General features: G+C 42.0%; 3 protein-coding genes across 7 annotated transcripts; 2 read left to right on the top strand and 1 right to left on the bottom strand.

Moving 5' to 3' along the window:
- Window positions 1-8,946: 8,946 nt before the first annotated feature.
- On the bottom strand, window positions 8,947-13,057 carry cmpk2 (cytidine monophosphate (UMP-CMP) kinase 2, mitochondrial). Its single transcript, XM_029493470.1, has 5 exons — window positions 12,234-13,057; window positions 11,852-11,966; window positions 11,306-11,507; window positions 10,853-11,086; window positions 8,947-9,682 (listed from the first exon to the last, which is right to left on the bottom strand). The coding sequence occupies exons 1-5, from the start codon at window positions 12,837-12,839 to the stop codon at window positions 9,562-9,564; spliced, it is 1,278 nt and encodes a 425-aa protein (XP_029349330.1). The 5' UTR covers window positions 12,840-13,057; the 3' UTR covers window positions 8,947-9,561.
- Window positions 13,058-13,444: 387 nt separating this feature from the next.
- Window positions 13,445-16,579, top strand: rsad2 (radical S-adenosyl methionine domain containing 2). Its single transcript, XM_029493471.1, has 6 exons — window positions 13,445-13,885; window positions 13,969-14,130; window positions 14,275-14,504; window positions 14,595-14,744; window positions 15,633-15,665; window positions 15,885-16,579. The coding sequence occupies exons 1-6, from the start codon at window positions 13,579-13,581 to the stop codon at window positions 16,047-16,049; spliced, it is 1,047 nt and encodes a 348-aa protein (XP_029349331.1). The 5' UTR covers window positions 13,445-13,578; the 3' UTR covers window positions 16,050-16,579.
- Window positions 16,580-17,490: 911 nt separating this feature from the next.
- rnf144aa (ring finger protein 144aa) lies at window positions 17,491-45,036 on the top strand. Of its 5 annotated transcripts, XM_029493692.1 has the most exons (10): window positions 17,491-17,590; window positions 17,858-18,094; window positions 28,115-28,209; window positions 32,365-32,515; window positions 33,620-33,724; window positions 34,717-34,777; window positions 36,306-36,522; window positions 39,289-39,436; window positions 39,866-39,955; window positions 42,012-45,036. In XM_029493692.1, the coding sequence occupies exons 3-10, from the start codon at window positions 28,133-28,135 to the stop codon at window positions 42,141-42,143; spliced, it is 981 nt and encodes a 326-aa protein (XP_029349552.1). In that variant the 5' UTR covers window positions 17,491-17,590; window positions 17,858-18,094; window positions 28,115-28,132; the 3' UTR covers window positions 42,144-45,036. The 5 variants fall into 5 exon arrangements, with proteins under 5 accessions (XP_029349552.1, XP_029349551.1, XP_029349553.1 ...); XM_029493691.1 differs by lacking the exon at window positions 17,491-17,590 and having other exon boundaries at window positions 17,675-18,094; XM_029493694.1 differs by lacking the exons at window positions 17,491-17,590; window positions 17,858-18,094 and adding an exon at window positions 28,405-28,586.
- Window positions 45,037-71,538: the final 26,502 nt, after the last annotated feature.

Here is a 71,538-nt window from a genome sequence, read left to right on the forward strand (position 1 = left end):
CAATTAGATCGCACCCATAATACAACCTGAAAGATGCACTGAGCCTGGCAGCTTTATAAACATCCTCCCTGTCTACAACTAGCCCCTTGCAGCCTTGTCTTTTCAGCTCGACTTTGTGTGTGGGTGTGGGTTTAAGCGTGTGCATCAGGCGTGACTGTGTATGTGAGTTTGAATGTAGAGAGTGATAGATCCTCCCTCGCAGGGATGCACTCCCATCCTGACAGTGAGTGTTATAGTCACCGCTTTCTCTCTCTCTCTCTGTCTCTCTCTCTCTCTCTCTGTCTCTCTGTCTCTCTGTCTCTCTGTCTCTCTCCTGACTACATTATCTTATCTGATTACTCTTTCAACCAGGATGCGCAGACATACTGGAGACTGCAGTGTAATATAACATGCCTCTATATGACTTGTGGTTGCTACATGAGATATGCCACCACACACATCATACCACCGGTAACATCAGACCTGTCTGCTTGCCTCTGAGGCCTGACAGCTTCATTGTTATACCATACACAAGAACCAAGGCACAGACAGCCGGGCATATCAATGCTGCAGCAAAACTCTGTAATTATGCTGTAAATCAAAGCAATCTCTGGCCAAGCCCTGACCAATTTATCTGCAGACTGAGATTTAATGTGGACAGGGAGGCTGTCTTGCCCTGTGACTTGTGTACACCTCAGAACCGAATAAGAAACCAGCGATGGTGTGTAAAAGCACACTGTACAGGTCATGAATGATGCCTCTTTCTCATGCATTTGCCATCTTTTCAGCTGAAAGATATAGCTTTCCCAGCTCTTGGATCATAAAGTGGCAATGAAACCGTAGCCTACCATCAGTATACAGCACTGTTAAATAATCCAGAGTGTTTTCAGTGGCCTGTGGGGACAACACAGAGGATGGTATAAACATTAGAGTCAGGAACAGCCCTCCAGTAAGCCTCTCTATGCTATGTGAACAGGTGTGATCTCTGCCTCTCTGCTTTCAACCCATTTTTAGAAGTAATAAGAGACATCAAGCTTTGGATTCTGCTACAGGCTGCAGCAACACATTCCCCTTGAAGTGTATCCAAATGATGGTCCTCTTTAAGCTGTATAACAACAGCTTGTGAAAATTGTTCAAAAAATGCGGCCTGAATTTTAAATGCACTGAGCAGTTTTGAGTCTTGTTGTACACATTTAGATGGCACACTTGCATACTGGTACGGCATAGTTCTTTATTGCATCAGACATACAGTAAAGTAGAGGAGTTCACTTTAAATGGGCCACCAAGTTGCACCCATCTATCATTCTCAGAGCAGTCGAACTAGTTTAAGGTCGGAGGAAAGGATCAGTCATTTGGTTGGGGGCCGGGGGGGTGCAGAAAATCGAGGTCAGAAAGAGGAAAGATGGTGTGAGAGGAAAGGAGCAAAAGTGATAGAAAGACATGTACCTCGCACTCACATATACAGACAAACAGAGCTGGTGGTCTTCGCTGTAGACTCAGAATACATTTCCTCCGGGCTCCACTGTAGGTTTGTTTGATGCAATTGTTGAGAACCTTCAGAACATTGGTAATTACAAGATGAATTGGATTCAGACAACAAAGTGACAGACAGACAATACCAGAATGAAAACGATCATATTCTTTTGTGAAACATAAACACTTTTCCATTTTACTCACCAGCTTTATCCACTCACCCCTTTTCATTCCCATTTCTCTCTACTCCGCTCTCCGATCTCACCGAAATGAGCAGTAAATCTATTGCTTTTTGGCTGCATCGCCCTGTTGATATTTTCATGAGGTCTTGTACAACAAGACAAGAGAGAGAGATGAGAGGGAGTGACACAGACAGAAACAAGTAGACAGTGAAGAAAAACAAGACGAGTGTTTTTGGCCGAATGTTATGGTGTCAGATTCTCCTGGAAAGCAGTGTGAGTGTCTCTGAGCTGACAAGGCTGTAAGAGAGGAATCCAATGAACCAGTGATTTTTCAAATGAAAATGCTGCGCTGCACATATCAATCACACTAAGAAAGAGGCCTGTTTCACCCTAAGGGTGTTTCAGTAACTTGCCTATTGGCAAGTATCCATTTATTACATCAGTGTAGGAGTGTTGGTCCAGAGTTGGTTTTGCTTACATATTAAAAGCATTTAGACGGCCCGTGGTCTCAGATTATTACTCCTGCTGCTGCTTTGGGTTTTACTGTTCTCCATATCGACTGGTCTACTTCAGAATGGCTGTCAGATGCTTTTCCTCCACTGTTATCTGTGTGTGTCTGTGCTTGAGGAGGTGTGTGTGGGTGTGTGTGTGTGTAGGGGAAGGGGGTGTGCCTCTGTAAGATAGACCTAATCTTGTAATACTATCTATGCCTTTTGTTGTTCAACTTCCTCCAGGGTAAGCGAGAGGTCAGTCTTTGTCAGGTGGTTTTGAGATTTACCAGTTGCATTTGCCTGTAAATCTTTTATGAAAGACAACCCGGCAGCTTTTGAACTCACACCATTGATTTAGTTTTTCTTTTCCAACACCACACCATTGTGATACCATACAACACAAAAACTTCATTTGCTCTGCAAGTTAACTTTACACTTGACAACTTTAAAACTATAACAGCAGTTTTCACGGTGTTACACAAAAAAAATTATAGATTAAACAAAGTGTCTCGTTAGAGAGCAAAACCAAGAGCGCCGTAATTACAGCATAAATGCCTCTAAGACACCAGAATTTGGGAAAGAAATCCCAACTCTCCAGCCTAAATATTTCACTCCTGCTACTGCCTCAATATGTTATGTGCATTTGGAGCAGAGTATGTTGGGAAACAAAATGCACAGTTCATGCAAATCCATAAGATCTTTGTCTTCAGGCTAAATTAGGATCTACATTATTTTAAATTAGCTGACTCCTCCATAGATCCCCTGAAAACATTTCAGAATTTTTATTTCTTTTTTTAAAACAACAAGTCATTAAAATGAAAGATCACTTTAAATTTGCTGTTTATTCTTCTCCATTTCTTTCCTTTGAGAGCACTTTAAATTAGGTGGAGAAGTGAATACCTTTAGGGCCTCTACTGTGTTTGTGTGAGAGGGAGGGTGTTAATGTTTGTTTGTTTGTGTGTGTGTGTGTGTGTGTGTGTGTGTGTGTGTGTGTGTGTGTGTGTGTGTGGTAAGGCTGTGAGTCTGTATATCTATCATTCTCTCAAATTAGTGTTACGATGCATCAGTCAAAACTTTTACACAAACTAGTAAATTTATAGTAAGTGCGTACTCGTCAATGTCTTTCATCTTCACTGCTGATAACTAAATATAAAATAAACTAGCAGGCTCAACTTTTCAAACAAAATAGTTTTCCATGCACAAACCTTATAAAAGATACTAAAATGATTTCCTCATGAATTATATCACAGTGTCAATACACAGTAAATTTGAGGTTTTGTTACTGGTTGGATGGAAGAAATCAAATATAAAACATCAGGAGCTTCACCCTCCACCCCAAAAACAAAAACAACACGGTTGTTTAAAGTAACAACACAACTTTTTGTATGAGCACATTACCTACCTCAGTCAAATAAAAAGCCGTGTACTCCATTCCCCACATGAAGGCCCATCCAATGGGCGGGATTAATCATCCCTCCCTGAGACACAGCTATAGTGGGTTGCTCCATCTTGGCCCGGAGGAGACATCAAACGTACTCTCCCTGCCCGCCTGCCTACTGTTTCCCCTGGAGGACAGAGATGGGTTAGAGTGTGGAGACTGGCCTCTGGTAGTGCAACTCTCTGTGGAGTCCATATTGATTACACCTGCCACCGGCAGCTAGCTGGAGCTGCGTACTCTGACAGCTGGCAGCACAGGGCGAGATGGATAGCTGCTCCAGCCAGACTCAACCCAGCTACATCATCACTTGGCTCTGTAGAGGGTGTTTGGATGGCAACATGTTTTCTCTCTTTCTTTTTTTTTTTTTTTTTGTCATTTTTACAGGTTTAGTTTTAGTTTTCTTATTTTCAGTGTGTCTCACCTGTGTGGAGACTCATAGAACTGACTTTATTTTGCGTGTTTTCATGGCTGCAAATTATAATATAATCAGCACTCAAAGGGATAATTCCTTTTTTCCCATCTCTTATTCTACACACAGTTGATCACAGGCCCGAGTAGTAAGGTTTTCTTCTCTGACATGATCAGCATCTGCAGCGCTTCAAAGTGATTCAGACTGTAAACATTTCTGCGCTTATATGAGCTCCTCAGGACAGCTGACTAAACTCTGTGTAAAAGGCAGCAAGAGTGCCTTGTGGGAAGAGTCGGCAGGTAAAGCCGGTGTGAATCGTTTCCCTCTCTGAGCTTGCATTCCTTCCTGTAGGCTGCTGGGAGCATGGTGTTGATTATGGAGATGACTGGCTATAAACTCAATATTTTCCAAGGTGCTGTGAGAAGACTGTTAAGTAGTGAAATGCCTCAGCTTTCACAGAGGCGCACCATAGACTGAGCAAGCTAAACGGGTGTAGAGGGATTCCAGTGGCTTAGTCAGGATAAGGAACTGGGATCTAGTGGTATGTTTCTCTCATTTGTGTCTCCCCCTCCTCCGCACTTCTTTCGCGTCCTCTCTATCACTATCTGTTTTCACATCCCAAAGGTCTTATTTACAATCATTCACTTCTCCCATGAGCCTGTGACAACAGCAGTGGGGAAAAGAAATTGAAACGCAAGCTTCACCAAATCCCCCCGTCAGAAAATGCACTCATCAATTCACAATACACACTCAACTTGAGCAAGCGTTTGGTACGCTGAATTAACAGCACCATAATTAAAAAGTAACTTGATATATGCCAGTATGTTGTGCACTTTTACAGAGTTGTCCCAGTGAAGTTGAGCAAACATTTGCTCTGCTTAATGATTTATATTCCTCTGTACTATTCTCACTTTCTTTGTCAGGCTGTGCATTGTAATTTCTTCTTTTCCTGCAAGCGCGGCTTCCCCCCAACCACCATGCATCTGTCTTTGGTGGTGTTCATCAAAGACCAGTGGCTCCCCTGATACCATTACAAGAATCCAGGATCAAGTTGCTCTACTTTTATTTATGTGTAGTGCTGGGTGTTTAAATATCTTTTTGCGATCTGAGAGCTTAGTCTGTTTTGACCCAGTCATTATTTCTGTGGTAGGGACCACTAAAACCCAGACCTCTGTGTCTCATGAGAGATTGAATCAAAGAGAGAGACCACAGAGAGAGGGACGGGGAGGGAGGAGGTGGCGGCGGAGGGGGAGAGGAGAATCAGTCAGTTTGGGTATTTTGATTCAGTCAGCCACTTGCCTGTCAAGCAAGTCGCTTCTCAGTTGTCTGCTGATGCCTGATGAAGTAGGAGACAAGCTTAAGCAATACTGGAACTGAAACAAAAATAAACCATTTTCAAGTATAAAAAGAGATGCACATACACAGCTGTGTAGAACTTGGCAGTGCTGCCTTTGATTTATCCCTCTGGGGGAAAGGACGGTATTCGGAGGGGGGGGGGCATACAAAAAACATTCCAAGTTCGCCACATGAAATCAATTTATTTGAGGGCAGCCTGGCTAAAAATAGGGAAGCCCCGAACAATGGCATAGGAATTAATTGCCCAGATTTTGTGAGGAGGCAAGAAGACTCCAGTAAGCCAAAGTTTGTTGCCTGTATTGTTTTCATGTGTGTGTTATGGAAATATTGGTCTAGTCTAGTTGTCATGTTATTTTGTTTTTGGCATATTTCACCTTGTCTCCAGTTGTCAAAACACAACTGAATCTCAATCATTTTCCTCCCTGATACAACAACTTACCGCTTGTCTACGCTACTGCCAGCTGCCTTATTTGACAGGATATGATGATTTATCACAAGTTCTCCACAGTAAACAGACAATAACTGTTTTGTCACACTCCACTGAGTTCTAACTGGGTTTTCGGGAGTGTGTGAGGGAGTGCTGTAGGGACCTTATGGGGGCTGATGTGTTGTTTTTAATGAGATCTCACAGCAGTGTTTAAATATTTAACCGTTCCTGGTGAAGCCTCCCCAACAGCCGCCAGGCAAAACTGGTGAGGTTTCATGCAATCTTCACAGACTGTACAGCACCTAGCCCCTGAAAACATCAGAAAATAAGCACAACCCAAATATATAATTGTGTTCTGAATACCCAGCCTGCTGTGCCTAATACCTGCACTTATCGGCGGAGACGCTGTCTTTTTTTTTTCCCACAAATAAGTATTCAGACACCATGACAAAGAGTGAGCATGATGATGAAAAGCTGCTGAATTATACATCTGCTTTTTGATGGGATATTTTCAAAAACTTTTTTTTCCCCCTCCTTTTGACAAAGTCACCTCCCCCCACATCTGCCTTTTTCACCTCATTTTGAGCTTTGCTATATATGTTGGAGAAATATTTCACCACTGATCAGTTCAACTCCTACAACCTTCGTGTTTTTACATCCTACCACCCGTCATTCAGAGCACGGCACCGGGATGTCTGCCACCACCTGCTGTGTTCAGAGGAAAGAGGTGGTGGTGTGCTTCTGTGTGCAACTACTGATGTGTCTGTATGTCTGAGTCAGGGGGGAGGGAGGGTTTAGTAGAGACTGGCCTGCCATATCTTAAAGGCAGAAGGATGACAATTTATCATTCTGAATTTAATCGACTGGATAATTCAAACTCTAGGATATAATTATTTTAGGTTGACTAAACAGGCTGTTTTAATCTGTGATTTTAAATACCTGATTCTAATTTTAGTTTTTGGACTCAGATTTTTCTCATCAAATCTCCTGTGATGCGTTTACACACCCAAAGCTGGTGTTTAAGGAGGTTGAGGTTGGTGTGGAAAGCAGGTTTATGGAAGGCAACACAGTGTTTGGTTGTGAGGTGTACTATGTGAGAAATGCACTGTACCTGCTGCCAGCTGAGGGACTCTCAGGGGGGACTTGAGCCCCACAGATGACAACATCCGAAGTACTAACCCCCCCCCCCCAAATCCCCTCTTTTACTCACTGCAGGCAGCCATTCCTTCCCTGCCTGCTCAGCTTCCCCAAAATTTACAGACACATCCAGCCACTGATTGAAAGGAGCACTATTAGTCCCTGCTAACCTGCCGCGTTCACTGTGTAAAATGTTGTTTATTTGACAAGGGAGGTATATAGACGTTGCTGTCAGGTCCTTAGAGTTTGGCAGAAATGTGGTGCCAAATCATCTGCATGATTCCTCATGCCATGCTGCTTTATGTGGCTGCCAAGTAAGGTCCACTGGGTTCTTTGCCAGGGGGACCAGGACTACTGTACAAACCCCCTCCACTCATCTACCCAACCACACTCACGCACACACATAAAAAACACCTTGCACTCTTACATTGCCCTCTCTCCCTCCCCCAACCTGTACCAATCCTATGCCCTCCCATTCTCCTCCCACCCTTACCCCCTCAGTCTCCATACCACACTCATTATTAATGATCTGAGGAACAGCTTTCATTTGATCTATTACTTAGGATGGGACGGCGGCTGCTGTGCTGCTGGATCCCTGCTGGATCTTTAATTATTTCATGGAGGGCTTTCCTCCTCTCCGCTGCTCCTTCTCTGTTGTACAGATGAAATATTGAAGTTGAGGAGTGTAGTGCAAAGTGGCCCCATACAGGGTGAGGTGGATGTGTATGTGAGCTGTGTCTGTGTGGTTTAAGTGTGCAGGATTTGTGTGTAGGGAGGTGTTTGTGTGTTTGAGTCCTCTCCCGCAGCAGATTTTAGTTTTTTCCTTCAATGTGGCTCAAACTTTTATCTTGAAACTGAAGCGGTGAGGTCACAGATTGAAAGCAGATTGCATTAGTTATTAGCTTTTTCCTCAAACCGCAGTTCAACTTTGATATACACACATTCTGTGTGTAAATGTGTGAGTTGTTGTTATTGTTAAGACCTCTGAGTGTATCCTGGCCATCTGACAAAAACAACTGTAAAATCCCTAATGTCTGAAAAAGGAAAAACCCCTTTAACAAATGTAAAGAGACTTATTTCAGCGCCTGTGTAATGTACTGTGATTATGGGCCATTAATGTCATATTACAGACATGTTGAGGGGCAGTAATAGCATGAAATCACCAACCACTTTTTGTTGCCAAGAATAACAAAGCACAAAAACATCTGACATGGAAATATGGCCAAAACCACAGGCACACACAACTTTGCATTCAGGTATGATGTATGGCCCAGTGCCTAATTGCTTTGCACTCCTACTTCATAAATTTTGGATTCTCCTGAGACAGGGGCTACTGTGTTAATAGCAATCAAAAGTCCTAACAGGGCAGCATTCCATTCATTTTGTGTCATGCAACACATCCACAGCATCATCAGGAAGCAGAGGACTTAAGAATCCAGTAAAATGTTCTCAGATACTTGGGAATCCATACTGCATAAAGGTAACGACACGTTATTTTAGTTTATGTGATTACATGTGATGGTAAGATTTGCATCCACAGCACCTCTCCACTCAGTAAAAACATTGGATCGCTGTAATTGGTAGTAGGAGTAATCCATGCGCTTATGTGGGGGAGCATTGGAATGACATTGATATACAGCGCTCCATTAATTGCCATATGAATAGGGTCTGCAGTGGTTGGCGCTCTGCTGATGCATCACAGTAAAAGAGATGGGTCACTCTGTCTTCTCCAGCCCGCAGCTTTGCCAAGCTCATAATTACTAAAACCCCCAATTAATCTTCCTATCACATAGGCCAAATATACACTTCCTCCCTATATAAATGAGTTACAGTATATGCTCTTAGTAAATGTACATGCTTTTGTGTGTGTGTGTGTGTGTGTGTGTGTGTGTGTGTGTGTGTATGCACAAGCAGGTATGCGTGCGTTTGTTTGTGTACGTCTGCAAACTCGTGAGTGCTCGTGCCCATGAGAACATCATGTGTAAACAGCACCGTCTTCTCAATGTACTCTACAGCTCAACTAAGAGCTACACAAGTTATCAATACAAGAGGCATCAGTTGTTGTGGTTGGTGTTTATTGTGCATACTCAAAGGTAAAGCAGAGGCACATACCATATTTGCATGTTCTGTGTTATTTCACTTCATTTTAAGACATTTTTTCTGAACAAATTATGTGTTTTGTCTGAACTCATCCTATAATTTTTGTACAAATTTTTTTTAAAAACATATATATTTTGTGCTTTGTGAACATAAAAGACGCTGATTTGACTGGGTGCTCATATCCGTGTTTCCATCCATTTTCTCTGTGTCAGTGCAAGTACAAGTGGATGTTAATAAGCACAGATACACTGTTTCTGATTTCTGAGAGGTCACTACAGCAGTTAAATGCGCACTTCTTAGCGATACTTTTGTTTGTGTGTGAGTGTGTGTCAGTATCTGCCTGTACATGTGTGTGTCTTCATGAATATGTATTTCTGATTGTAGCATTGAGTTCTGGCCCCTGGCCATTCAACCTTTACTTATTCTGAATAGTATCTCCTCTCCACACTTTAATCTCGCCACCGAACCTCCTACTACCACATTCACAACACCTTACTGGCACCTAGTGGTGAAGAGGAGTACTGTGTCAACTTGATGCTTGGCCGACAGCAGGGGAGATGGAAAACTGTTTACAAGTAGCATTTGCCCCTAATTAAAAGCAGCACTTGTTGGAGCACTTGGTCTGCAGAAGGACTGGCATCCACAGCAATGCAGGCTGGACCAATGATCCTCCTGTAAGCTTCCTCCACTCTGCAAATACACCCAAAAACAAACACATCGGTCAACAAACGGGAATACAATTACAGTATATAAGAACGAGCATACCAAATGACACTTTACATTACACCGCATAATCTGTTTTCAGAATAACTTCGAGTATTTTGACAGCTGGCCGTTTTAGTGAGCAGCGAGGATATTGAGAAAAAGGCAAGACAACCGAGAAGCAATTGCAATGAGCAGCAACAACACAGATGGCTCACACTGTAGCCATTTCCTAAGACAAATGAAGAACAGTCTTCGTGATAGTGATTGACCAAGTCTGCAGAATCTCTCACTCTCTCTGCGGCAGACAGTCTCCCCGTTTTCTAATTCTGCTGGCCTAACATCTGGCTGTCCCGTGTGTAAAAGCCATTATATCAGGATGGAGAGTGAATGAAAGTAGCCATCGACCTGTCTGTGTAGTGACTAACAGGGCAGGCAGTGCCTTCAAGTTTTGGCCAGCTTAATGGAGCACAACAGCTCAGCAACTAATCACCTGTTCTTTCTCATCAGCTGCTTCTCCCACGAGACAGTAATTGATTGTTAAGTGTTTTGATGGATCAGACTGAGCTGACCCGACTCGGTGAAGTGTGCAGTACAGTTTGCACTCCATCTGTGCTTTCATGCTTTTTACTCTCACAGAGAACTCCCCCCCCTCCACATGCACAGGCTGTAAAACATTTGTCCAAACATCGCACGGATGTGTGTATACTATGTTTTTTCGGTCATTACCCACAGTAGGTATCACGGTGCTGTCATTCTACACCTATACTGTCAGAATTGTGTTGATGTTTTTTTTTTAATTTATTTATTTTATTTGTAGGCCCTCAGTGTTTATGGTTTGTTTATTTTATTTTTTATGAAATACTTACATCCAGAGCAATTTCAATTGTCTGACCATTTTTCTGTTGAACATCCCAATTCATTGAATTTATTGAAAGTATAAACATTTTTATTTTCCTCATTCCAGTATTAGTCCTGAAATTATATTATTATTACTATTATTTGATTAGCAGTTGAAAAGTAGTTGGCAATCATTTTCTACATTTCATATCTGACCGTTTGTTCCTGTGCATTTCATGACTGCAAGTTGCTGCTGACCAATTCTAAACTTGTAAACTACATTTTGTAGGTTCAACAGATACAATCATATTATCCCACCTGAGTCTGAAAAGCTGGTTGTGATCCAGCTCTTCCTCCTCCGCAGTCTTCCCTAGACCTCTGTTCCTCAGCCTCCTCTTCCGCTCCTCAGGGTCCACAGTGAGAAAGACCACCAGAGTAGGCTTGAGAAGGTCGCTTGGCCATCGGTACACCTCTGAACCCTCAGCTGGAAGGTTGGACAATGGACCAGTCACTGCTGTAGCGATAGCATAGGCTGCTGTGCTGTGCCAATATCTGGGGACAGTTAATGGATGGTGGTTTGAAAGGGGAACAATGGATGGATCTTTTATCAGGTCACTGGTCTCCTAGGTAGACAAGAGGATGTTAAATATGAAATTACAGGTCTGAATCCCTGTAGATAGTTTTCTGTTGTCCCCTGTATCCTCCTTAACTTTTTACTGGAGAAACAAAGATCACAACGGTTCCCTCCACCAACATCTCAGCTGCCTTTACCTGTCAACGATGACAGGTGTCTTCATGCCCTGCTGGCCTATTTGTTCTGCCGTGATGTAATTCCCCAGAGCGTAGAAGGCCCTGCGGATGAGGGGTGGCTCCCGATCAAAGCGGGCCCTCCAGGGGGCCAGGCACTGGGGGGGGGACCTCAATAGAACGGCCCCCAGAGTATCCCTCAGAGACTCAGTCAAAGTAGTCTTACCTGTGATGGGAAGACAATATATGAAAAAGAGAGCATAAAGGACAGAGTAAAAAATAGCAATAGAAAAAAATCATAGACTGATGCGAGTCTTGAAATGTAGAGCTAAAACTATCCTGCCTACATGGTTTCCATGACGTTGGCCAAAGAATATTACACCAGCGGGCTATTGAATAAACCATCGTCACAGTGATGTAACTTCGCTGAGGTCAGGAAACATGATAATCCATTATGTGAAGCTCACTGGCAGGAAATGGCTCGAGCAGAGAACAGCCTGCAATTACTTTAGCGAGACATCTATAAATCAAAACCGATCACATATTTATTTGCGGTGTAATGGCATTAACCTGTGGCATCCAGGCCTTCTATGACAATAACAGGGAAGTCTGGTTTACTTCTGGCCTCCGCTCTGTTGGGCAGCAGCTCCACTACAGACTTGGCCTCTGGGATGATGTCACCACACTGCAGAACAGATAAGATCAGTTTGCTGCAGTGAGAGGAGGCAGGAGGGAGTCGTGGACTGTGATGCACATGAACACACACACACACACACACACACACACACACACACACACACACTTCTATGGGCCACCTGGCACTGATAGATTAATGGCAGAATCAAGTGCCTGGGGCTACTGTGTCATACACTGCTATACCCGCATCTACCACATGAGTGCGCCAATTTCTACACATTTTGTAATCAGACTGTGCACTTGAGATCAGGTTAACCTTTTCTAGGACTTCATGGGCCTCCTCAAAACTGTAAAAAACATCCGAGTTGATGATGTTCAGGACAGATGGGTGATATGCTGGAGGCTCTGAGGGTACCACATAATAATCCGTGGGCATTTCCACTAACTGTGTATCCGCAGCTGGCCACAGATGCTGCCTCCACATTTGACCGTCTTCACATTTGGAGTATGAGCACACCAGCACCGGGTCACTGCAGGTCAAAGTCTGCAAAAGTCGCTCCGTCTGGCCGCGACTTTGGGAATTATCTGAGAAAAAATATCCCCTGATGAGAGAGCCTTTGACGTTTGGCAGAAACGAGGTCATGGGAGACAGATCACACCCCGGAGACAAGTGTCCAGTCAGCTTGTCCCTCAGCTCCCAGTAGGACCTGGCTGTTCTGACCCGGTCTTCGCCGCACACCAGCAAGGAGTAACACCGCTCATAGCGCTGGGCTTTTAATCTGAAAATCCCCGGCGCTTCTCCGCCAGCGCGCTTTTCTTGAATCGCAAAATAGTGCGACGATCCGTCCAACTCCACTGAAAACACACGGGAGGACCACTGAGAGACAACAGACACGGTTTTTCTGGCCATCCTGGATGTCATGCCCGCCGGTCTCCGATGCGGTTCAAACCGTCCGAGCGGTTACATCAGAGGAAAAGTGAAGCTGCGCGATAAACGAAAGCTACACAAACAGAAACAGGAGAAACGAAACTGATACGGAGAGGAGAAGAAAGAAGACTTTCCCCTGAGTCATGTTTTAGAGAAATGTGTTCGGACAGCCGGTGGACTAAATAGCTGTCGGATGTGTCACAGCAAGGAGGTGTGCCAGGTATCAGTCTGCCAAGGGCCAAATAGGAAGAGATGAAAACAAACCACGTGGTTATGTTGTGATAAGAAAACGATATAATATACAGGATTGCTTAGGACGGCATATTAGGGCTACTCTATAAACACGAATAAAGTATGCAGGGATGCGCTATGCATGTCTGAGTTTAATCTCTGCGGGGATTTGGTGCAACTGCCAATAAAAACGCGACCTGGCTTATATTATAAAAGAAAATAAAATGCAGCGAAAAGCAGTGAAAGTAGCAGTATCCCCTCCACTTGCGTCATCCTTATCATTATTTCATACTAACTGCAGATGAACTTCATTTAAAAGCTGACTGGACCTTTATCGGTTGACAGCAGACCAGTCAGCTGACTGTCACTCCGCCGCTCAGTTTCGTTTTTCACGTTTGCAAACAGAAACGACTCAGCCGGCTCTCCCTCCCTGCTCCAGAAACGCCCTGCAGCTCTGTATTTAAGACTCTTCGCGCACAGTCCGAGCACAACAACTTTGAAGATGATCTTCTCCTCAGTTGTCGCGTCCCAGAAGCAGCTGCTGCGCATCTGCATCAGCGCCCTGCACATCTTTGTGAGTATCTTCTCCACTGTCTTGCGCTGGACTGCGGGGGAATGCAAGAACACAATCTCACCCAACAAGCATCGGGACGAGAAGACAGTTCAGTCAGCGATTCCAACAAGTGTCAACTATCATTTCACTCGCAAGTGTAATTATAAGTGTGGATTTTGCTTCCACACTGCAAAAACATCATTCGTCCTGCCTCTGGAGGAAGCCAAGAGGGGCCTTCAACTCCTGAAGGAAGCAGGTATCTGTCAGATTAGATGTCATGCTCTTTCACATTCTGTCAAGATGTGTGCTTGTTGTTGATTTGATGCTTTTGCTTGTTAGGTATGGAGAAGATCAACTTCTCAGGAGGGGAGCCTTTCTTGCATGACAAGGGGGAGTTTCTGGGGAAATTAGTTCAGTACTGTAAACAGGATCTCCAGCTCCCCAGTGTCAGCATTGTCAGCAATGGAAGCATGATCAAAGAAAAATGGTTCCAAAATTATGGTAAGTCCCGAATCAATGTCAACTTTCTTTAAACAAAGTAGTTGTTAGATATTACCATATTAAGCACTATTTGCATCAGGTAGGATACTATATTTGGTTCCAGTGATGTCATTGAATATTCACAACCAATCCACCCTCTGTCAGGTGGCTATCTCGACATCTTGGCCATCTCCTGTGACAGTTTCAACGAAGAAACCAACCAGCTGATTGGGAGAACTCAGGGCAGGAAGAACCACCTCGACAACCTCTACAAGATTTGCAAGTGGTGCCAGCAGTATAAAGTGGCATTCAAGATCAATTCGGTCATCAACACCTTCAACGCTGACGAAGACATGACAGAGAACATCCTCCAGCTCAACCCAGTTCGCTGGAAGGTAAACAAACAAAGCCAGTATGTCACGTCAGCATGTGTCATGGCTCGCCATGCGTATACTTACCTTCTTACTCATCGTTATTGGGAACAGGTATTCCAGTGTCTGCTCATTGATGGGGAGAATGCAGGAGAGGCTGCCCTGCGAGAGGCGGAGCGGTTCGTCATCAGTGACCAACAGTTTCAGGAATTTTTGGATAGACACAGCAGCATCTCCTGCCTCGTCCCAGAGTCTAATGAGAAGGTATGGTAGACTCCAAACAATGGCAGCAAGTATGGCCTACACTCACTCTCAATTTAAGTGAGCTTCTTATATGAAACTTTGACACCCTGTGATAAAAATGTTGAATTATGATAAGGAGCAGTAGTTTTTTCAGTAACAAAACTAGTCACACTGTGGTGGACAAATCTTACCTGTAAAGAACAATATCAAGTGAAATCGAACCAAACTTTTAAGTAAATGCACTGGAGTTCATGTTACGTGGGTTTGTATATTTTGAATCAAAGTCAAAGCAATGCTATGAAAACAATTCATACCGAAACAGCCAATAAGCTGGTTTGCTTTGTTTTTTTTTTGTCCCCTAGTACAGTAATAACCACACTCACTCTACGAGGTTTGCCAGAATGTGAAACTTATTGTGTCTTGCAGATAAACTGGAAAAAAAACTGGAAATTGACTTGGCAACCACATTCACTTGAGTTTCTGACAACTATAGAATACTTGCAGTCTATGAATTTATAAATTTATAAATTATATAATCTTTTGGAAATGTAAATAATGTAAATAAATGTTCACCTTTTATTTGCTGTATTTGTATTTTTAGCCTTCATATACAAACAAGAAACATGAGATCACCATCAATTAAACAAAAACGTCTGCTTTGTCAATATTAATATCTTTAAACTAACTCGAAACAATAAAATAGGCTGATTATCTTATTATTTATTTAATTTTTTTTAGTTTCAGTTCAGTAAGCTTGTTCAGTCACATTTAAATTATTTTCAGGACCAATTCATAGGCCATTTTTTGTTGGGAATGGAGCAAAACGATCTGTTTTGGTTCCATGTATGGATGGTAATGGTATACTCATGTTGGTAATGTTTGGATTTGCTGTCTTGGTTGTGTTCGCAGATGAGAAACTCCTATCTAATTCTGGATGAATATGTAAGTATTTTATTTTGTTGCAGATTTCTTTTTTGACAAGTCATTAAATTGTATGACTCCGCCCCTGCATTTGCTAAAAGTTACTCATAATAATATTTTATATAATTATTACTTGAATGGAGCTGAGTAGTTAGCAGAGATAATTTACCTCATCCTAAGAATCTCAAGAACATTTAAATGTGGCCCTGCCAAGCTAATACACCCTGTCTTCATTTTAAGATGCGCTTCCTGGACTGTCGAGAGGGAAGGAAGGACCCATCTAAGTCCATTCTTGATGTTGGAGTAAAGGACGCTATTTGCTTCAGTGGATTTGATGAAATGATGTTTCTGAAGAGAGGCGGGAAATATGTGTGGAGCAAAGCTGACATGAAGCTTGACTGGTGAAATTCTGTTTCCCCAGTATGTTACTTAATCTTACACTGATAATGTTTTTAGCTTTTTATTTTGTTTCGTTTTTTTGTCTGTTGCTTTTATATCTGACTGTGCCTCAAAGTGTTTTGCACATTTGCGTTTCCTCAAAGTTAAAATGGTTACCTTTGCTGTGGATTATTATTTTAGATAAAACAAAAATGTAAATGTTTGCACCAATGAGATACAAGTTGTTTTGTCCTTTTGGACTTTATACTATGCAGATATTATATCCATAGTCCATAGTGCATTTGGAAATTTGTCAGCTAACAAGCTTATCAATGTTAACTGGTTTATTATAAAATGTAAAAATGTAGTGAGACATAAAATGGGACAAAGTCCAAAAAGTAGACTGCTATCCAGTCTCCCATTAAGTAATTTATTACTATACAGCAGTGACAGTTTCTTATTTTGAATAAAGCTTTATTGTATATACACAGCCAATGCATTTATTGTAAACATACAGTACCATAAAGCCATACCAGAGCTTGGAGAAATTTGCCTCAGAAGCTGATTCTGAGTGATGTTTTCCTCAACTTTTCGAACCGACACAGTTCACAACTCATTGACTTTCGGGCTCTGCAGCTTCTATTTAAGATGCATCAGCAGTCACAATGTACAAAGAGCGAATGTGATATGGTCAGACTGAAGATGATCCTCCCAGCAGGCAGCATAACATAAAAAGCTATGCATCAATGTGAGAAAGGCAATATATGTCTCACAGCCATTTTTTTTTTTTTTTTTTGCACAATTACAATATGTTTACATTTTGAAGAGTAGAGAGTAAAGTAGAAGGGTAAAAACAGGTCATGCTTGATGAAGTTTATTTCCTGTTAAGCAAAATGGCAGGTTTCCTGGAAACTTTGAAAGGTGAAAGGTACTCTTCAGCATCACAATAGATGCTGTTTTAATCCTTAAACTAAGATACAGTTGGCAGGCTGGAGGACCTGTCTGCTTGTTTCCATTGTTGTAATGACTTTAGCTGTTCACATATTAACTACATTATAAATGTGTACGTTTCTTTTTCTGATGCAATAAGCAGATAACAATAGCTGTAAACAGCTAATGACAGTGGCTTGATCGTTTCATTTCTGGCAAGGCCTGATATATAGAATTTTTTATTTTTTATTTAGAATTTTTATTTATTTAAATTTTTTTTAGATATTTAAATAATTTCAAAATACAGAATGAAACTCCAGATCTCCAGAGCTCTGTATATTTGTTTAATGTCAGATTACATGCTAGGCACAAAGCTTTCTTTGCAAGCCCAGCTGTCACTATTTCATGCAAAAGGTTGGAATAATACAGAAAAAAAAAAAAAAACCCACCACCAGGAGGCAGTTCCAGTGTTCCCCCAGCAGGAGGCGCTGTCTCCGGCCTCTGCCTGCTGGCTCCGGGTCTCTCCTCTAAGCGGCAGAGCAGGACAGCAGACCGGGACGCTTCTCCACAACAAATGGCGTCCCTCCAGCCAGAAGCAGCTGATTTCCTCGGAGCACGGCAGCAGGAACAGCAGAGAGGTAAACACGCCCCCCCCTCCCCCCTCCCCCCTCTCCCCCCCCCCCCCCCTCCCGCCGGACGCCTTTAAAACAGGATCTCTTCTGTGTGTCGGGCTGAAGGCTGGACGCTGCAGAGCGGTGTCCAAAAACAAACGTGCTGTCGGTTCCCACCGCTTTGCTTATTGTTCTTATTATTTTTATCTGTCCCCCTCTGTGTTATTTATTTATTTGTTATTATTTTTTTATCTCTATTTCCGCCGATGGTTGTCGGTGTCGGTGTTTCTCCAGGGCCTGATCTCAGGCGCTGCAGCCCACAGTAGCGGGTGAAATGTTTCCACCCCGCCGTCCGACGGACACACACTGATCACTGATCACTGATCATGGGCATCACCCCGTCAGATAGACCCTCCTCCTCCTCATCCGCCTGACCGGTTGGTCGCGTCTTCGTTAATCCAATCAGGAGATCATCTTTTGCAGCCCTTCCTGAGGTTACACCATCAAGACGGCGTTGTCTCAGAAAGCCAGGTGAGGTTTGTGTTGTGTTTTGTTTTGTTTTGATTGCCTCTAACACAGTGGGCGCTGCTGGAGCTCCAGGGCTGTCAGGCTCACTTACAAACTGCTGTCGCATTCATTTTCGCCATTTCCTCGTTTTAACAGCAAGATTTCCTGCACCTGAGCCCACAGCCAGCTGTCTGTAAGCAATCTCAGCGCTGACTCCTGCTTTTTAGTCTCATTCTCAAACTCTGCAACTCTGTCTCTTATTATGGAGTCATTTATGGGCAAATTGGAGAGCTCTGGCTTCAACGTTACAGCATGCCCAGTATGTGTGTGTGTGTGTGTGTGTGTGTGTGTGTGTGTGTGTGTGGCTGTAGCGCTGACACCTGATCTGAGTTGATGTCATTGTTGCTCACCTCAGATAATATGTATATCCTGTGCAGCAGCTGCAGAGTGTTGTATCTGCACTCATAGGATAACATGCTCAGAGTGGGCGGCTCCACTGAGCCCTCAAAGGTCACTCTCTGTGCCCTGCTATTTCCATTTTAAGCAGCAGGACCCCCCCCCCCCCCCCCCCCACACACACACACACAGGTTGCAGCCAGATTATAGATGTCACTATGAAACCAGACTAGTAGAAGAGCACCATTCCCGCATTCTGCGCTGGCTAAGGTGCTGAGGTGTGTTTGTGTGTGTGTTGTGTGAAATATCTGACCAACTGTATGCCACCTGTACGTCGTGCTCTCGTCCCTTACATTTTCTTATATTTTGTGGCAGGTCAACATGTTTGTGTCTCGCAATGACACGTATTTTCTCCCTCCTTTGCGGCAAATACAGCCAAGATATTTTCCATGTCCGTCAAGTGTCACGATGCGAGGAAAGGCTAACTGACCTCCATATGCGCTTTAGAGCCTGGTTTGTTCCTGGAACAGGTTCATGATATACATTGAACTTTATAAGGACGTACACATTCATGGTCCATTCTGTTTCAAATCAGGAAGATCCATTTCATTGTGATGTATTGATTCTCTCTTCAATTTCATGCTTCTGCTCATACCACAGGAGCCAGACACAGACACACACGATGGACGGCAGGGAACGTAGTGCTGCACTTTTTTTCATTCTTCTCGGAGAGAGTCTCTTTCCCACTGGGGAATAAGTGCATCAAGTCTGTACGAGCTGTCACAGATTTGCTCGAAACAAGAGAAAGATCTTCTGTACAAAACAGTAAGACATAGCTTGGTGACCAGCAGCAGTCAGACGCTCCCAGAGGGAGGTGGAGATGTGTTTACTTCAGAGTGAAAAGGAATGAGGTTTTGATGCCCAGAACTCGACGTACCATCCACATTGTTGTGGTGGTGATGATGGTAGATACAGTTTTTTACTTACTGGATTCCTTTTGGCTGATAAAGCTTTGGCTTGGCTCTTTAAACTGTGTCCTGCAAAACAAATCACGTGACTGATTTGTAGTTTTGCAGCCAGATGATGGTTTTTAATAAGGAGTACTTTGAGGAAAATAATGCATTATAGTTAATAACTACAATATTAATGCCTTACTTCCTTTACACACTTTATATACTTCCTTGTCTTTTTGAATTTTGGAATGTGCGTTCAAAGTGCCTTGGTGTTTCAGATCTGAGTAAGACTTCGGCAAATGTCCACATCGTCCATGAGCGTTTGTCTGTGCAACAGGTAGAAGTGTGGTCAGACCCACATCACAAATCGGCACATCATGTTAAGAAGATTAGTCAGCCTGAGATAGAGATGAGCTCGAAATGTGACACTCAGTTCAGTTAAGTGCACTTAACCAGTAATTAAAACTCAATTGCTGTCAGTTCCTCATTACCTGTGAAGTCTTGTTAGAGTGGTTTCCCTAAGCTGGGAAGTGTCTGTAAGTAGCAGACAACACTGAGTATAAAACTGCAGCGGTTAGGTAACAGGGATTTGTAAAAAAAAAAAAAAAAAAAAAATTCTCATGCATACTCTGCTGTATCACAGTGTGCTTTTGCTCACTCATTTTATTCTTGTTAAATTTGCATATTGAGAAAAGAAGTCATTTTGGTGTAATCTGATTTCAGCGGGTTGTAGTCTGCCTTTCTGCAGTCAGGTTGCCAAGGATTACGCAACATCTTAAATGCCATTTCAGCAGGGTGTTGTGAGCGTGTATTCAGGGTGGGGATGGTTTCCAGGTTTCCAGGTCGCCTGTGCTTGTGTGTGTGTTTGTTTTAATGGGGTTGAGGGAAGGCCAGTGAACACTCCAGACAGTCAACAATGCTTTATCACTTGATTTCTAAATAGCTGTTGAAAATGATGTTCATTGCTCAGGGAGCACTTTAGCTCTTTGTGTTATGGCTTGTATCCAGCCAGTTCGGACTACGTTTGGCTGAGATAGGTATTGTTATGAGAGTACTGTGTGATGATTGCGTGTTCTGTGCTTATTTCCCGACGGCAGCTTGGTATTTTTGAACTGGTCTCCCAGGCTCCGTTCTCTCAAACAGGTAGGGCTTGTAAAGCGAGACACTGTTATGTAATGAAGGCACAAATTCACTGACCATCTGACGCGTTCCCAGATTTAGTATTTCAGGGATGTGTAAATTGCAGCAAGCCATCAGGACTGCGTGAATCCCAGACAATCAAACAATAAGCAAAAGTAATTTGAGAGAAGAAAATAACTGAGATACAAATGAACAGCCATTTAACAAAGTAGGAGATTTTTTTTGCATCTGAGGTCGTTATATTTCCTGACACTGAAACAAAGGGCCAATTCCAGCAGGTACTCTGTAGGTGCCATTCTGACATTGAGCTGCTTTCACGTAGTGATACATTAGCAGCATCCATCTATATCCACTGACTGCCTAATGAGGGACACAGCCAAGACGTGTCCAGGAAAAGCTCTCGTTGCAGGATGACTTCCAGCTTTTTGTTGGATGGTAAATTTTAATGCCTCCTGCAGAAAATATAGATGATGCAGCATCACTATGTGGAAGTTCTTTTAAACACAGCTACCAACATAATGGAGTTTTATAGGATTTCTTCTAAAACCATTATGAAATTTAGAATTCAAAGGCCAACCCCCACTTTTGGCTTTTGGTTACTCATTTGGAAAAAAGTCAAGGAGAAATATTTAACAGGAGGAAACATTAGTTTTTCCACCCACTGTAGCCTCAGTAGACTGTAGTCCAGAAGCAAATCATGTTTCATGTTCATTAAAGGGGTACAACTCGCACTTCAGCTCGATTGAGAATAAGCCAAACCTTTGGTCTTACTATGTCTGTCTGCATCACTGACGCTCCCCACCTACACATGAGAACAGCAGAATATAACACGTTGAGGCTCAAAATGTGCTGGGCGTCGTTCTCAGAAATGTTGGAAGTCACTAACTGAAGTCAAAGCAGATGAGTCAAGAGGTAGGCCGGGAATAGGAGCTGCCAACAGTGAGCTGAAAACTGGTGCAAATAAGCATTGTGGTGTTTTATAGCCACCCTTTGAAAGCTTATGGTGCAGATGGAAAAGAACATGTATCGAACTAAGTATGTGGTCAGGAGAGACTTTACCTGCAGTCATACTTATTATTCTTTAAAAATTCTACAGACTAAACTTTTTTCTAGCACTAATATTTGGAACAGTATCTATCTTAGAAAAGGAAGTATATTTTACTCCCAAGTGATCCTGTAGCCTTGTAGTTTTAATAAAGATAAAAAAAAAAAAAAACACTTTATCTTAAAAAGGATTTAAAATTGTAATCCAGAAAGCGGCTGTTACCTCTGTTTCTCCTTCGATTGCTGTTTCTTTTCCATAACTAAAGTTAGCGAGCTAACCAGCTAGATCCGGCCCAGTTAGTGGCTGCTCATGATGGCCTTTAGGGAAGTCTTTGCTGACGCTCTCGTAACGCAGGAAAGTAAACAACTGTGAATGTCAACATAGGCTACATGGCAATAGAAAAATCTCTTTAAAATTTCAGTTGGGCAGTACGGCCGCATAGTGGTTAGTGCTGTCGCCACACAACAAAAAGGTTGTGGGTTTTATTCCCGGGCCTGAGGCCTTTCTTTGCAGAGTTTGCATGTTCTCCCCGTGCTTGTGTGGGACTTTTTGTCTCTGGGTTTGGTTGCCGTTGGATTTAGCAACCTGAGCAGCATGATGTTATGGCTGCTTCCATTAACTAAACAGGAAGATATTGGGACTACATGCCAAGGCTTTAGCAAAAAATGGAGTCTGTAAAGAATATCCACATGTAGTTTGATATCATCTAAAATGTGTGGTGTTAAAAATGTTGGCTAATTTTCTTGTGATGTTGCTACAGGTGTTTTCAAGCATAACTGTCAGAGCACAAAGGGGGGTAAAAAAGCCCAGCTTTGCCAGGTTATCTGAAAACAACAGTTTTACTAATTCTCAGGACAAATTCCTCCCTTGAGTATTACTGTCTGATTTTTTTTTTTCCATGTGGAATAATCCATTATGTCCCAAATGCTGACAATGGGTGGGTCACTTGCATGTTGTAATTTTTTATTAAATTACTCTTCTGATATGTAGGGCAGTATTGGGACAAATGCCTTAAGAGTTTTCCCCATCCGCATGATTTCAAATGGGTTTTATATCCTTTACGTGTGTGGAGCGAACTCAACAACAGGACGTCAGTGCATTTCCTAAGGTCGTTTTTGGCTTCCTCCATTCCAAACTCCTGTAAAGGGATGCGTTTGCCTTCCAGTACAAGACAGCTTACCGCAAACAGCAAGGTAAGGGTTGGGGGAAACAGAAGAGAAGGTGAGACAAAAATTGTGTTGTTGTGATGTGTTTTGCGTGGTGTGAGCACTCCCTGAGTGGATTGTGAAGATGACATATTGAAGTGTCTTTGCCGTGGAGAGACTCCAAGGAAGAAAGAAACAAAAGTAGTTCCATTAGCTGCTGGAATGACAGAAACTCTTTAGCATATGCCCTTTTGCTTTGCCTCCATTGCTCTAACGCAGCGATTACTGAAATTACTTGTGGATTGTTTTAGTCATTGCCGGTGATAGTGCCACCACAGCTCACAGATTAGGCGCTGAGTGCCTCTCTGTTGTAGTGGCCCTCTTCTTCTGTGACCATGAAAACTCTATTGTCCAGATGGGTGGCAGCAGTTCCGACTGTGCAGCAGTCACTCCTCAGCTCAGAGCCGGCCGTGTAGCGCTCTCATGGAACTAATTTGTGTGAAAGGACAAAACACGAGACCATTGAAATACGTCGGTTGTTCTACAACATTTAAAGTCAAGTGAAATGCCAGTGCGCCAAACAATGCGTCTTGTTTTTCATATTTGTGTCAACTTACTGTGGCTCTCGCCACGACCTGCATAGTTAATTGTGTCTTGACATGCGTAACAACAGTTAGCATCGCACAGTGACATAGCAGATTTATCACAAGGAACTGTGAAAAGAGAGCATACATTAGAAATGCAGATATTTTAATCACTGCCTGTCAAGCCGCCATGTGGTATGTAAAACATGTTAATGCATACGTTCATTCCTGCATATCTTCCTCCGACGCCCCACCCACCCCCACAATCCGTCTTGATGTTGTCACGAGAGCCTATGAGTTTTATTTATCACAGTCACATTCACAGTGTGACTAACTATTTGATTTCCATTTTATACTGTCATCAAACTTTTATTCATCAAAATAAACTCAACTAAATAGCTCCGGTTTGTTTAGATAGAGTTTGCTACATCAGCTGCCTCCATGCCATAGAACTTATCCATCCAGAAAAAGCATTAAAATGAACTGAATGAAGAGTGCGTCCACCATCTGTGCCACTTTTAGACAGGTCCTGAATACAGCTCTCATTTGTTGGTGTTCAGATGCCTGGGTGGGTATGACCTTGAACATGGAGATTTTTTTTTTTTCTTTCTTTCTTTCTTTCACGAAACAGGAACTCTGCATACTGACTAAATCCACTCAGCCACCATTAATTAGGTCTGAGTATTTGCTTTATTTTTAGAGTATTTTTGAGTATTTTATTTTGGAATTAAAGTGGCTTCCTTCAAAGATAAAGATGTGATTTTTGTTAGACTCTGTTTTGTAAGGTTTTGTTTTTGAAAGATAGCTAATTATTTCACATGACGAAAAACAAATGCAAAAGCTGATTCCAAACATGTTCATAGACATAGGAGCACTGTTATGGCTGTAGAAGAAATGATCTTTCTTTGTCAATGTCAAGTGTATTTGTGAGAAGTTGCTTCTTCTTTTTAAACTTTCGATATTGTCAGAACATCCGCGAGAGAGTTTAATCTGATTACTCACTTTAAATTGGTTATTGTGTTCCTGTAAACAAAGACTGAAGCAGAGAGAGACAACAAGTTGCTGCAAAGTCAACCTTTTGCTCGGGCTCTCTGAATCTCTCAATAGAAATGGTCTCAGTGTGGCATTGCTGTCGCCTTCACTTACACTCTGAGATACTAATGTGGGAGTGAACTTCGTCATTGCTTACAGCCTTGTCTTAAGCACTTGTGGAATTGGATAAGGGATGATGTGTTTGGCCACTGTCTCAAACAAAGACATTCATCTATTTATTTTTTTTTTTGTCTCATTTTTATGTTCTCCTTTATTCTTTGTGTGGTAGAGAACTGTATGCTGTCACTTGTTCTGTACAGTCCTGTCCTGTTGTTGCCTTGAACAATAAGACTCTGTGGCTGCTATTTCAGCCTCTAGTCTGAAGCTTTGCTCACCAGTTTGTCATTGAAGGGGTGGAATGCTTTCTTTCTTTCTTATGAAATCAGATCAGCAGGGTGTGTTGATGACTGTTTTTTCTCCTCCAGGTGCTGAGAAGTTGTCTGGGGTGTGGAAACAAACTCTAAAAAACAACCTCAAAGGTCTTTGTAAACTTAGAAGCCAGTGGGTACCATCCAGTTTGGGGTCTAGGCAAGTGCTCCGCTTCGGAGAGTAACCCCTGAAAGCCACCAGGGGCAGACGTCTGAAGTACAGCAGGAGGATTTCTGTCGCTCCGTTGTCACCAGTCATTGAGGGAGCGATGTGCTGCACATTGGAGCATTTGTAAAACTTGCTTTTATTTCAGTAATTGACTGGGTGCTCTGCTGTTGCTGTGTCGGACATCCAACTTGGCTCAATCTGCTCTATTCAGCTTGATGTGGCCTCCATGAAAATAACAAAAAATAGACGAAGCACTTATTTTTAGCAGAGCACAGCATAGAACGGGCTGTGAAACACACTGCAGCCCGTCTGGTCGAATCACGAGCATTGTTTGGAGTGGTTGCAATCAGCTCCAGTGGAAATCAGGTTTTATAGTTGTTTTAGATTAAATTTCACAATTTATTTTATAAACTCTCGGCTCTTCTTTTTTCTTTTACCCATCCCAGTTTTCTATTTTTCAGCATATCCCCATTTTCCCTCTGCTTGCTTTTTTAGTCCCATATCGGTCAACCTTTGTGCTCTGTTCCGTCTTTGGCTGTATCATACTTCTTGGGGCAAGTGAATATGTTCTGTGACTAACTGTGAGAGTTTTCTGCTTACAGACGGGGTTTCTGGGAAATGTGGAAAACACTGCTGAGTTCAGAGCTCACAGGTTTCCTCTGGCTGTCGACACTTTATGGTGAAAAACATAAGTCATGTCATTGCAAGTCCTGGTTTTAGCGCACTTTTTTTTTTTTTTTTTTTTTGGTCGAGATTTTCAATAACTGTGGTAATTCTTTTGCTCTATGATTCACTGTGTGGTGACCTCATCATTACGAGTGTTGCACCTGATCAACAGTGCAGTTGTCTGTCATATATATATATATATATTCCTTCTTGTGACTTTCCACAAGCAGACTTTTCAGAGTCCCTGCAGTGACTGTGCACTCTGACAATATTTAGCTGAAGGAAAATGGCAAGAGACCAATTAGAAATGAGGCTTTGGGTTTTTTGGCCTACATACCCAGGCATGGCCACTGTCACTGTCTGTTGAACCAAAACTGCAGAGGACTTTGACTTGCTAGGCACCATTTAAAAAAAAACAAAAAAACGCACATCTCCTCTCCACACCACTCACAATGCCAAAATGCATCTGGGTGATTGTGTAACTCCTCAGGGCACGGTAAAACTAGGCCTATCACTGCCCTTGGCTACCCTCTTCAAACTACCCCTACATGTCAAGGACAGACGGTGACTGTCCTCAAACGCTGTCCCTCTGAGGCATGTCACTTTTCACATTCAGCGAATAAGGCCCTGCATGTGCGGCAAAGGTTATAAATGTGGGTTAGTTGATTGTTGATGAACAAAATGACTTACTCGGGTTTCCGGATTGCACAGGCATTTCATACCAAGTGTCTTGGTATTGCATTTTCACAACAGTTTGAGAGGCGTAATGCAGGATATACAGGAAAGAGCTAAATTTGTCCCCCAAATACAGTTTTGGCCATTCCTTATGTGCTGCACAGTTTTGTGTAAAGCTTTAGCTTTAGCTGTATATGATGGGATGTCTGTGTCACTAGTTGTAAATATGAAACCCTGTGCAGGCTTCGGCGATAAGTAAACTGAGGCGTTTTGTCAGCAGACTCTCCAGTCACTGCAGGGCTCACTGTAAAGTGTGGAGGATTTAATAATAACACTGTTGAGCAGATGTTGGTGTAATTTGCACCCTTCAGTGCTCATGTTACCAACCATGCTCTTATAGTGTCCGAGGACACCTGAGCATGACATTGACCTGTCACCTTGACCTATAACTGTTTTAACTGCGTTGGCCAGCAGGAAAGCACCAAATATGACTTTATCAATCAAAATTTTCTTTTTTTTTTCTTTTTCTTTTTTTCTTTAAGAGGTTTTTAAGGATCATCTCCATGTGCATCAGCTTGAGAGTGTTTGTGTCTTTCGTTGGTTATCTCTTCTGCCTATTTGTGCGATTGCTTGGTGGGAGCCTCCACAACAAGGTAATCAGAAGTAATCACAGAGTGAAGGTGAGCCAAGGGAGCTGAAAACTGAAGCAATTGGCACATTGCCTCGCTTCTCATCGCTACCTCTTTTTACTCTGTCTCTCCCTCTTCCTCTGCAGCAGTATACACAGGGAGAATATGGCAGGCGGAAATTTAAAAGGTCTCATTAATTGGCCATGAAGAGCAGGGCCAGTCTCTAGGGGGGAGGAAAGGCAAAGGTGGCATACAGTAGCGAGGAGGAGAGGGTAGGATGAGGAAATGCCCATTGCAAAAGCTCAGACCAATCTTTCTTTTATCTTTACTTAATCACACATTACTCCTGCTGGTCACTGTACTGAGATTTAAGATGAATCAGTACACGTGCAAAAGTGGTTGTTGTTGTGTAGATACACGTGTCAGTGGGTTGCAATTACAGCAGAAGCTCTGGTGAGATAATGAGGGAACAGCAGGATGGGAGTGAAAAATGTTGACAAAAGTAAACTTGAATCAAGCTATGAGGTTTCGCTGATACATTCGGTTAGAACAAAGGTTGTTTGTGTCATATCGGCATTTTCACTACAACAATTTTGCTGCAGAAAATAATGACACAAATGAACATCTGTTGGCTCGTCCCCATACATGAATCCATCCTCATTCCTGCCCAGCATCTGTATCTCTCTGAGCACAGTGCCCTCTCTCTAACTCACCTAACTGTCTGACAGCAGATTTCTGTAAATCAGCTTTGTGCAGATTTTGTGGAGGGATCTTAATGTCTGCATGTCCAAGAAAAATGTGTGGGCTTCTCCCACTCCCACAGCAGTTGTTTGCAGCTTTCTTTCACATTGGCCATAGGTGTGGTACAGAATATAAATAGAGCCTTATGCAATGCGGTGATGTGACATTATATAATTACACACAGTTAAAACAGCTTCACCAGAAGAAAATCTCACATTCTTTCCACCTTCTCTCGCCTCCATCGGAGCAAATGGAAGTTAGCTGTTGCACACTGGTCTGTTCAGACTTCTTAATTGAATTTAGTTAATAAATGTGAAGCCTGCATTTCTATGCAATGAATGGCTTTCTGTTGGAGCATATGAGAATATGCTCTCACTTACTGACTCTACTGGAGTCTATTCAAGTGAGCATTTTCATTTTACGGTGTGCTTTCTTTGTTAGATAGCAGCATTCATTTGAATGCAGAGCAGAGCTGGTGCTCCATGTGAAAGACGGCCACGGTTACAGCAAAAACTCTGTGGATGCTTTGTCACCAGGTCAGTATCAGCGTCATTGTACAGCATCATTGTTTACTTGGTTTACGCGCCAACTGTTCAAAAAAGCACATTCTGACATTTGAGATTATGGAACTAAAATAATTTTTGTCGTTTTTGTTGAATATATTCGAATATCATATCATATCATAGATGTATGTAATGTACAAAAAATGTTTCTTTGATGATAAATTTCAGCGCTTGGGAACATGCAGTGACTGTTGCTGGCTTGTAAAAATATTACCAAGACTTATGGCTTGGAGTGGCGTGCAAAAAACCTCCTCGGAACTCACTGAAGGCATGTGTTGACAAGTGCTGCTTTGTGGAATTTGCGACAGCATTGCATCCACAAACTTAGTACTATTGTGGAAATGAGGAAGGTAAGAATCCAAACCGAATTCAAACTCCCACAATATAATGACTAGAAATGCTCAAACACTGTCTCTATTGAAATCTGTGTATGGTTTTGTGTCACGCTCCCTGAGTGCCAGTTAAAGAGTGACAAAACCAGAGTGAGGTCATTTTGGGATTTTTTTTTTTGGCTGGTCTGCTCCTAGGGTCATAATTAATGTATGGTTGAGGTCAAAGATAGTTTTCCTGCTGCATGTACATATCTCCCTGTGTCTGTCTCGGCATAAATATCAGTGTTTATATAATTCTATTATTATTGTTTTTGTTATTTTTTTCAGTTCTTGTAGTTAACCTTGGCTTTGTTTTGCCTGCTGAATACAGTCTAAGCAGTAATGGATGGTATCATGCATACTGCAGGAAGAAATCCCCTTCACTTCTACGCCCTCAAGGAGTTCTCCTCATTTGCTCCTCCGTGACCGTTTCCACCCCTCCTTACGTAATGGATTGTTACTGCATGTGTGTTTGTCTCTTGGCTGTAGAGTCATTATCAGATGAATGCTGCTGTAGCCGGTTAAGTCATGTATGGACCCCCCTCAGACTGACATGTGCTGATCACTGTTGAAGATGGATTTTTGACTTCTTAACCACTCTTACCTCCTGTTTAATTCATTTTTATATATATATATATATATATATTTTTTTTTTTTTAGCTGACTGACCTGACCTTCTCAGGCTGATAGTACTCTGGGAGGTTATATTTGAAATAAGCACACGTTGAAATGGACAGCAGAGGACCACACGCACAGTTGCACTGCCTGCACTCTGTTTATATGTATGTTTGTGTGTGTGTGTGTGTTTCTCTGTGATAATGGACCATCTAGTTAATAATGCAGCACAGGGATCGCACTGCACCACCTTTATTCTCAAAAACTCATTTATCGCACTCCCCCTCTCTTCCCCCATCCACCATTCTCAGGCTTGCCCTGCCTAACTATTTCATTTGTCCCCATCGACCCGCTCTGTCAGCTAATATAGTCTAGGAGGGAGTAAGCTGTTCAGTTGTAAAGAGAAAGTCTGACTCTTTACAGTGTCAGTTACTCCTCACTGTCATTTTTTTTTTTTTGGCTTCAGGGTTAATGGGCTTCAGCAGCATAGAAAAGGAGACGGATAAAGACCATTTAGTTTCAGTCTTGGTGAAGCTGCTTTGAAGGTTTGAGATTGATACTGTTGCTGCATTAAATCATTTCCATCTCTTTTATGAAGTTTTTTTATTTCTGACTGACACCAAGTTCTACTTTTCTAAAACTCTCAAACTCTGCATAATGAGAACCATCAGACCTGGTTGAGCATCAAATGAAGGTGACCAGTGTACAGAGCTGAAGTTCGGTGCAGTGATTCAGTCGTGATTTAATTACAGCATTTCTTTGCTGAAGTCATTCTGTCATGTCTTTCATGCCCTCCCACGTACTCCTCCCTCTGGGGGTCACATTTGTAAGCCTTTGGCTCCATAATGATTAAAAACTGCTATTTCAGCTTTTGTACAAGTGAGTTGAGCTCAGTTATATCACCACCCAGTGCTATCTGGTCACAGTGATGGAAGGTGGATGGATGGAGGAATGCCAGGTGGTTTTAGAGTGAATCAAACATCGAGGCACGTCTCATTTTTCCTCTGTTTGTCCTCCGAGTTTTCTCACTTTGCATTTCCTCCTCGTTGCCTCCCACTCATGACACGATGAGAAGATGAGAAGATGCGAAGGAGGAAGAAGTGAACCAAATCTTATTGTTTTTATATATGACACGTTTTCTCCAGGCAAGAATCATCTGGACATTATTTAATGATAACAGGTGTCCAGCTGGAGCCCCTGAGTAGGCGCTATTCTGTATTGTCTTTTTGTTTTAAGAGTTATGTTGTCACTTGAATCTGCATTTTTTTTTTTTTCTTTCATCCCGAGTTAGGGTTAAGGGTTTTTTTTTTTTTTTCCTTCAGTGTTTTTTAGATAAACTAAGTATTATTTAACAGTAATTATAATGAGGGTGTCTCCCCATGTGATTAATCTGCCTGATTACTCCACTGTGACTAAATAGAGAACTACAGATAATACCAATGTGTTTCTGAAACACATGAAACACACTCTTGAGTTTTAAGGGTCTTTTGTTGCTTACCTGTTAGTCTGTTAGGCTGAGATCATCAGGATTTGGGTTTTCTGTTTGATCCTCGAGGGCAGCTGTAAACTCTAGGTGACAGAGCGTTCACTGTCAGGGCCCTGAAGCTGTGGAACGAGCTGCCTGAGGAAATCACGTCAGCAGAATCACTGACCTCCTTTTTAAAACTGATCTTTTTCAGAGAGCTTGAACTGATTTTATTGGCTTCGTATTGTCTGGCAGTTTTGATGGCAACGCTATTTGGTTTTATTTCTTCTTTTTGTTTGCAAATCTTTTGAAATTGGTTTTCATGAGCTACTAGTTCTGTGTGAAGCAGCTCGTACCATGACTTTAGAAAGATGCTCTGTAAATAAAAGTTATAATTTTAATGCCTGAATTTCTGCAGCTGCATCTTCAGCTTGTACTTGTAGTTTGACAAAACTGCTGCGGAGTCGGCAGCTGGATCCTATAACATATAGATTTCCAGTGAGGTGGAGAACTTTCCAATAATAGACTCCAACAGAGGATGCTCTCATGAATCATCACTGACCCTTCCTTTGGGATTCTAACCCCTTTGCCCTCTCGTTGCGCCACCAAGCAGCATTGCTTGTTTTGTCATTGCAGTATTGTCCATACATATATATATATATATATATATATATATATATATATATATAGTGTGCCTTAATGTGTGCCTTAATCTAGCACCCTATTGAAGTGGATCCATCCTTAAGATTGCAAATGAAGAGATGCCACGGCTAACACACTCCCTTTTTTTTTTCCTCTTCTATCCACTCCCATATTTTTTTGGCCAGGACATTAGCAATCATGTGAAGTCTTCAGCCTTTCTCCTCCCACTCTCTGTGCTCTTTGTATCTCCCTCCAGACTGGTAGTTGCACACTAAGGGAGACAGTGCTGACCAGTGCAGGCGAACGGCAGTCTTTTCCTATGCCGTGCCTCCTTTGCTCTCTCCTTTCCAGGCCCACTCCCCTCCACCTCTGAATTTCTCCCTCGGTTGCTAAGCAGCACGGGGAGAGCTTGACAGTGTTGACGTTGTATGCGCGGGACTACTTCCTGTAAACAGCTAAGTGGCTGCTCTGCTCTCATCTACAGAGAGAAGGAGAGAGTGAGACGGCCTAAAATAACCTCTTCTGACTCTAATAAAAGAGATGTGATGACATTCAGATAGGAAGGAGGGAAAAAAAAAGGGTCATTTCATTCTGAATGAAAATTTCACAGGGAGCCAGCATAACTGCAGGAGTTATAGGAGCCTTTGAACAATATTTCCTTTTCACTGCCAGGAAGCATGAGGCTCGGAATAAAAATTAACACAGCTGACAAGGGCCATTTAGGCAGAGAGCTGGTGTCATTGTGCATGCAGCCAGCCTGATTGTGTATGTGCATACTCACTGGACAGAAGTTCAGGCTGCGCTCCTACCATCATGCTGATTGTGTCACAACAAATAAAGCACCTCCTGGACTGTGGATTTATTATGTAGACAGACCCAAACAAAATCAAACCACATCTATTCTCACTTGAGGGGTTTCTTTCATCACTTGCAGGATTAAGAGTCGCCTTTAACTTCACGTTCTCAGAACACATTTGGCTTTATTATTGTGCCTTTTTCTCATTTCCAACCCTCTTTTTGCCTTTTGTGTTATAGCTCTGTGGCAGTGAAGATGACCACGGCACGGTACCGTCCCACGTGGGAGCTGGCCATGGACCCTCTGGTCTCATGTAAGTTGTGCCTTGGAGAGTTCCCTCTGGAGCAGATGACCACCATCACGCAGTGCCAATGTGTCTTCTGTACACTGGTGAGTAGGACACTGTTAACAGCTACAAGTTTCCTGGAGCTGTCCACAGACGAAAAGATGATTTAAGTGCAGGGTCTTAACTGTAGTGAAATCAGTAATGGCTTACTGGGATCAATTACGAATGTCACATCTCTCCCCCGTAACACAAGCCCAGTGTGCAATGAGCTGGGAAGCGGAAGGGTAACACCCATTTGCTGCCGGTTCCTAACTAATATATTTAATATATGTGGAAATGATGTCCAAAATAAAACATAAAAATAGAAGTCACTAGTAACCAGTCTGGGCGTTGCCAGTAAATACAGTAAAGGTTCAGCTAGCAGAGTTTATCAAAGAGGTCAGTAACAAAGTAAACACAGACACAGACTGATATCTGACCTGAGCTGCTTTACTATGAACTACTTTATATTTTATATTCACATTAAAACTTTTACCTAAATATAAGAAATAAAGTTTTGGATCAATAAATAAACAGAGTAGAGGTCCCTAGAATCATCTGATCGTCTTCCTGATTGTACAGGGTACACGATTTCACCCTTTACCTTTAGCCACATAGATAGATATTTATTTATTTAATTAATTAATTATTATTATTATTATTTTTATATTCTTTTTTTTTTTGGTATGATGGTGGTTTCCACCATCCACTGTATAATTCTGACTTCCCTCAGCAGCCAGTAACTTATACATTTGTGTCTGTTGTTTGATGCTTGACAAGAAGTGGACAGTGGATTTATCTTTGCTGCTCAGTTGAGTTTTAGACAGTGTTGAGAATAAAAATTAAGCTGTGGCCTTAAATAAGCTAAAATCTTCTTGTGTAGCTGAAGGCAACTGCAGAGTCAGGTGATAATGGATGTGGGTTTGTCACCACTAGTGAACCCTTTCACATAGACATTTGCTCCCTTGTTAATAAAAAATATTGATTAGTGCAGGTTAAAGTTTTGAGGTCAGGCAGACAGAGATAGCGATTGAATTTAACTCTTATGTCAGTGTGTATTGACCAGGTTTTATGGCGTCTTATGTTTTGTTTTTTTTTCCCCCAAATCTTCCGTGCCAACTGGATCTTTTACTCGGTCAATGTTGTGTTTGTGTGTCTTTCTCCCTCAGTGCCTGAAGCAGTATGTGGAACTCCTGATCAAAGAAGGCCTTGAAACTGCAATCACTTGTCCAGACTCTGCCTGTCCCAAAAGAGGGCAGCTGCAGGAAAATGAGGTATTGATCAAAAGAAAAGACACAACTTCTACTTTGATTGTCCCAAGATGTGTAGTTATTGTTAAGAGTTTAGTTGGTGACACATCACCAATGAGTCTAAGCTTCAGCAGTGCCGCAATTTTCAGAAATACTTGTTTTTTACCACATGAATACAACTATCAGTTTGCATGAATGGAACTTTGACAATAAGGCATTTTCATTTGATTGAACGTTCTAGTAAATTCAAGTAAATCTACATAGTTGAAAACTGGTAACGCATCTGCGTAAAATAGGGGGGAAAATTAATTTTAGCTCTACCAATCAGTTTTTCCATGTTTTCCTCCCACATAGATGAACATAAATTGGTGAAACTAACAGATCTGCAGTTTGTCTCAGTCTCTGCTCCCTCAGAGCTCGTCTTCATCAATATTATTTCGTTATAACGAGTCTTCTTGCATGCCTGCCTTCTTCGCGTGGGGTCAATCTGAGGGGAAAACGCTCTTCATCCCCAAGATATTTAATTTGATGAGCTGATGAGCTCAGTCCTGAAAGCCCATGGGGCTCAGTGTGGTTCAGCACACCACAACCTTGTGATTCTAATCAATCAGTGTCACCGGCCCATAATGAAACCCAAACTAGTTCATCCTGCCAGTCAGACAGAGCATTCCTCATCGCTGTTTTCTCTCCCGGCAGTGCCATCACCTTGTAATCGACTGCTCTTTTACAAAGCCCACATACTCATTTCATTGCCCAGTTAATGAGTGAACTTCACCTTGAGTGTGTACCCTGAATACATTCTGGCTATTGGCTTCGTTTTTCCATCTCAGAACAGGATCATGGGCCTTATTGCGTAGCAAAGAGCAAGTTCTTATCCTGTAGAAATTAGAATTTGACTTTGTTCTGGAAATGACACACACACTGACTGTACTATCGCTTCTTGCAGCTTCAGTCTATAAATACGCACAATGACCTGCTTATTTCCCTCCCACCTCTCTTCTCCCCTTCTCCTGTAGATTGAGTGCATGGTGGCCACAGAAATGATGCAGAGATACAAGAAACTTCAGTTTGAAAGGGGTGAGTCAGTAGCAGAAGCAGCCATCGCTTCTCAGTGTGTGGGCAACGGCTGTCGATGGCAGAGACACGTGGCTCTTCCTTTCCTCCAGGGATGCTGTACTGTTCTTTTAACGAGGCACACAAAAGAACGGTGACAATGCTGTCCTGCACGTGTTGATGATTTGCCCGCTCTGTCTGAAAACAGCCACTCGCCCCCCATGGACAATCTTGCTCTTGAGTTACGCCACCGGGCCTCTGCAGATGGCTAATAGAAAAAAATCGAGCAACGTTTGCTCACTAAATTTCAGTCTTCAACACCACCAGGTGCCGTCAAACTGTCTTATTTGTTTCCTCGTAGCTCACCGTGTTGACACTGAACAGCAGGAAGCTGATTCGGAATTAACAAATATCTGACAAAATCTCTGATCAACCCCATTTATCCAAATAACACACGAGCAGGGAGTATTGGTGTGGCAGATACTCACGACTAGTCAACCCTGCCATATCCATCAAACACCAACTTCACGAAGGAGGGATGCTTCTGAGACTTTGTAAAAAAGATTTTAGTTGGACTGGTTTGGCTCTAACCTTCCAAACTGTCTGACTCTGATAGAAGTTGTTCACTTAGCATATGGAGCTACTTAAATTAAATCCTTTTTATTTTTTATTTCTTGACTCAGCATGTGGCTACATATAGTGTCCTCTGTTCACGCTGTTTGCAGAATAAATGTTAACCTAGTGATGAAGGCCTGGATCTCAGCGCTGCAGAGATAATGGCAGGTCTGGGCTCCATGCTGTCAAAGTACACTTGCTAATCAGTAATATTCCACCACAACCTAGAGACAGCGGTACCAAGCTGAGCTGTCACTCTTTGATGGTACTCACCCTGCTGTACACAGAACATCCAAATCACAATTGCAGAAGTAAATGCACTAGAAAAACACATATAGGAACACAATAGGTGGTCCACTAAATGAATACAAATCCACAGAAAGGCTCAGAAAAAAAATGTTGACACTGCCTGAATAAGGGCAGTCAGCCGTCTCATCAATGTCCCAGTCCATTCAGGCAGAACAGTTGCTGTAACTGTTCCATATTTCTTTGGCTGAGCCAAGAGTGCATGTGGAATGTGTGCTCTGAGTTCTTGGCAGCGAGGCAACGGGAAGGAATGAGAGGCTTCAAGGGCAAGCGCATCACGCCATGGACTTCAAACAGAAAAACACAGAAAGTGGCATCTTTGCCATCAAAAAACATCAGAAGATAATTGTGAAAGTGTAGATTACCAAACATGCTTGCGTGTCTCTGCATTTTAGCGGTTTGCAGTCAGTTAGTTTCTACCATGAAAACATCTACTGTGATACAAGAGAGGGGAAAGTGCAAGCTTTCTATTGAACATTTGACAAACTAAACACTGACTCGATGACTTCTCTACCAAAATAAATATATGCTCACAAGCGGCTATTTTTTTTTTTTTTTACATTTGATTTGGGTAATATGTCACTTTATAAAGTAACTGTCCATGATTCTGATGCTTAATTTGTGTCCTCAGAGGTTCTGCTGGATCCGTGCCGGACATGGTGCCCTTCTTCAACCTGCCAGGCTGTGTGCCAACTAAAAGAAACAGATTCTCCAGCTCTGCCCCAGCTGGTCCAGTGCGCCGTCTGTGCCCTCGAGTTCTGCTCGGCCTGCAAGGCCAACTGGCACCCCGGGCAGGCCTGCCAGGAGAACAACCTGCCCATTACCTCCTTCCTACCAGGAGAAAACAGGTACTGCTTTCTGTCCATTTATTTCCCGTATGTGGTCTGAGATTCTTCATCTTTGAATTTCTCCGTCAACTCTTATTTTCTTCCCTCTGAAAAGAATAAATACTGAATAATATTCTCTTTGCTGGTGACCCATAATTTGAACAGTGACAGGATGGAGCTGAAAATAACTGGAGAGTCAATAAAAACGATTGATAATCATATTATGGGTTTTGTCAACTTTTAATGAAGCATTCCTGTAATTCTCTCGATTAATATGAATAATTACTTGCTTTTCTGGAGACATTTAACAATGGTACATGCATTTGGGTTTGAAGTCTTGGTTGAATTAGAAAAAGTATAAATATGTTAGCTTAGGTTTTGAAAAATTCAGATGAATTTATTGTGAAAGGGGCATCTTTAGTTTCAACCCATGTATTAGCTACTGGATAGAAGATGTAATTGTGGATATTGATTAATTGCATAAAAGATAATTAGCCCAATCATAGTGGGTTTATTTTGGAACTACAAAAACATTAGTATTTAGTAATACGTTCATAAAGTAATTACATTTAATTATTCAAGCAATATATTGTGCTCAGCACTTAAGTTAAAAATGTTAGACCCCTCAGTTTCCAGTTAACACAATGTTTAATTATCAAGCATGTCATAACGATATAAAGATTGATATTTTATCCCATTTTTATATATTGCAAGAGAAACAGGCCTATTTACTGATGATGCCTGGAAATGTTAATAATAATTCAATTTATTCACGAGGCATTTTAACAGTGTTCAGGCAATCAATAAAACAATAAGAACGACTGTAAAAAAATAAAGGCATACGGACAATCAGACATCAAGCATCAGGCAGATTTGAGGAGTTGAGGGGGCTCACAGAGGGGTTGTAGGGGGCAGAAACTGAGAGGGCTCTGTTCCCCCCTGTCTGAAGCATGGTGGCCCTGAGGGGGTGGAAGGGAGGTTGGTGTCCGACAATTGGAGGCTACGGGAGCGAATGGAGGGTGGAGCCAGTCAGTGATGTAGGAGGGGGCGAGGTGAGGATGAGCAGTTTATATTGAATATGATGATGGATGGAGCAAAGTGGAGGCTCTGTAGGACTGGAGTGATGTCATCATGAGCACAGGTAAGAGTGAGGAATCATTCAGCAGAATTTTGGCTAAATTCATTCAGGGCTTTAGAGGATCTGATGAAAAAGCTGTCGCAGTAGTTTCAGCAGCTGAAATAGGTGCAGATGAGTGGAGGTGGGAAAAAGCAGATTTGGTTAGCTGGTTGGGCAGATTTAGCGGACATGTAAAGTTTAATGTCATCAGCGTAACAGTGGTAAGTGGAGATTGTGGCGACAGATAATGCCAACAAGTGCCAGGAGTTGGAGAATGAAGAGAGGACGACCAATCTTTGAGGGACACCGTGGGACAGAAGGGGCAGTGGAGGAGGTGCAGGTGGGGGTGGTACCAGTGATGTCTGGGGAGGATTGGAGACAGACAGGAGGATGGTGAATCAAGTCAACAGCCGCAGAGAGGTCAAGGAGTGTGACGACGACGAGCTGCCCAGAATCTGAGCAAAGCAGGAGCTCATAGGTGACTTTGGGGGGGTTCATTTTTATGTTATTCATTTTCTTAGAATTGACATCCACATGTTCTGCTCACCTAACTGCAGCTCAGGACAGTTTGTCAATAAACAGCAGGATTCATTCACAGACTGACAGCTGGTCTGGCTGGCTGTTTTGTATCCACTGCTCAGCTGAGCATCAGCCAGGGCTCGAGCAGAAATTAATAGGAAGATAAAACCATCTGCTGAAGCTAAACTGCAGTGGAGCCGTCTGAGAGGGCTTATTGGTCCAGGAGGACTGCTTGGTGTCATGCAGCTGACCCGTTTCTCAGTGATATTCACTGGCTCAGGGAGCTTTCCTTTATCAGCACATGTTCGGCACCAGGTTAGGAGGCCACAGTGAAGGGAGAGGGGATTAGCAGGACAGTGCCTGGATGTTTGAACTATTTCTGTTCACTATAAGAACGTCTCAGAGAGCTCGGTCTAGCATGGATTGGAGAAATCCTGAGCCTTCTTATTTGAATTCCCCTTTCCCCTCCTACCTGATCAGGAGTGCACTGTTAAAATTCAGGAGTTCAACTTCAGATCACAGTGCCTGTTATGAGGTGTCAGTTTCAGTTTTCTTCAAGACGGACATATTTAACTCAACCACTGTTCATCGGTTCTGTTCTCGTGCTCTGTTTCCTTCTACATAAATTTAGAGCCATCTTTTTTATTTTTCTTTCTTTTGCCACTTTCATGATGGCTGCCAGGTTACAGACGAATGGGTGTACAAAATGTGCCGTATTGCACTTAGAAGCACAGTGATAACAGTTCATTGGGGAGAGGCCTGGGAAAAAATGGGCTTGTTTGCTGTCCTCAGGCAATGCCCAGCACAGTGAGCTACCTGCTCGCCTCCTAAATTCAACAGTCAGCATTTTACTGGAACCAGAGAAATTGATACAGACAAACTGACACCAACTGGAGAGAAGAGTAAGAGTCTCTGAGCCAGTTCACGGCCAGTTAGTGCCAGGTGGCTTTATTTATTTATCTGTTCATTTTTTAAGAGCTATCGACGAAAACTATCCTCTAATTCACTCAGTCCTGTTACACCAAAGATAGTAAATATGAATTACTCGACTTCATCAATCACACCTAAAGCATACTGACTGCTTTTGGGTTTTATATCACATATGGAATGGGGAAAAGCACACCGAGCTTGTGTCTCTCTCTTGTTCCCAGCTCTTTCTATAAGAATGAAGAGGATGACGCACCCATCAAGCGCTGTCCCAAATGTAAAGTTTACATCGAGAGGGATGAGGGCTGTGCACAAATGATGTGCAAGAACTGCAAGCATGCCTTCTGCTGGTACTGCCTGGAGTCCCTGGATGTGAGTTTGCCCTTTATTCCCTTCATTTTCACTGAAGTGCAAAGCATAATTATGCACCTTTCATCTCTAAAAAAAAAAAAAAATTAAATCTCTACACTTTAATATTGCAATAATATTTCAACATTGATATAATCTTGGTTCATTTGTCTCTGTGTGGCAGGAATAGTTTTCATAATTACGAAACTGTAGCTTAACCTTGATGCTGATAAGAAAGGCAAAAGATGCGTTGGTATTTTAAAATATATTAGGAGGCTGAAGAAAAGGACAGCCTTGGCTGAACTTGGATAAGGGTGACTTATGTAATCAGAATTGTGTGAGAGCAGACAAACGCAGGTCATTTAAAAAGCAATTTTCTCAGAACTGCTGCCCGCGTCTTTCATGCTGCTAATGGTCAGTCTTATTTGTATTCTGTGTTTGTTTGTCTGACAGGATGACTTTCTCCTGATCCACTACGACAAAGGGCCCTGTCGAAACAAACTGGGCCACTCCAGGGCGTCTGTTATCTGGCACAGAACACAGGTGAAAAGCCCCCACACCTCCCCTGCCTCCCTCTATCATCTTCTTACACTTACTCAGGTTCCAACCCCCCCGCAGCATGTGGCTGTACACATGCTGTCTGGCCCTGCCTCTTTCTCTCCTTCTGGCTCAGTTGTCTCACTCAGAGATGGGCAACTATTAACTTGACAGCACAACATGAAAAGGACAGCTCGATCCACAGGCAGCGACAAGGGTCCGGTGGTTTGTTTCCTACTAAGCATGTTATGCACACATGCCTTTTTTAAAAAACTGTTTTTGTAACCAGTGTTTACCTTAGGTAACAAAATCACATATAAAGGATTGGATGACATGTCATTTCCCCACATATGAAATGATGGATTGCACAGGAAACATTAACATTACTTGGAATTTTTCACACAATAACGTGTTTTACGGGTGCAACAGAGGATGTTATTCACTTCCCAAATAGTCTCTCAGTGTGTCCTCAGCTAAATAATCTATTCATGGCTTTGCGTGTCCCTTGGTCCAACATACTTGTTATTTTGTCAACATTAGCATACACCCTGGCATCTGTTGCCCAGTGGGGCAGGCTGAGTCATATGAGGAGAGTTCAGCTGGTGGAAGCCAGCTACAGCTTCACTGCTCTGTCTTTGTCTCTCTCCTACTCTCCTCATTTCACCCTCCTCGCTTCTTCACATTAATGAAGCCTCTCTCTCAAATTCCCCAATTAATATGAGATGTAGCAGGGTAAACCTATCTTAGAAAAAGCATCCTCTCCTCCTGACTGTATCTGACCAAATCAATTAGAAGGAAGGTCATGTCCTAAAAATAAAAGCTCCCCTCGGCTCCACTTACAAGAGCTAATTGTGCTCTGGACACACATTTTACTGCTTGATAAACAATTGTGGAAAGCAATGTATTACTCGGGTTTGTAATAATAGTTTGCCTGCAACTGATGGCCAAATATATGTTTCTTTGTCAGCAGGAGAAGCTTTATGCTATAATAAGTCACTTTTGCATGTGACTCGAGTTATGTAGTCCGCTTTATGGCTTTGAATTCTCTGGTGTCTGGCGCCCCCATGTGGTGGACTAGCTACTTTGGTACTGAGAGGTATTTGCCATCACTACAGTATGTTCTTTTTCTGTTCAGCTGGAAAAAAATTGGTTTTCTGTGTCAGTTAATCAGTTTTTTTTCCTTTTCGTTTGCCCCTTTGCTTTCTCTCTTCATGTGAAAAACACACCTGCACTATGAAATGTTGCTTTTTGAGGCAACAGTGCTGAAGGTTTGTAGGTTTGATGCACTGGGCAACCTCTGCTGGGGAAATGCGGTATCGCAGGCGCTTGGAAACTGAAATCATAAATCATGTACAGTTGTTTTCAAATTGATAGCAGTGTTTCTAAAACTGTGAGTGAAGCTCAAAGCCTTTATCGTGCCAATAGATTAGCTTCACACAGGCCGTCTTTGAACGCTCTGGAGCCGATCATTGGCTGAGTCTTTGCCATTCTGGTTCTTCTACAATCCATTCCAGTGGTAGTCTTCCTTTTTCTTCCACGTCTCTCTGCTTTTGCTTTCCATTTTAAAGCATTGGAGATCATTCTAGCTGAGCAGCCTATCATTTTCTTCCCATCTCCAATCAATGTTTTAATCAAAGTATGCTGTTCTTCTGAATGACCCATTTTTCTCAGGCTTTCAGAGGAAATGCATATGCAACATGTGCTGGCTTCATGCTTAAATGAGTGACACCTGTTTTTTTTGCAGAGTGAATGACCTCACTCATTGAATTCCACACTGCTATTATTTTGCCCCTTTCAATTCATTCTTTAATGACACAGACTCAGAAGCATGCACGTCATGAATGCTGGGTCTGTTGGTTTTCTATGGCTCTACTATGCCTACTGGTAAATTATTTGTCATGTGGGACTGCTATTATTTTGAACTGTACATTGTCCTCTACCAGTACAATTAGATTAAAAAGCCAAAAGAGCTCTGTGCGCTGTGGTTTCTGGCACAAAGACATTAATGCTGTAAAAAAAAAAAGAAAAAAAAGATTGTTTTCTTCTTCTCTCCTCTTTGCAGGTTGTGGGCATCTTTGCTGGCTTCGGCCTGCTCCTGCTGGTTGCCTCCCCCTTCCTGCTTTTGGCCACTCCCATCGTCCTTTGCTGCAAATGCAAGTGCAGCAAGGGTGATGATGACCCTTTGCCAACCTAAACACACCTTCAAGGCTGGAGTGGAGAGTCGCTCCAAGGATGGGCCACCCCCCCCCTTTTCACCCCCACCTTCACCCCCCCCCCCCTTTTCACTCCTTTACATTCTATTCCTCCTAGCAGCTTTGAGTGCTTAAGTTTTTGGGCTGAGCCACCACCAGCCCCCCAGCAACTTTGGGATCCATCGCTCTGCATGAGAGAGGCATGGCAGAACCCTACACCTTGGCCACAGTGTCAAGGGTCAAAGGAGGACAGACTTGTCAATGGACCGCTGTGTCAGTGTCATTTGGGGATGTGAAGGAAGACTGGGACAATTTTCAATTGGCCTAACTGTCGGTCGCTGTGGTGTGGTATTTTAGCAGGGCATTGCAAAGGGGAAAAAAAAAAAAAAAAAATCTACATCATGAAATGCTTTTTCTCTCGTATGGACAAGATCATGCAGGAGCCACCTTAGGGGGGAGGAAGAGGGGAAAAAAAAAAAAAAAAAAGCTTTTACATTTTTCGCTCTGTTTTGTTGGTTTGTTGTATGCAACAAAAGCTTTTTTTCCCCCACCACCACCATCACACCTGATGTAGCTCTACAGATTCAGTCAGTAGCATCAGAGTTACACCATGCTTTTGGTGTTCACTCAATTTGCACACAGAACATGATTTTTGCTGTCATGTTCATGACTGAGGTAGAGATGGGAGGCTGTTGGCACTCTCAACTCAATGTACAGCACGTCCTCTTGATGATGTCAATGTTTTATAACCTGTTGCTTTTAATAGAACTGTGCTCAGAGTATTGTCTATGTGTTGTATTTTTGATTGTTTTCAAAACTGTAAGGTACCTAGTGAGGGGATTGCCACTCAAAATGGCACATTTTCTGTGCTCTCGTGACAAGGATAACTTTTGTGAACGATGGGCCCATGTTTTATAGCCTGATGTTTTTGTAGTTATTGTCACCATCTCTCCTAATTGTTCTCTTTAAAGCGCCTTCAGTGTGTTTTCAAGGGAGTCTTCGTTATAGAGAGTGATTGCATTTCCAGAAGATGTCACAGATTTTTCACCATCATAGATCCAGAAATTTTCCAAATTGAGTGGTTCTCCCCTGTAGGTTTAGCATTAGTTTAAAGTCTGTCAGAGGACTTTGTATCCACATGTTGTGGAACCATTTTAATACTTCACCAAAAGAGATGTCACACCTCCAATTCTCAGTCCCCAGGTGATGGTTTAGCCAAATAGAAATGAATAGCCTTAAATTTAAACTAGCCAAAATCAGGCATTTCCCCCTGTGCTTTAAATACAGTTGCAGTCAAAATCCAAATAATCCCAGGGAAAGCATGCAAGACAATTTTAAAGCATAACAGACTGTCAGTGAAGCCCTTTACATTCAGATGATTCTATGATGTCATCCATATGCCACATTGTCATTACTGTTTAAAAAAAAAAAAAAAACATTCAAAAAAACAAAAGCTACCGTCCTGATGTTTTATGTGACCTAGGGCCTGTACTCCCTCAGCCTCTTTGAGCAGGAGTGCTGATCCACATCCATCCAACCATTTGAATCTTTACTCAGATCAGATCTCCTGCTCTTGGAAACTTGGCCCAAATTGCAAACTTGCATATGTTAGTGGTCCAAGTGTCTTTCTTTCGTTTCGTTGGTAGGTAGACCAACACCAAGCAGCTATTCCGTGCAGGGATGTCAAAAAAAAAAAAAGATAAAAAAAAAAGAAAAAAGCCTATAGCGTAAATATAAAAGAATGTTCCATTTTTGGGCACACAATTATGAAGCTGCTCTATATTATATCACTTTATCTATGCAAGTTTGTACATTGCCATTCTTAAAAGGCTATCGATTGGTCATCTGTGTGGTAAAAGCTGCAGAATGTCACTATACATGTGCATGTCAGTTTTTATTTAATCAGGGAATTGTTCAGAAACTATTCACTTTCATCATCTTGCTGACTATATTTTAAGGCTACCAGCTACATCTTGGACATAATTTGGTAATTTTGGTATGGGGCAGTGAATTTTTTTTTTGTTCTTCTTTCTTACAAACGATCTTACAACATTATAAACAGTTCTTTCATGTTCTGGCAGTAAAGCAGATCAGTTCTAAACAGATTGAGTTTAGTTTTGCAAGGTCATTGTTTTCTTCTGGTGTGTTTCACCAGTGTTCATGTAGCATTTCATGAGAATTGTGGCTACAGTTACCAAACAAGGTGGTTAAGTTAACAGTAGCTAACTTAAGCTAAAACAGTAGCTAATCATCTGCAAATCCCTTCTGTTCTCATCATATCAGCTCTGATATTCCATATATTAAACCGTGTTATTTGTAGCATTACATTTTTTAGTACCTTATTTGTAGCCTTTGTTGCTTTCACTGACCTCACCTACTATATGAGCATGGTAATTGAATATCAAAGCAAACCACTTTTCTACCTTCAAAGTTGAGTTCCTAAACCCAAAAATTGTTATAAGTCCAGAAGCTTTTGTTGTTTTCATGACAATCGTGCCAAGAAGATTTCCTAAATTGAGTAAGGAAACAGAGCCGTCAACAGTTTGTGCATTTTGACCATGTATTTGTAATGTATTAACAGTTTTTACAGGTTGGAAAATATTTACGCTTCTTTTATGTAAGAGCTGCACTGTAAATGGGTTTCATTGTTTTAGTCCTTGATATGACCTGTGACGTGTGTAGTATGGTGCCTGCAGTGCTTAATGGAGGAATTTAGCAACTGAACTCAATGTCAACTCAGTAGAAAAGTCAATACATGACATTTAAAACTGTACTTTACAAGGGTTTTCAGAATTTAATCTATCTGGGGTCTGATCTCACTGGAATTAAAAAAAAAAAAAAAAAAAAAAGATTTTCATCTAAACATCAGCATTTTAGCAGGCACAAGCTGACAAATCAAATGAAATCATGGCCACTTCAATTTTTTTTTTCCCTGTTTGATGGCACCACTGAACAGGTAGATGCTGTATTATGCAACGAACACACAAGGGCCGAACAGCAAACATCACAATCACTGCAGTGTCACATAATATATAATTGCATAATTATTCAAATTTTAGGGCCAGAAGAGGCTCGTCAGGGCTCGATATAAAGGTTCATAGCATCACCTCACATCAGTATGGGTGTTGGAACAGGACACTTTGACATAGCTAAAGCTTTCTGGCATTTGAATGAGAAGTGAGGATAAATTAATTTAACAGAGGCTTAAAATCTACTTCGCAGCTAACCTAAGATCATGTTGGTTACGAACAACAGTTTCTGTTTTATAACCAGTTGTGTCAAGAGATGAACTGCATGACTTTTCTCTGACTAAATGTTAAATATTGATATGTTGTAGCCTCTAAAGATCTTTGGAATGGTAGCCTTGTCACCCTTTTCCCTGTCTCTCGTGTTTTTATACATTTTTGGTGGTGTTTTGTTTGCGCCCCCCCCCACTTTTCTTTTGTTTTTGGATTTGTTTTTCATAGAAAATATCTTTTAATGTATTAAATTGCAATGTTGGGCAGCCTCATTCAGCAAGTTGGTTCATGTGTCTGTTACTTTTTTTTTTTATTATTATTATTGCCAGTAGTTGTTGTATTTACATGATCTTTTTACAAAGCAGGAATTCTTAAGGCCTGATTAGTCAATCCAATTTCAGTTCAGTTAGTGGATCATTGTCAGAAATGCTGTCTGTAAACATGGTTTCTGTGTTTAGAGAAGGGCCTGTTCAGATAAACAGTAATTGGAAGTTAATTGACACGGCTGATAGATAACAAATCAATGTTGTAAAATGGAATATTTGATCAGTACAAAGAAACTCAGCATCGCAGTATATCTACAGTTCCACTGACACTGTGACACCAGATATTAAAGGTTGTTGTTTTTTGTGAGTCTTATGTCTTCATTCATTGACACCATTGCACTGAAATGTTTCAAACGTACCTTGAAGAATGGCTGTTTGGTGCTGAAAGTGTGAAGTTCTCCTTTGTGTCAACTTGGAGATCTACAATACAAGGTACATATTTCAGAGCAGTAAAGCAGCAGATTAAAAAAGATCAAAGTAAAAATCACATTTTGAGTTTGAATCTTGACATAATATATTTCTCCTTCAAAACTGCAGAATAGATGATTGATGAGAAATAATCAACCAAAATAGGGACAAGCATAGTGATGTCACAGGAGCACGTAACTTGGTTTTCACTCTGCTCTTAAAGTCATACAGCAACTTCTGAGTTCTCTTTTTGAAATTTTTTTTTGTCATTCTCTGTTCTTAATGATCTTTTTGTCCACATTCTTTCATCAAGTTGTGTTTTACTTGCATTAAGCATCTTTCCTTCATATTCAAGGCAGGTCTTGCACTGCAGCTCTGTGTGTTCATCAGACGTGTCAGCCTTTTGTTAAGGTCTGCCAAAGAACAGGTTGTTCTCTCCCTCTCTGCCTTTGTGTCTATTTCCTGCCAGATGCTGGATTGGGAGCATTAACAAGACAACCCTGAAAATGAAAGTGCAAATGCTCAGTGATATATCATCCCTCACCAGCTGTTCTCCGTTTGGAAGTCTCTCCACCAATCACTGGGCCGGACCACAGGAAGTTACCATCTGTGAGCACCATGGTGACAGGGATTGTGGATGGGCGTTGAAGCTGATGTGTTATCTGGAGCAAATGAAGAATGATACTGTGGCAGAAAGAGAGGGGGGCAATGGAGAGAGCCAGGAGGTCCAGGGAGAGATGGACAGAGACAGGGAGGAGTGTGTCACCTCAAAGACAAAGAGCTGAACCTCAGAGAAACAGGAGACAAGGGAGCCAAGCTTTATTGCTGTGTGAGGGATGGATGAAAAGAGACGAGACAAGGCCTTTGCACCTGCTTTGTATAGAACACAGGGTTCTAATATCACACATGTGCTGGCTGCAGGCCGATCAGGCTGGTCTGCTATGGCTTTACCTTCCAGCATCCTGCTGCCAAGCCGTCCTCCTGCTCCCTGCCAGCATCCATCCTCTCTTCTGCCACTTTACACCTTCAAAGAAAAAGAAAAAAAAAAAAAAAAAAGTATCAAAATTGTGATCGATTTACATTTTGAGTCCCAGACATGGCCCCTTAGATTCAACTTGCAGGTTTACTGTATGTTGAGGATTCAAGAAGGCCGGGAGCTGCTGGACTAAATCACGCAACATCTAAAAACAGTTGACAGGAAAGTCTAAAAAAAAAGCGGTTGTCATCGTAATGACTAATATCTGTACCACTAGAGTAACAGATGTTGGCAGTACAGCTAGAGTAAGTTAAGGAGAAGTCTTTCCTTTTTCAAGGCTACCAAAGACTAGAAGGGTTTGGCCTCACGTGTTTGAGTGTGTCCCCATATACAGGACATTACAGAAAGTAATCAGACCCCATCATTTTCACTTATATTGCAGCCATTTGCTAAAATCATTTAAGTTCATTTTTCCCCCTCATTAATGTACACAGCACCCCATATGGACCAAAACAAAAACAGAAAATGTAGATTTTTTGCTAATTTATTAAAGAGCAAAAACTGAAATATCACATGGCCATAAATTTTGTTGATACATGAGTCTTTGTGGGAATGATGCAACAAGTTTTTCCCACACCTGGATTTGGGGGATCCCCTGCCATCCCTCTCCAGTTCTGTCAAGTTGGATGGTTAGTGTTGGTGGACAGCCATTTTCAGGTCTATCCAGAGATGGTTGATTGGGTTTGAGTCAGGGCTCTGGCTGAGCCATTCAAGAGCAGTCAGAGTTGTTCCGAAGCCACTCCGTTATTTTAGCTGTGTGCTCAGGGGCTTTGTCTTGTTGGAAGGTGAACCTCCGGCCCAGTCTGAGGTTCTGAGCACTCTGGAAGAGGTTTTTGTCGAGGATATCGCTGTACTGGGACGCATTCGACTTTCCTTCAATTGCAACCAGGGGTCCTGTCCGTGCAGTTGAGAAACGCCACCACCATGCCTCACTGTTGGGATTGATATACTCAGGTGATGAGCAGTTCCTGGTTTTCTCCACATTAAGGCCAAACAGTTCAATCTTTGTCACAACAGACCAGAGAATCTTATTTCTCATAACCTAGGAGTCCTTCCCTATGCAGGCTTTCATGTGTCTTGCACTGAGGAGAGGCTTCCGTCAGGCCACTCTGCCATAAAACCCTGATTGGTGGTGATCTTTGGGTTCTTCTTTACCTCTCTCACCGAAGCTCTTCTCCCCAGGTTGCTCCATTTGTCTAGACCAGCTCTAACCAGCACGTGCAAAATCTCTAGGAAGAGTTCTGGTCATCACAAACATCTTCCATTTAAGGATTATGGAGGCAACTGTGCTCTTAGGAACTTCAAGTGCAGCAGGAATTCTTTTCTAACTAATGAGAGTTGCACTTCTGTCTCTGCGCTCTTCAGGTAGTTCCTTTGACCTCATTATTCTCATTTGCTCTGAGAGCACTGTGAGCTGGAAGGTCTTATATAGACAGGTGTGTGTCTTTCCTAATCAAGTCCAATCAATTTAATTCAGCATAGCTGAACGAAGGTGTCGACACATCTGAAGGGTGACGAGAAGAAATGGACAGCAGCTGAGCTAACCATACGAGTGTCACAGCAAAGGGTCTGAATACTTATGGCCATGTGATACTTCAGTTTTTGTTCTTGAATACATTTGCAAAACTGTTTACATTCCTGTGTTTCTCTGCCGAAATGGGGTGCTGTGTACATTAATAAGGAAAAAAAAAACAACAAAATGGTTTTAGCAATCAGCTGCAATGTAACAAAGAGTGAAAAATTTAAGGGGGTCTGAATACTTTCTGCGCCCACTGTATATCTCTGTTGGTACTCTCTACCACGGTTTTCTTGATATTTATGTAATGATCTTTTTGACACAAATGTCTAAGCACCAGCTAGCAGTCAGGCAGCATTAAGGTGGATTCACATGATTATGAGTATGACATTTTAACTGCTCTAAGCAGCGCTGAGATCCACTTGATGTGAAACAATAAATGTGTTTGCCAGGAGAGGGAACTAGAGTGCTGTATAATCACCACAGTCTGTTTTGTCAATAATGATTCATACATTGATTTTAAACACATCGCATACTCTTAAGAAACACAATACACATGTAAATCTATTCCAAGCTTTCTCTCCTGAATTTTCCGCTTTTGCAGTTTTATACATTCTTTGCACAATTATTAAAAAGCCAATTTCACAGCCAAGCTGATGATAGATTTGTTCTTTTTGGTTCCCATATTTATTTGGTAATCTGCCACTTACGGTGAGAATTGGTGTTGAATCCACCACAGCATATGTGTGTCCCAGTGATCACTGTGGCCTGTTCCAGAAGCTCCACGCTCCTCAGTCCTGACATGTCACACTGACAGACATTTGCCCCTGCTGAGGCAAAAGTGGACTAAACACACGTTGACATTAGCAGCTAAGAGCTCCCTGCCAGCTCTCAATGGGGGTTAAGGGTTAATAATAGGCATGTGCATTTGCTCATAGTTGCACGCACAGCACAAAGGATTCGTAATTGCAACCAGGGGCCATTGAACATCAGCCAGTTACTGACATAAGATGACAGGGTCCGCTGCCTCTGATCTATTTTATCCCAGCATGTAGTTGTACCGCTCTTTGTCCCTTAAGCCTGTGACACCTATTAGTGCTCATTAGCTTCCTGTGGTTCAGCAAGACTGGGCTCTGGTCTTGTCAAATCAACAACAAAGAATGTACTATATTTAGGGCCTACGCAGCAAGTGTGCAAGGACCCTGATGGAATTGCCCTGTTCTTTAGTTTTCCTTTTCATATAAATGAAAAGCCAATTTGAAGCCTTTATCATCTTGCTCATGGGGGAATCTGTTGGGTCTCTTTAAATAATTTTATGAAGAGTTTGGTCTAGACCTGCTCTACATGTAAAGTGCCTCGATGTAACTTTATGATTTGGCGCTATACAAATAAATCTGATTTGATTTGATCATGCTCAAAAATGAAAATCTGAGCATTGTCAGGATGAGTGAAAATTGATACAGTTTATCTTGCAATTGTGAGTATCAAAATGAATCAATACCAACCACTTGAAGATTTCAAAGAGGCGCTTATATTCCTGAAGTGGTACGAAAACCAATTGGCACCCACATGCAGAAGTGCGCCATTTAGAATTTTGGCAGCAATTTCAGGACATCTAACTTCAGCAAATTCCTAAGAGAGAATGAAACTGATCTACAGCATATTTGGTCAGTCTCAAATTAGGACCTTTGTGATAATAACTTGTGATAATAATAAGCAAAGCTTTTTAACTTTCTTCAGCGTTTCACAATGAAAGATCATCAAACTTTTTCCCCATCATTTTCCGAATTGTCCTTAACTTCATAGATTGCTTCGGTGTCCTGACTTCAAGATGTTTTTGCTTTGACGCAGTCATCCTACTGCAAACCGCATGCTTGAAAACTTGAGGATTCATAATTAGCTTCTATCAACTTGCCATAACTCCAGCACACATTGTCATGATCTTGACCTGATGCCAAGATTTGGTTGCTGTGGTAATGCAAAATGTTCTACAATTTGATGTACTCCTCATCAGATCAGAACAGCATACACGACGCGTCGATGTGGAAATTGTTCAGTGACTGCACCTCTTTTCTGCGTTGAATGAGCTGCCTCAAACTGTTAAATAATTCTTCACCTCCTGATGACGCTTCATTACAAAAATTGTGAGAGTGACTTGTCCAAAAGATAGCAACATCACATTCTTAATGTCTTCCCTTCACCATATGACATTTGTATAATATTGTATACTTGTTGCGTGGTTTCTGGCTCCACACGGTGGACATATTTAAGAATGCATGTGAAACACATCTGCCACCACCTCTGCGCATGCAGCACATTCAAAATACATTTTCTTGCAAACTTCCAGGAACATTTCTTGAAGGTTTGTGGAGTCTCATAATCTTAAGTTAACATTCACTAAAGGTTCTTTAAGGGTTTCACCAATATAAGCTTCTACGAACACAACTTTAATTTTAAGTTCTCTGAAAACAAAATTCTCATTTCAGAAAATGCAGGAAATAATACTGGAAAAAAAATAATGGCTTGATTGTTTATGAAAAAAGTGAGTTTCCATTGACCAGCATGACACGTGATTTTCATTTTGTTGTCTATAGCTGAAGTGCATACATGAAATTGTCAAATGGTCTCTTGCTCCACTTGGTGGGCACAAAAAAGAATGCAGTAAATCTTGTCTACGCCTGCAGCAGGACCTACGAGAACAGTAACCAACAGACACCAGGGATGCTTTAACCAGCTCGGTGCATGCACGCCAAATGTGTGCCGGGGTCTGACGGCCATTCAGATGAAGCTTTAATTGTTGCTGTAGCTCTCACAACCAGTTACTCAGGTTGTGGTTTGAAAAAGCCAAGTTCTCGCAAATAGTTGTTCGCAAGGGGAGGCGCTGCGGACAGCTGGAATGTATCTACATCTCACAGCAAGATTTTAATCACATTAGATATAAAATTTGGAGACATTCTTACATCTGGTTTGTTCAATTCGTACAAAAACTGAAATGCCTTCCTGGAGTCACCAAAAGGTTGCTAGGCAACCAGCAGAGACTCCAGGAAGTCATTTCTGGTTGCCAACCGTGTTCGATATCACTCACTGTTCCCTCTATAACCGACACTAATCAAGTCAAGTTTCAACCGTTGAGTCATGCAATAGTAACATTCTCGTGTATAAAATGCAAAGGATTGGATTGTTATACCATAGGACCAGATTGTTTGTCCAAAAAAAAGGAACACAGATGCAGTATGATTGCTGGTATTTCTGAGGCCACAACATTGGCACCGAAAATAAAATAGTTTAGAGTGTTAATATGGTGCAATTTTCATCTCACCTCCAGACCTGCGATAAAGCTAAGCTAATTAAATGCTGGCTTCACTTTTATTATACAGAGACGAGCTGTATAACCAATTTCACTGAAGTTGGCATGAAATCAAAAAATATTCTTTCTTTTTTTTTTCAATAAAAATTATTTGGGAAAACTAAATCTGATTGAAGAGGAAAATGTTCATTGGCTTTTCCAATTAATGCTGTTTGATACTTCCTGAACACCTCTGCATCAGAGCCAGCCAGTGAGAGACTGAGTCACATTACCTTTACTTTTTGTTAGATGATCTCGCCACATTCTGAACTTCAAACAAACTAACGTACAGTACATCAGTCCACATCACCTTTCACAACCACTGCGATTGCTTACCTGTACCACATTCTTCGTTCTTTGTCCCACTATTCCCCCTTTTCTCTCCATTTCATCTGGGGAAGTTTGCCTGGGGGCAATCACCTGGTCTCTGACAGGCCTGCCCGGTGAGCATAATGGTTGGTGAGGACCGCGGGGATGGCAGCAAAGACGGCTCTCCATCATGATGTCGTACCTGAGAACGACAACGACCATCAGGATTAGCAATAAGAGCATGGTGAAATGCAAATAGTTGTTGTTGATTACAGTATTGCCTGGTGTAAGAGAACTGCAGGGAATATCACAAAAACATATTTTCTAATGCAGTTTGCATCAAATTTGGCAGGAAACGTTGCTCTTTTCATGCAGATTGCTCATCTATTTTTTTTTTTATATACAAAAAAATAAAAGATCTGTAGATCTAACACTTTGAAAATGGAGCTGGATCAATTTCCAGCCCACTGCTCTTTATATCATGTCAGTCATGTGTCTTTTAGTCACTGGCAGTTGATTAGTGTTTGATCAGTGGAACTGGAACCGTCAGCTATCAGAGATGACGTACTGTACTGAGCCCCCACTGCCCCCACCCTCACCACAGCTTCCAGCCACACACCTGTTCCCTCAGCCTGCTCTATTGCTCATTCACTCCCTCCCTCCCTCCCTCCCTCACACACACACACACACGCTGTGCCTGTGATTTTAACTTGGCTCTTTCTCATTAAAGACTCAGTGAAATTTGACAGGTTTTGACAGCGAAGGTTTCCACACAGATCTTGCTGGAGTGACAGATATCCGACAGCTTGATGATAACTGTTGCCTTATTGCAGAGACACATGTGTCCCTCACGGCTGATGACAATAGGTAGCTCTGAGTGATGGACAGGCGTGATGAAAAGTTAAATCGCTGCAACAGGAGGAAAAAGTGCACGCTGGGACAAAGGATAGGGACCGTGAACTGGTCATGCTGGTTTGTTCTGATGTTCTGATGTTGACCAGGTGCACTTATATGCAAGTTTCCTGGATTATTGTTCTTGATGCAAGTTCATCGATGAGTGTAAACCAAAGTTAACTATTCCTCTCTGCCTCACCTCATTAACTATCCCTTACTCCTCCTCGCCTTTTCCATCCTTGTACCTTTGCCTCCTCTTTCCAGCTTCTGCCTGTAAATCAGCTCCTTAGTGCTGTTTTTAATATTGCTTGAGTGTGCAGCGTTTTTAACACGCTCTGGCGTTCACTCCTCTCGCGTGCCCTCTGTCAACAGTAAACTTTCTGAAAAGCGAGCTTAACAGGCCGTGAAAGGGCGGCACAGATGGCTACATCCTAGGTGGTAATTATCAACCACTTTCCCTGAACAAAAAAAAAAAAAAAAAAAAAGAAAAGAAAAGAAAAGAAACAAGCGAAGGTGTTGCCGTCAGGTCAACTGATGCCGCTGACACGTTTGTAGGCTCTCTTGCAGAGAGCTCAAACCGACATACAGGAAAGGGCCTTCTGGAGCCCAGACAGCACATTGACAGTGTCACAGGTCAAGCACAGCCATAAGAGGATGATTTTTGGCTTCAGTGCACATCAGCCAGAAGGAGATCTATATTAAAATACACTTCAGGTTGGCTAGAAAATCACAGTTTTTCTAATATGCCATACCACATGCACAGGTTTCGCTTGGTGTCACATCTTGTTTAGCTGAAGTTCTGAAGAAGGATTTTAATTGCACTCTAGCGGGTTAGTTCTGATGTTGTGTAATGTACAGTAGAATGGCAAAAAGAGCCAATTAGTCTGCAAGTGTTTCAGTCAGCGTTAGCTGTTGGTAATGGCTGCGTTTATGCGCACTCTAAACAAGCAAGACGCTGATTTTTGAGGAGCTTAACCGTTTATTTTGCTGTACATCTATTAAAGTTGAAGGTGACAGCTAATTTGAATCCTCTTTAATTTGTGAGAAATTTAATACACTACAAGGTGATAGGCGAGGCTCCCCCTACCTCCGTACAAGCCGCCCGCCGCATGCAAAAATATGTAAATGCTGCCCGTATTAGAATCTTTGTCTGGTTGTCATTCTCACATGGGGCACATCAAAGCCATATGACCTGATTTTGCACCTGCTGTTTAATTAAATTTACAAGACAGACACAGTCTCCACTCCCGGTGATATACAAATCTGGCTTTATTACCCCGGCACTGTAATTTACAAGGCAATTTACTGCTGGGCGGTAATGGTGCCTGCCAAAGTGCTCCCTCTGAAAAGATACACAAACATGCACAACAACAAGTTATCCCATTTCCCTTCCTGAAGATGGGACCAAGAATGCCAAGACCAAATGTAACCACAGGATGAGCTGAGTGTTGTTGAGGCCCATCAGGCAGCTACTGTATGTTTGAGGTACATGCCCGGATGCCCCACTCACTAGGAAAACCCATTTCTAAGTACAACTAAACTGAAAAACACAGATAAAGCTAAAACCTATTTTTTTGGCTGGATTGTGTATGGTCAATGTGAAAAATTGAGTATGTTGGTGAAAACTGTGGAAACACGAAAAAATTGCCTGTAAACACTCCCCTCCATGACGTTACAGAAACTGTCAGATTCAGAAATTTGTGTTTATATGGCCGGCCTCATGTAAAAATCCAGCCATGAAGCAAAAAACTGTGGACAGTTCACGACTGGTTTGTTGGCGGATACATTTTCATTTTCTGTAGAAAAAATGAATGCACCAAGAAATTTACAGGAGAGATTGTAGTTTCTTTCCAATAAGTCTACCTAGAGGGGAAAATGACATTTGTTGTCAGATTACCTTCTGTCAAACCCTCATGGTAACTTTAAGGAGTGATGGTGGTAATGACAGTGTTTTTCTTTGAAACAGTTTCCAGGCTACATTCATATAAAAAGTTGTTTACATGCAGGTAGAATAATCACCAGGTCATCAAAGAGAGGGATGATGGCGAACATTTTTAGTCTCCAGAGAGGCATTCGTAATGTTGCTAATGACATATTGCATTATAATGACAACCAAGGGAAAGCTAGATGTTGATTTTAGGAAGTTATTAATATTTTGGGACACGCCCCCCCTGCCCCAATCCCCACCCCACCCGAGAGAATTGATGAAGAATAGTGTGTTTCCTGAAATACCATATACAGTAAGTGACTCCTGAGTTAAGTATATCACAAAACCATCTGCAAGAGAATGTTTTTCCAACAGCAAACAAGCAGTATAGCGGCAGTATAGCTAAATAAGAGCGTGAGTAGAGCAAAGCTTTAAGCTCACGTGGTGCATTGGACATATTTTATATACACTACTTATATTTCAAATGTCTGCTGTAACTAGCTTGCCGCCTCCAGTTCACTTAGCCAACTCATGTAGAACAGATTTATTTTGCAGATACAGATTGTGTACAAAGCTGATATTTGGTGTTTAAGCTCTGACCTCATAACTCGCAGCAACCAAGCTCAAAATCACATTAGATAGTGACTCTAACAACAGCTGTTACATAGTGTGTGCTATATGTGGACGAGTCGCAAGCTGCCATGTGGCCAATGCTGCTATGGGGCACCTCTGCTCACGTAGGAAATATACAGTACTGCACTATCCAGGGAGCATCTCCTCTGCAGCAGTCACTGATGTCATGGACCCGTTTCCCAACAGACACCTTAAACCTTTACAGGTTATAAGATGTACAGTGCAGCAACATGGACCCAACAATCTATCTGATAAGCAGGTTAAGACACAAAAAGTGATTATCTATAATATCAATAAACAACAAACTCTTCCTGTTAATTGGAACATAAGCAGCACGATAGATGACTTTAATTAACTACAGATGCATGCATTTGTAAATTTAAGAGAAGCAATAAGCGCAACTGAATGGAAGCGCCTGAAACCACAGAACAGCAGCTCAGTAGTTTATATATAATAATGGTACCAAGATTGGTAACACAGGCCCTCAGAAAAAAACATCTTCTTCGAGGTTACAATGAGTAAAACTCTTCATCCCACATAACATTCCCAGACAACAACTGCTGGATACTTTCATTTGGCTATTATTCCTGTACAATTTTCAGGAGTTTCTAACGTATTCTCTTGACTTTCTTGTTTCTATAAGATATATCCATGGTTCCTGTCTATAGTGCTTGCCATATATCACTGTATTTGGCTTACTGTCAGGGCTTGCCGGAGTGCACTAAGTTTATCCACCCGTTGCCAACTTATCATCAAATTTTCCTGGTTCCCTAACATCTGGCAGGGACACTGACGCGGCTGTTTTTATATTGTTTGCGTGAACTGCTCCTGTCTGCTGTTCAGTTTCACTTACCAAAAAAAAAGGTTGATTATGTAGGTTTCTGGACATTTATTCTCTGCTGCAGCCTTAATTTTCAATTCAGTGTCATTTTAAGGCCTTCTGCGTAGAATATGAAAAGATCTCAGACTTGGCACTTAGTGGTAAGGTTGCAAACCTGAAATCAACAAAGATACGGGCAAGTATTCAAGACAAAAAAAGTAAAAGTTATTCGCAGATAATAAACCATCGAACAGCAACCATTCGTTTCGCTAACAGAAAAATTATAAGGCATGTTTTGGCTTTACAGGGTCTTCGAGTTTGTCTTGCTACACAATCGTATATTGAGAGGTGTGCATGAGAGCATTATTATGTGTGCACGCAGATTTGTGATTGCAGGAGAATCTGAGACATGCCCCTGGTTGCAGTAGAGTGTGCATCTCAGGCAATCCATAATAGATGATGAAATTTGGCAAGCCGTCCAGCCTTATGGTCCTTTCCTCCTCCTGCAGCTGCTTGTTTTCCCAGAACTCATCTGTGCTGCTGACCAAGAGTTGTCTGTATATGTGTGTGTATCTGTGAGAGAGAGAGAGAGTGAGAGAGGGTGAGACAGAGTAAGCAAGAGAGTGTGAGTGAGAGAGAGACTCTGTCCGTATGTCACTGTCTTTGCCCACAAGCGCTCCACGAGCATCTTTCCATTTCTCAATATGTCAGACTTGAATATGAAAACGGGCAACTTTTTCATCACTCAACCACCATGTGCACATATGGCCACAAAGCTGATGGTGAATGTCAAAGTTGAGTGGAAAGGCCAAGGAGCAGTGACAAAGCAACAAAGCACAGCGGATTATAAATCCAAGCCACAATTTTGTGGCAGACACAGATCACAGTCCAGTTTGAGAGTTTTATCAGTCAAATGTTAAATGTCTCTGTGGTAATAATGGAAATACCGCCAGCCGGCAGTTAGCTTTGCTTAGATTAGCACAAAGAATGTAAACAGGGGGAAACAGCAAGCCTGGTTTTGTTCAGATGTAACAAAATCCAGCTACCAGTGCATCTAAGCCACACAAAAATATTATATTGCATTTGTTTAATCAACAAAGAATGAAAGAAAACTTGTTGTTGTGGTTTTAAAGTGCATTATGGACCTAGAAGTTTCGATCCAGGCGGTTCTTCTCACCTAACTCTGCTGGCAAACTATATCCCAAATGTCAAACTATGACTTGCACTCCAAAAGCCTAGGAATGTAGTGAAAAAGTTTTCCTGTTTGAAGAGGGATGATTGAAATTGGAATGGCTTAGTTTGTTGAAAACCATCTGATCATCTGACTACTTACGCAGTCTGTCAACATTACAAAGTCTCAGCCATGTCATCAGATCTTTGCAACTACAAAATGCAGTTTTCTTAAAGTTAATACAAATTATGACTAAAGCTTTCAAAAATAAAACCAAATGAACCAAAAGAACGCAATGTGCTCATCCCAAACAGGTTTTGATGAAAAGATCTTGAGCGCCATCACTGATAGATTATTGTAAATTATGAAGCATTATCAGTAGTACAGTGGCTTCAGACTAAGTCATTGACCCACAAAGTTCGAAGTTTCTTCCTTTCCAGCACGCTTGTATCTATACAAGCAGCAGCGACTAGTGTGCCATGATTGATGGGGTAGGTTGGGCTGGTAAGGTGGGATGCCTGTGCACAGGCTGTACAGCAGCTGTTTTCTCCAAGCTCGAGGAGAGCAGAGACAGAGTGAGAGAGTGTGTGTGAATGTGGCAGAGAGAAAGAAAGAGAGGAGGTCGAATAGAAATCGAAGGGAGGGCAGAGGGAGGGAGAAGAGAGAAAGCGAGTCTACCTTCCTCTTGCCCTTCAGGCAGACCAGGTGTCTGTAGCTCCATGCTGAGTCGTACCACCGAACCTGGCACGACCGCTCTCAAACAGGTCCTCCTCATCGTTCTCTCCTTCCCCAAGGATGGCCGCAATTAACACACACAGAGTGCACAGTATAGAGAAAACACGCCGAAAATGACAACGCCCCGAGCCAGAGCACACGGAAAGCAAAGAGAAAGAGGGAGAGTTACGGGAGGCAGGGAGCGAAATGAGGGGGAAAAAGAGAGAGGGAGCCAGAGAGGCACACCGGAGAGCTTGTTTTATAAAGGTGCAGGTGCAGGATTTGAGTGACTGCCAGGTTGCACTCTCCTTTTTGGTTCCATATTAACGTTGTCAGCTTTTTACCTCCCCTCTCCTCACCTGCACAACTCTGTTCCTCACCATGATCTGCTGTTCTGCTCATTTTCAAATGCTCCCCTCTCACCAGACAGGAGACATTGCGCTAAAACAAAGTTTGGCGGAAACTGGCCTCGCAGACTTGCTTTTTCATTTTTTCAAAGGCAAGTTCTGGATGAAAACACATAAAAAGCTGAAACAAAAAATCAAAGCGAATGGCGACGTGTGCATTTCGGTACAGCAGATTTTTTAAAGGTCAGAGGTGCACACATTTTTTGGCACTCATTTATGGGGAGTCAACAGAAGGGTATGCTCTGTTGTGAATAGTTTGACACCTGTAACAACACAATATAAAGTCATGACTTATGTAATGTGTATCTGAATTGGAACATGTGTTGAGATGACACCACTTGTACATTTGCAACCTAATATGATTTGAGTCTGAAAAAAATATGTAAAACAGCTGCTAAATTAGAAAATATTATAGAAAAAATAACATGTTTCCATGGTTGTATCATTTGTACAGATCAATTTTGGTTATTTAGATGGATAATCTATATTTAGGACCAGACATCCATTAACATGAAGCACTCAGAAGAAACAGCTTTTAAAGGAAGCAGAGGGGGGTGAGATATCCTGACGTTTAGGTCAAACCATGTTTGATGTTATGTATTACTCCATCGGCTATGACAGGACATCCTTACATGACAAATGGTTATGCAAATTCTTAACCTTTCACATTTGTAGGCTAAAGCCCAACGTCATGACGAACAACTGATAAAGTCAGACAAAGCTCCTTCTGAGCCACAGAAGACACACAGGACAGTTTCACAGGCAGCTCTTTTGGCCACTCGGAAGCCCCTGAAACAAACTGTGAAAACAACACTGATATTTTCTGCTGCTTAAAGTTGTCAGGACACAGTAGCTTGTTTACACAACCAGCACATACAGCGAGTTGTCTTTGGATTCCTGTTTTGGAATTTTGTTTCCACCATCTGGATTAATTTTCACTCTGTCTTGGTCTCCACCAGCAAATCCTAAGAAAAACATACTTTTGTTGAATGCTTCTCTGGGTAATGACTGGCGGATATTTACTTATTTTTCACTGAAAATACCTGTTTATTGTTACTGAAACAAATTCAAACTAGAGAAAGAGAGCAGCAGCTGTCCATTTGAAGGCCATATAAATAGTTTGAACACAACAAAGCAGCAGTAGCAGGTATTTAAATCACGTAATAAAGTATTGTTTAGGAGGAGACACCAGCAAACACAACGGCTGAATTTATCAGGTTTGAGCAAAAGAGATGCTCAGCACCAGCTTAAGTGAGTAGCTGTGGCTGAATTTGTGACACCGTTTTTTTTTTAAGACTATTAGCATGGTGGACCTGAGTAACTTTCCAGTCTCACTGTCTGACATTGACATTTGGCAGCTTTTGCTGGCTTATGCACTAGGACAATATGGAAAGCTGATTCATCCAAGTTGGTTGTCTGGCCCGTATTAAACTAAACTAGCAGTACACAGCAGGAACGCAGCTGTGCAACGACTTCATGACATTAGACAGAAAATTCTGAAGCAGCAGAAGCAACAGAGATTTGGGGCAATGAGGTTTGAAGGCATGGCTGCAGTGTGATGCACGTTGATAGATTTAGATTCTCTTTCATTATAATTACCCCCCAACTGTCTACGGTTACACCTAAGTAGTCAAATGATACTTTGTTACGAAAAAATATTCTTTTCAATTCACTTCAGTATGCATGCTTCATTTAAAAACTGAGACTAACAACCATTTCAATGCAAAAGTACATTGTGGTCAAGCTAAAAACAAGGCTGTTTATAGAGGAGAAATTATATGCACAGCACCTGTTTGTACCCTCACTGAAGAACAGCTGGCAGTACAGAGACACCTAACCACCAGCCCTTTGAAAATATCACCGCACTGGCCAAGTCACAATGAATGGGTTTCTGTGTGTTGTATCTCCAATCCCCTGATCCTACACTTCTGCACAAGCTGCTATTAGAACTTCAATACTTATCTGTGTAATTAAGCTTTCATGTCATCTTTTTATCACATCATTTATTTAGTTTTGTCCCTACAGATGTTTGCCTTCATTCTGAGAGCAATTTTTAATCAGTGAGACGGATGTCTTTTGTTACAAAAGCAATCCTTTAAATCCTATTGAATGGTTCCTACATAGTGTATTTACGCTTACACATGCAAACAATTTTCACAAATACATTTTTGGGATTTGCTTAATTTAATTCATTTGTAACATTACATTTTTTATTTATTTATTTTTTTACTTCATGTAGTGTACATTTTGAGGGAATACCTACGCACAAAACCTTGAATGGATCCGTTAAATGTTTTGTTAAAATAAATACATTTTCCTATTCCCCTCTCTTATTTAATCCAGACCTGAAAATGCACTTATATGCAAATCTAATCTAAATTCTGAGGTAGAAATAGCTTTTTCTCATTGACATATAGTACTTAGATTTTTCATACTCCATTCCTCCATGAGTTAAGAGGCCATGTTTGACAAAAGCTGGGCTTAGAGAGGAAAAAGTTTCACAAATGGCCAAATGTCACTAATTAGTTTGAACTCTGCATTTTTGATGAAGCCAGTTGGTGTGGTGGGGTAGTGGTGTTGGCAGGGGGCAGCGAGAAGAGGGGGAATTGATGGGCTGTGCCTCAAAATGTAAATTAAACAAAAGGCGGGAGTTCACATGACAGCTTTGGAGGGGCAGGGCTGGAGCCTTCTGATTTTCTGTGTGAGAAGGAGAACAAGTGGAGCACCGTGCACCAAACATTGGCACATGGCAAACAGCTCGGAGGCAGCAGAAGCAAAATAACTTCTGTTCTAGGGAACAACAAAGGAGGAACAAACAGTGTGGCCCACAACTTTTTGGTCCTTATTATTCTGTGATTTCGTAATCAAGAGGATGGGATCTGATCTACAAACCATGGACAGCTGGTTCATTTCCACCGCCGGGCCTTGTGGGAGATGTAGTTTCTTCTCTCAGCGACATATGCAAATCCCAACTGTCCCTCCCCTCTCTCTCCATAATTGCCGACTTTTCAGTAACAGAAGGAGGCCCATTTGTGTGTGTGCATATATATATATATATATTTATATATGTGGGTGTGTGTGTGTGAACGAGTGCGTCTGTGTGTGCAGCCTATGCTCTCGTCAGGGTCCAGCCTTATTTCAAGGGATAAATAAAAGATGCAGAGTTCTTCTAAAGGAACCCAGCAGAAGGTAGACACAGACAGGCAGGATACGGAGGGATTCTTCAGAGAATCTCAGCCGTGCATGGCGCTGCATCCATTCTCCATTCGGGTTTCGCAAGGTTCAAACACACTGCATTGTGGGCCGCAGATTGCGTTGCCTGGGCATCCCTCAAGTGACATGTAAAAAGCCAGCCCCCCATCTGCCTGACAGATTTGTGCAGGCAGCCCCAGAAAAGCTTCAGCAGAGAGAGACAGGTGGGGATGGACGTACAGACAGACTGAAGGACGAGTGCCACTCAGCACCGCTCAGCTGTCACAAGAGAAGAGGAAGTGAAGCTAACTTTACTGGTAACAAGCTGTGGCAGGCAAGCAAACAAAACTTTGCCAAACTAAGCAACAATATGAACATGCGCAGAGCTCGATTATGGAACGCCACACCTTGTCTGTAAACTTCAGGAAGCTCCGTAGGGCAGAAAACAGACCTGCTGATGATACACCCTGACAGCCTGGATCAGGGTAAATTATGGTAATGGCATGCAGTCATCTGCTTGGTGCCATTTGACTCGACAAAAACACTTAAACACTCCATCTATTTCTCTAAGTGGGAAGCAGAGAGGCCATCTTGGATGGGTGGGCCTGTGGGTTTTTTGACAGGAACAGAGCAAGAGAAACCAAATGATGCTGCAGCAATATTCCACAGTCTGTTCAACACAGGCGGACACGCTGCCACAAAACCTGCCAGCATAGATAGATGTGTTGCCATATATTTAGTATGACATGAAAAGATGTTTACTTGGAGCTTGGCTAAACCTGGAAATGGAAAATTGGGCCATTAGTGTCAATGTTGTATTCCTCTTTCAGTTTCAGTTATCATCACTTTCATTCATTTAAGTTTGTTTTTGTCTGTAAATCTCATATTTGTTCCAAATTCCGTATTTGTTTTTGATTTAAAACAACTTGAGCCATCATGATTGCCTAAAGATTAGTAAAGCAGAACGCAAACAAACACTCAGTTTAAAACATTGGTGCAGTTGGGAAGTAGCAAATGAAAGGGGCTGTTGAAAATGACAAGGGCTGTGGCCAGTGTTGAACAAGACTGCAGTGATTTTATTGTGCGAGAATTGTGGGTAAACAATGCTTTCATTGGTTACGTAGAAATAGGAAAACTTAGTAATGAGCTGATAGTAATTTTAGGAGATACACTTATGAACTTCGTTATCAAGAGTTATATTAGAAGAGCGATGCCACTCTTATGTTTGGATGTTAGCTGGTATTCATCCTATTGTTGGCTAACAACATCTCTCCTCCTATGACATATTTAATGCAGACATTGCTGAATGCTCCTCTCTTATTTTTCAACATGGACAAACAAAAAAGTCTTCCCTCAGCAAATAACATTAGACATGCTTTTAGTCTGATCACATTATGGTTGTTAAGGCCACCATGTAATGATGATTCAATCAAATCAATGCTCCCATTCAAACTTGAAATCAATAGCAATATGTTGTCATTATGAAATATATCTTCTTGCAGTGCTGAGCAGCTGCTCTCCCACTGGGAGCTTTCTCCTCTATGTATCTATTTGTCCTCCCATCTAATTCTCTCTCTCTGCTGAAACTCGAGACAAGGGTATCTGAATATCAGACAGACAGAATCAATACAAAACATGTCAGCGGGAGGTCTCTACTCTCTGAGTGTGTTGTGATTGTGTGACTCTATAAAAATCAGATTCTCTGGAATGATGGGAAGAGTCAGACTGGTATAGCTCAATTCCAGGACCTCGCATTATGTAGTATTTTACAATAAGTCAGAATAAGAGCCAACATTCAACTAAACTTTAAAGGTCATACAGGAACAGCTCGATTAAATTGAGAGAAAACTATTTCATTACATTTCCAGTGAAGTGAGAAAACACCAACATATTAACAACAAATATTCATCAAAAATCTACATTTCCCATTGCGTCCAAAAGCTACTAATTTTACAGGATGCTGTGACTGGATCCAAGTGTGGGACAGAAAAAAAAAATCTAATCTTTCCAAGTTGCTGCTGCAGTGGTAATGTTGGCAGCTTCATGAGAAACCAGCCCATTATCCATTACTGAAAATGATTCTCATTAACACTCACATAAATAAGCAACACAAGACGTGATGGTTGAAATTCCTAATCTGTTCTGATGGCTGTGGATGGGTGTGATCCGACGTGTGTGTGTGGGTCTGTGCGCCCCTGTAAACGCACTCAGTTGTGATGTCAAAGTGTACTGACACTTTACTGTAACACGGTCAGAAGTTAAACCTGAAAGAATAATATTTTGGATTGCTAATAACTTGCTCTATAATGAATACCAGAAAGCTTTATAATTAATTGAAAATAATTGAGAGCTGTGAATGTTTCATGGTGGAATTAATATCAGCCAATATTGATGTTTTCTCATTTGATGGAATAAATCATTAAGCAGGATAAAAGCTATTCACAGTGTTTCATATCCATGCAGTACATACAGGTTGGTAATATTTTCTCTGAACATCATATTTATTTTACAGAGACAGATAGACAGGGCAAACAGCACCAAGCCACCAGATAAACATGTTAGAATTGCACTGTAGAGAAACCAAGGTGTGCTTTTCCGTCTGCATTCCGCTAAATATTATATACTTTATCTTTCTTTTGCAGGGTGCCTGATTTGGGCCTAGAGGTGCTAAGTACTGAACTACTTATGTGCACACACGTATGCACAGTAGCATTTTAAATGGGTGAAACTACAAAAAGTAAGTCAAAGGCAATGGAGACTAAATTTGAGCAAGGAAGAGCGGGGGATAGAGACAGAGCGTGTACACTGGGCTACAGCAGGGTCTAAGGCCCATTGTGGAGATAAATGTCAGTCCTAACCCTCCGCTGGCCCACAGTACAAATGCAGCGACCGCTCTCCTCTTATCATCAGCTGCACACACATACACACAACTCTCTCCCTGTCGCTCTAGAACAATTAGCTTTATGGTGGCTCAGAGCCTGTGAAATGTCATTCTGCCAGGTAAACTAGCTATTATATCACAAAGGCTGCAGCTGAGTCAATTATACAGCACAGGGATGAGGGGTAAAGAGCAGCAGAGGAAGAGAAGGCCCCGAGAACCAGGGCAATGAATTCATGAATTCATCAAAGGAGAAGGCAGAGAGGTCAGTGGTGACAGAGGCCGCGAGGCAGGGAGGAAGCGAGAAAAAGAGGAAGGGAGATTGAGAGCTCCAGTCCAGTAGGTTGTCAATGGTATATGCTAATATGGCATTTAGATCAGAGGAGACATCACCAAAGGCTACAAATTAGGCTTTCTCCTGGATTCTCCCCTCTATGATGTATTATTATTATTATTGTTCATTATTACCATTTTGGAATTTAGCTGGTACTTTTTCTGACTTTCTGGTTTCATTTTGGTTTCACAGGAGTGAAAGAAAATGCAACCAAAGTCCTAAAAGTAATTGTATTTACTACGTGGGCAGTCTGACCTCTCTCATTTGCAACATGTAAGGAGGGGCATAGTAATTGTATGTATACCTGCTCAGTCATTTAGTTTTTCTGAACATGAAGACATATTAGAGTGACAATAGGAGAGAGCGGTCCAGCAGAGCAAAACCAAAAAACTATATACCGCTTCTGTTTTCTAAAAGCAAGGCTTGTCACAGGCACTGTCCTCTCTGCAGAGTGACCAGATGGAGCTTGATGCTGAGGGCACACAAAGGTGGCCCCTCGGGGCCTCCCATCCTCACCCCCCTCACCCCTCCTCACCCCTGAACTGGCACTCTGGCTGCACACAGGGACCCGTTCTCTGACTCATGCCTGCCGGTGGTGGCTACCACCCCCTCCCCAACCCCCTCCCCCCCGACTGCCCGTCTCTCCCTTCCCTCCTGCAGTGGACTGTGCCCAAATGCCAGCACGTCCCACCTGGGCCTAGCCAAGCCTGTCCCTACTGTCGGGGGGGGGGGGGGGGCGCAGGCATGACACGTAGCACTGAGAGCACTCACCCCTGACGGGAACACAATGGCCCAAGGACTGGCTGGCTGACTGGGCTAGGTACAGATAATACTGTTAATCGTGCAGAGTGGCAAACAGCTTCCCAGAACAATGAGAAACCAGCAGAGCAGTGATTGGAAAATATCTCCCACTACTACCGTACAGCATACCCACGCAGACACACACAGACAAAGGCACATCCACTCACACAGGTGAGTAGAGGAACATGCACACACACTTTGAACATGGAAAATTTCATTCCAGCTTCTGACTACATACCTCTGAGCTATTTGCCCAAGGTGTTCTACAGTGATAGAGATGAGAAGAAAAGGAGATTCCTACCTGTTTTTCATACAGAGGAGTGTAAATCACCAGAAATCCTTTAGCCTTTTTTCTCATATAATCTAAGTTGTGGAACAATAAACACACATTGCCTTAAAATCCTGAATGTTTTCTTAGCCTCTATTTTTTCTGCCTTCCTATTGAAAGATATTTCGTATAAATATGTTGTTAAAAGGATATAAACTTGTTCCAACATTTCACAGCCATACTTAAGATAATATGCAATGGGTCCTCCAATAAAGAGGTGTGTAGCATATTCTCTAAATGAACAAGACCAACTACAATAAACAGTTACTCCGTATCATATAGCGAGTGAAGAAACTATAAAATTTACTGCACAAAATAAAAGAAGGAGGAAGCGGAACTTGAAATGAAGCTACAGCTGCTAAGCCCCATCACATTCTTTACCATGTACAGATCCCATTCACTTCACCTCTCTAGTACTACAGCGTATTTGGCAGCCTTTCAGATTTGGCTTCCACTGTCTGAGTGTCATTGTATTGTCTTAAAAAATATCTGCACACTTTGCTGTTACATCGCCAAAACTATAATGCTGACTTTTCTCATCCTTCAGTCACTCACCAGCTATGGTTCTACAGAGATTATATGCTGCTTTACAATGCACTTCATCACTATGCAGCATTTAACTCAAGTCAAAGACACTTCATGACAGATGTATTACTGATGTAATTATTGCAATAACTTGTGTCATTGTGTTACATGTTGTATTACACAAAGACTGTAAAAAGTCTTTAAAGTAATGTGACTCAACTGAACTGGAGAAATTTGCACTTCAGTTGTAGTAAATTGTTGTTAATTGAAATAATATTTTTCTTTCTCGAGAAGAGATGTAATAATTTCATTTCTGCATATTTAAAGTTTTCTTGCAGCCATGCAATCAGGCTATCATAGCCAATACTGCTGATAACTGCTCAGATGTAGTCAAATTGGGTGGCAGCCACCCCAGCTTGTCTACATCTGGGGTGTGAGGGGTATGTGTCGCAAACACGTCCCAGAAATCCACTCTGCTTCTCACCTGCTGACATTCATATTCATGTCACTATGCCTCTCTGGCCTGAGACAGGATTCATTTAGTTCACTGACCAGTGTAGCTACAGTGAAGCTGTTCTGCCTACAGGCATCTACAAAGCACCTGACATCTTTACCAAAAAGATTCTTAAAGTGATTTTCATCTTGTGAGTGGTTCAAATTAAACTGCTCTGAGAGACTTTTTCGCTTGAGAGGTATTAACATATCTAAAGCCATGGTGGAGGTGCATCAGAGAAGACGCTTCTTTTCATGAATATGAAAACAAGGCAGAATTTTACATTAAACAAGAACAAAATGTTCTTATAAATAGGAAAAGGAAGTCATGTATTTGACTTAACTCAGCATGAGTGCAATGCAGTGATCATAGACAGGAAAGGAAAAGGAAAATAGCTTCAAAAATTATAATATTATGTACTAAATTATGCATTCAGCAGCTTGTAAGTCTTCAAGTCTTTAATGATCCTCAAAGTTTATTTCTTGCACATTTTCTTATTTCAACAGACTGATCAATCACTAGATAGATATATTACAAAATATAGATTATATTAATTACAAACTATATTAATCTGTAATTCAGCTTTCCATTTCCATGAAAGTTAACCTTCGTGATGAGATTTGGCCAATGTCTGTGTGTGTGTTTACTCATGTGCCTGAGTGTTGGTGTGTGTGTGAATCACAGGGGGCTTCTCTTCCCTGTCTGGCTCAGATTTTGGCAGCCCTCTGTACTCTGCCATGCATACGGAAACATGCAGGAGTGGGCCTGGAATCAAGGTCAGGCCTGGAAAACGATGTAGCAACACTCTGAAGACTTATCTTTCTGCTGAGTTTGGCATTGTGGTACCTGTCCCCTGAGGCCACAGCCAGGAGTCACCCCTCATGCTTATCCAGACCAACCCGTAATGAGCTGCTGGAAGACAGTCCTACTTAGACAAGAGCGTTTGGAGACTCCTGGCATGCTGGTTCTGTTGAAGAGACTACATGGTCTTTTGGCACAAACATAAGGCCTCCTTCAACCTCCTAAAGATTCAATGTTACTTAGTGGAAGCCTTCATTCTTGAAGAAACCCAACAGAAAATAATATCAAAAAAGTTCCTCTGAAGGAAAAGACAGAAACATATTAAACATGATATCCTGTAAAATAAAGAGAAACAAAAAAGATCTGAAATTAAACAAATCAACTGGTGCAGCTTCACAAATCATCCAATTCACACTCAAAAGCTCCTATTTTGCGTCCTAAAAATGTCAAGTGGCAAGAGGGCAGAGGCTGAAAGTACAAAGAGACGGAGATCAGAGAGCCCCCATACCACTTTTGCGCTGACCTTAAAAGGAGCAGCGCACTGTGCAAACATCTGGTCCATCAGCTGGATCCTATGCATCAGCGGGCACAGGGACACACTGGGACAGGTTGGCGGCTGCCTTTGACAGCAACAGTTAATTTCCAACATAATCAATTTATGTGCAGCTTCATAATAACCATCTGTGTTCTGCAAGAGGAGGACAGTCCTGAGGAACAGAACAGCGCTGGCTGCTCCTCCTCTCCATGAGCTACGCCAGGAGCAAAAGGGAGGAGGCGGAAGAAAGGGAGAAGTGGAGTTAAGGAGGTACATGAGGGGAGGGGTGGGGGGGGAGAAGAGGACAAATAGGTGAGGCAGATGATGATGGGCGGAAGAGAAGACAGGCAGTAGCAGTGGTGAAAACATAGAAAGGGCTGAGGGAGAAGGAGGAGAAATAAGGAAATGGGAAGTAGGTGACGAGGAGGAGAAAGCTGAAATGGAAGCAAGTGGAGGGGAGATAATAAGAAATAAGATGAACACCTAAGGCCGTCAAGAACAGGGCCAATGATATACAAGTCAATAAAGTTAAACGGATGTTAAAAAAATGTGCCTTTTCATCATAGAATGCAAATCCCTTGAATGAATGGGGTCCACTCCACATTTCCCTGCTGTAAATTTGGTTTTCAGACAAGGTTAGCTCCCTTGGCAGTTAAAGCCCACCACATCCTCATCCACCTCCAGTGTCAAAATTTGCCAGAGAAGGTGTCACTCAGACGATTACTGAATCACCTTAGTGAGCCAATTACACCGTGCGCTGTCAAAGCCAATAGCAAACAGTGCCTCACACACAGACATCCACAGCTTGGCTACTGTGAAACAAAACATGAAAACGGAATTAAGCTCCAGTGACCCCTAACCCCACTACATGCAATTTTCATAAGAGGAATCAGCATAATGCGCTAGCTTCTTCAGATAGCTTCTGACTTGCTCTGACCTTTGAAAGAAACGTTTTTGTGGAGAAGCAAAACTTCGTATTCCATTCGTCTTGGTGGAATATATGAGTAGAGAAGTAGCACAAGGCGATACTGTCATCATGATGTTAAAAAATGAACATTTTAGGGAGGAATCTTGTAATATCGCTGGCTAATTTGCCGTTTCCTCCGAAGCAAAGATCTCTTATCTCCTGATATCCTGCTGCAGACTGAACACTACACCATGGAAATTGTTTTGATTCAGGTGAGAATGGAAACGAGGTTAGATTCTGGGGAATTAATGGTTGTCACAACGATTTCTCTTCCTTATTCTTTCAGACGACCTCCCTAAGCATGCGTCCCCTGCATTACCTCCTTTATATGTGAGCAAGAGCAGAAGATAACCCTTACACATATACACCATATGAATACATCACAATCACACAAGTACACTAATGGTGCACCAATGCTCCACACATCGTGTGTGTGTGTGTGTGTGTGTGTGTGTGTGTGTGTGTCTCTATACATATGTATTATACTCATGGTTAATACACGTGCTATGTGAATGTCCAGGTGTCCCTGTACATCCTTGCTGTCTTAATTGACATGCAACGGACCCAAGCAGCTGGGAAGCTTTGTGTGTGTGTGTGTGTGTGCATCTTTGTCTATAGTGTGTGTGGCTCTCAGTAAAGCCTCTGCATCCTCTTGGCAACCTGGACATAATGGCCTTAGGGTACCATCATTGCCACTAATTCAAGAACAGCAAGAGTTGACTAAGAGACACATACATGCACATTTTCTTTTTTTTTCTGTGCAAACATGCACTTCATAAATATCCTCAAAAAGAATAATATTCTGTGTGCGAAAAGGCATCGGCGCAGACAAACTGTAACATATACAATCAAACAATAACAATTGTTTGACGTCAACACTGCACACATACTGCATTCTTGGTTACGATGCTACATTTTTTTATTTATTTTTATTTTTTTGTCCAAACAAGAGGTTTTATGTGAAGGCCTCAGTGACAAAGAAACTTGTTTTGCAACTTCAGATGTGTTCTTTGTTCACAGTGTATGTTCAACCTAGAATGTGCATGTGTGTATGGGGGCTTTTTTTTTCCCTTTTTTCCTCATCTCCAAGTCTTGATTCTATATTTTTTTTCTTCCTTTCCTATATCAGAAGCCTTTGATTCTGTCCTGCTTCTCAATTCTTCATGGAACTCCAGCATTTCAAAGAGTTCTTCTTCTCTCCCCTCCTCCTTCCCAGGCAGAGTGCTGGCCAAGTCTGGGAGAGGGACTGCCCATCAGAGGTTGGCTGCTATCAGCAGGGGGCCGCATGTCTCCAATTCAGGTCAGCCTTGGCTACAGACGGGGACTTTAAAGCAAGCCACAACGCGTCCTGTGATCCCAGTAAGCACGCTTGTTAGTGGAATTGATAACGGACCCATACACCTGGGTCCTCTGAAGTTGGCATGGCATTTTAAAGGGGAAGACAGGGAGCCAGGGCAGCCAGATACCGCGTGCAAACGTATCAAACTGTGGATGGGAGGGATGGGGGGAAAAAGGTCTTTTTGGCATGTGACGAAACAGAATATGTTTGGGGGAGCGACCTAGAACATTGTGGAGTTATGTACAAATACAGGGCATATGGCATCGAATCATGCTGAGAATCCTAAATACGTTTTGGCTCTATCATGTTACCTCCTGTAATTTCAAACTCATTTGAGTAGCATGTTAATAAATACCAAAAATCATGCACATACACTTAGGGCCTATATGTTACATTTTTGTATGAACACACTCAAAAATGAAGATCGTTATGGTGCCTGTGTGTGAGTTTCAGAGGCA

This window comes from Echeneis naucrates, chromosome 22 (assembly GCF_900963305.1).
Source record: "Echeneis naucrates chromosome 22, fEcheNa1.1, whole genome shotgun sequence".
Taxonomy (NCBI): Eukaryota; Metazoa; Chordata; class Actinopteri; order Carangiformes; family Echeneidae; genus Echeneis; species Echeneis naucrates.

What these genes read in the sequence shown, in the direction of transcription:
- cmpk2 (XM_029493470.1), bottom strand. Translation starts at nt 12,839, where the DNA reads ATGACATCCAGGATGGCCAGAAAAACCGTGTCTGTTGTCTCTCAGTGG. An exon ending in AGAAGGCCTGGATGCCACAG is followed by an intron (nt 11,508 to 11,851) that starts GTTAATGCCATT and finishes TTCCCATCACAG; the next exon opens with GTAAGACTACTTTGACTGAG. An exon ending in AACCAGCTTTTCAGACTCAG is followed by an intron (nt 9,683 to 10,852) that starts GTGGGATAATAT and finishes GTGTATTTGCAG; the next exon opens with AGTGGAGGAAGCTTACAGGA.
- rsad2 (XM_029493471.1), top strand. Translation starts at nt 13,579, where the DNA reads ATGATCTTCTCCTCAGTTGTCGCGTCCCAGAAGCAGCTGCTGCGCATC. An exon ending in TCCCAGAGTCTAATGAGAAG is followed by an intron (nt 14,745 to 15,632) that starts GTATGGTAGACT and finishes TTGTGTTCGCAG; the next exon opens with ATGAGAAACTCCTATCTAAT. An exon ending in ATCTAATTCTGGATGAATAT is followed by an intron (nt 15,666 to 15,884) that starts GTAAGTATTTTA and finishes CTTCATTTTAAG; the next exon opens with ATGCGCTTCCTGGACTGTCG.
- rnf144aa (XM_029493692.1), top strand. Translation starts at nt 28,133, where the DNA reads ATGCAGAGCAGAGCTGGTGCTCCATGTGAAAGACGGCCACGGTTACAG. An exon ending in ACTGCCTGGAGTCCCTGGAT is followed by an intron (nt 39,437 to 39,865) that starts GTGAGTTTGCCC and finishes TTTGTCTGACAG; the next exon opens with GATGACTTTCTCCTGATCCA. An exon ending in TTATCTGGCACAGAACACAG is followed by an intron (nt 39,956 to 42,011) that starts GTGAAAAGCCCC and finishes TCCTCTTTGCAG; the next exon opens with GTTGTGGGCATCTTTGCTGG.